Source organism: Phaseolus vulgaris, chromosome 5 (genome assembly GCF_051622355.1).
Source record: "Phaseolus vulgaris cultivar YP4 chromosome 5, ASM5162235v1, whole genome shotgun sequence".
Classification (NCBI taxonomy): Eukaryota; Viridiplantae; Streptophyta; class Magnoliopsida; order Fabales; family Fabaceae; genus Phaseolus; species Phaseolus vulgaris.
In genome coordinates, this window is record NC_143502.1 from 39,968,157 (window position 1) to 40,040,245 (window position 72,089).

The window sequence follows — 72,089 nt, forward strand, 5'->3', positions numbered from 1 at the left end:
TAATTATATTAATTAAAAAAAGTAAAGATAAAAGTAATAATGTTATTTAATATAAAATAAGTTTTTATCAAATATTTTATAATTATAAATATTTTAATAATATTTTAATTAAAAATGATTATAATCTATAAATAAATTTTTTAACCATTTTTAAATATAAGGATAAATTTATAAACTTACATTTTTATCAATTAAAAAAATATAATTTCAATCACACCCATCACATCACTCACAAACTTTTATAAACTTTTCCCACACTTTTCACTCTATTTATTTTAATTTAAACACTCTAACTTTCTTTGCATTTTTTCTTCAAATCATCTCAAATTCACTCTCTCATTTTCACTCCCTAATCCAAATAAAATAAAAAAATTCCTCTATTTACGAAACACACTACCTTGAAGCTGAGCCTTCACCTTTCAAATCCAAAATCCAACTTTGTTTTAATCTTTATTGTCATAGACATGAATGTGTTGAGAGTTTTTACTCATCTCACCAATTATCTCCCTCCCACACCCCCACATCTTTCCATTTATGGTGACTTATCAATTTAATCTTACTTTTATTGTAAATAATTTGTTTTTGAGATTATGTAATGGCATAAGAAAGTTGTTTTTTTATCTTACTCTCAATGTCTCTTTTGGTGCATTAGAAATCTCATTCTACAAGGGGTTATAGTATCATCTTTTTTCTTTAGACTTTATACTTATACTTGGTTTGTTCTTGTAACATTTTTTCTGAACAAAAATCTAATAGGACCTAAAACATGACATTGATTACAAATTAAATTGACTTTTACATAAAATCAAGTCTCATGCCTCTTAGAATATTCATGGATGTAGAAAATCACTGGCAACCCTGTAAGAACTAAAAAAATGATTTAAATTGGGTTTAACTTTTCTAATTTGTTGTATTTAAAGTAAAAAAAAAAGTTTTTGGAAAGTATGGATGTATTATGTAACACCTAAATTATTATATAATTCATTGTTATTTAATTATAATTTGTGAGTGTAGTTTTTTTTTAATAACAACAATTTTTTAAAAAGAAGATTAATCATAATATAATCAACGCATGTCTACATTTTAAATATTTACACAATATATTATAAAAATATATAAGTTTTCCACAACAATAAGAATTATTCACCATAATAGATAAAACTAAGAATTTACATTGTTAAGGGTATACATGATATCTATACTCACTAGGTTACCTAACTTTGCCTTTATATATAATACCCATTACCTATTTGTTGGAAATACAATTAATATTATATTCAGTTTCTCCTCCCTCCCTTCTTTTCATACACTATAAAGATCTCATTGAACAACTCTGTCTATTCTCACATGACACGTACATATGAAAAAAAAACACGAAGTATTTATAAACCTTAAATATCAATCTTAACAAACTTAACATACAATACAAAGGAGTCTATGAATTGATCTATAATTATGAGACTCAATTTCACTTTATCAAACATATGAGTTCATATTTCACTTTTGATAATTCACTATGAACATCAAAGTTACTTTAAGAGTGATTAGGTAAATGAGTAATTATCATTAAAATTTTTGGTACAATTATAAATATTTGTTTGAGAACATTGGTTATTTATGGCATACAAAGAGATATATATTTACTACATAACCTTGATGTTGTTTAGCAATAATCAAATAGGTCTAACTTTAGCCTATGATTACTCTAATATAGGGATTGTTTTAACCTATCTAGATATTCACCTACTTGATAAATACTTCATTAGACCTCACCTTGATCCTTGTCTTTCATCTCGTAGGATACCAAACTGTGCCTTCCTAAGCATAGACTCACATATTAGCATATAATTTCAACTTAATGCAGCAAATTTTATGACTATTTCTTAATGCAATAAAGTTTTATTCTTAATCTAAAAAATAAAAATAAAAATAATAATAGAACATATAAATAACTTTATTTTATCAAAATTCATTAAATAAAAATATATTAATTTATTTTTCATTATTACTCTATATATAACTTTAATTATAAAAAAATTATATTTCAAATAATATAAAATAAATATAATAAACAATATCTTTAAATAATTAGACATGAGTTACTATATGATAGGCAAATACAACTTAAGATTTTATTAACCTGAAGTGTTTTCATTCAATTCTTACTTTCACTCTATTTTTTTACCTTTCAATTCAATCAAAGAGAGCATAAGTAATCTTTAAATTCAATCAAACAAATAATTTTCTGTGCATTTAAAACGTAATTTAGTTTTATGATGATTTATGATTATAGTAAAACATTGGTGGGTAAGGCGTTTTTTGCTTGGCGGCACCAAAATAATTAAAACCCGCCAATGCAAGAATCATTTTTCACTAAACCAACCAAGCCACGTCATCGATCCACATGAACTCCCTTTTCGCATCTGCATTGTACATACAAACAAAATCAACGGTAGAAAACGCGCTAGAAAACCCAGCACACGGATCGACACAGTGTCACTGACTCATTATAAAAACGATCCACATCCAAACTTTCATCTTACAACAACACGCATAGCTTCTTCTCCCTGCAACTCTCCAACACAGGTAAAAATCTATTTTCCATAACATGGCTTAGTTTTCAATTTTGTTTATTTGCTTATTAATTATTTAATTTATTTGATTGTTGGTTCTAAATTTATTTTGTTTTTGTTTAGAATTTGATTCGAATTTGTCAAGGTTGTGCTCAGTAAGATGTCTGGTCGTGGAAAGGGTGGCAAGGGATTGGGAAAGGGAGGAGCGAAACGACATCGTAAGGTTCTTCGCGATAACATTCAGGGAATAACGAAGCCAGCGATTCGGCGATTGGCTCGCAGGGGTGGTGTGAAGCGTATCAGCGGTTTGATTTATGAGGAGACTCGTGGGGTTCTCAAGATCTTCTTGGAGAACGTGATTCGTGACGCCGTTACCTACACGGAGCACGCAAGGAGGAAGACTGTTACGGCTATGGATGTTGTGTATGCTCTGAAGAGACAGGGAAGGACCCTCTACGGATTTGGGGGTTAGGGTTTTGGTTTGTACGGTCGCTTGATTTTCCTCGTTGGGGAAAAGTCTTGCTGTCAAGAAAAAATGGCAGGGATTGAAATTAGGTTTTGGTTTTTTCTCTGTAGCTGGAAGGGAAAACCTAGTTGTGATTATCAGATTTATGTTTTGTGCAATAGGTAATTTACTTGGGTTGTTTGATCATGTGATGTGATGTAACTAGCTCTCTTGAGATTTAGAATTTTATCTGATTTCAGTTCCCAGTTCATTGCATCTCCAATTTCATCTGTCACTCAATTTTATGCGTTTCACTTTGGAATGCTATATTGTCTAACATAGTTTTGAAGAAATCGAATTCTGTTTAGGGAAACTGTTATTTATTTGATTATGTTTTTCTGCTTCAGTTTGATTTTGTTGGAGAGCATTTCTAGTTGTCTCTATTGATGGATTCTGAAAACTACACAAGAATCGATTGCTCATCATCAAAAGGGCAAATGCACACAAATTATTTGTAATGTTTTTGGTTGGAGCAATGTCAACAGATTCGATGTGATGAAATGTTTATATATGTGCCATTTTTAAGTTCTACTTTCGATTTCTTTGTGTTGCTTTTAATGAGGAAGATGGAAATAAAATTTATGAACGAAAATTGGGGAGAAGAATTTGAGATGTTAAACCTAATCCTGTGTTCTTATATTTTAAATTATAATTCTTAGATTAGATATAGTTTCTGCTATACTCAAAATATTGGTGTTATATTTAAAATTGAAAATCAATATTAAATATCCGTAAAATGTAAACATTTTAATGTGAAAGAAAAGATTGAGATGTTAGAGAAAGAATGAGAATTTTGTAACTTTTTAGTGGTTTTATAAATTTTAAAATTTCGAATAATAAGAAACTAATATTTTTAATCAAAAATTAAATTTTGACCGTAAAACAATTTAAATTCTCTGTAAAAGTGTTTGGCTTTCTAAATATTTATAGTCCAGACACAAGTTATGTATTTGGTTGGATGAAAGGAGAAAAAAATATAGAAAGATAAATATAATAAACAAATATCAAATAGTATACGATTACGGTTTATTTTTTCTAGAGTCCTTTTACCACAACAAATTTTTATGTTGTCTTTTGTCTTTTTTTTTCTCATTTAGTTTTAACCAAACTGAGATTAAGGTGATTATTTTGTTTATTAAAACTAGCGGAAAAAGAGCGGATGTGTTGGCATTCTTTATTTTTATGAGTGACATTTCTAGAATCATAACATTATTACACAATAAATAAAAATTGATTTATTATTATATATTTATTAATAATTCTCAATTTAATGAAATAAAAAAAATGAGAAAATGATCAATTTGATAAAGAGTAATAGAAAGCCAATTTGTCAAGAAGAGAATGTGAGTACTGTCTCTAAATAATGATTTTAAAGGAAAGACGAGACCAACAACAAATTACTCTTGCCTATGAAGATTCAATTTTTCGTGTGAATTTTTTCCTATCTAGCGCGAGAAAGATCGCGTCAGAATTCATAGACTCAAAATTTTATTAGTAAATTTGAAAATTTTGATGTCATATTTGTGATGATATGTGACATCACATTTGTGATGAAAAGAGTAGATGATCTCTGAAGAAAGATGTAATTGGAGTGAAGAGGAATAGGTTTTTTCGTTCTTCGTTCACATATTTATCCAGATCATCCACGCAAAGCTTTAATAGCTTGCTATTCATTTATAATTTTTTGCAAAAAAAGAATAAGAAACCAAATGATAAGAAGAAATAACAACTATGATTTTTAAAAGAGATGAAGATATAGAAAAAAACTGCTCTACATAGTAAAAAAACATTTAATAAACTGCTCCATATTCAAAAATTTAAAATTGGTAATTGTGTTTTACAAAAATGATAGAATATTAGTTTTTTTTAAAAAAATTCTAATTATTTTTAAAAGTAATTAATTATTTTTTAAATATTTAAAAAAGAATAAAATGATTGAAATGTCTAAGATAAAACAATAAAATAAATATTAATATAAAGGTAAAATTGATAAACACCACAAAAAAAGAGGAATCCCTCTCTTTATATATATATATATATATATATATATATATATATATATATATAGGTATAGATAATTGAAAGGATAATCCATGATGCAATTTCTTTTCTAGAATACAAATTTACATCCACATTTACGTACATGTATTCTATGAGGTCCAGACACGTCTTTTAAATGGCGTGTCGGACACCGATACTCGTACACATTTGTAAGATATGTGTCAGTGAAATATTCAATTTAAAAAATATTTGTTGGACTTCTGACAATTTTAACACGGTTCTAACACAATTTTAAAGAGAAAAAATACATTAATTTTTTTAAATTTAAATTTATTATATAATATTTTATTGTGATTATAAAATAACGAACAAATCTTTTTGAAACAGTTATGAAAAACATTTTTCTACTAAAAAAAACTTAAACATACTTGAACACATAAATCTTGATTGTCATATATATAATTTATAATTATATAATATATAAATTCATATTTTCTTGTTTTATATTTTAGAGATTAGTGTCTACAATAGATAAGATGCATTTATTTATTGAATAATTAATGTAAGGTGCTTTCCAAAAATTTCTTATATTTGTTATTATTTATTATCTGTCTTTCGCACACTTCTCTTCCTATAAACTCTAATAGCACCTTCGTAACATTTTTCATTTCTTTGTTCTTGTTTTCTTATATACGTAATTCTCTAAAAATGTTTTCCGAAAACTAAGCTCTGAACTTATTATTTTTAAATAAATTCTGCAAATTAGTAGAGATAATTTTTTTAAACAAATAATTACAAAAAGTAGAGATGATATATATTTTTATTATAAGTGATGCAAATATGATTACTTATCATAATCCACCAGAATCAACATTTATGTGAAGTACAGAAGACAGCCTAGTACAAGTTCAAACAGTTTTGGTATACTTGGATTTGTTTTGTTGTTGTGCTTCTAAGTATGGATACTACGTTTTTATTAGTTATTAAGAGTGTTTTAGGATCAAATTAAGAGTGAAGAATTGATGAGAGCATTAGGTTTCATAATCAGAAAAGCGATTATGAAGCCTTGAATGTGTGAGTATAAGGTATAGGTTATAGGGCCATTCTATTGTCAAAGGATGATTTCAAATGAGAGATTGAAAAGGAACAGCAATATATCTGGTTGGATAATTAAAAAACTCATTCTGTCACATCCCCTCGCACTTATCTTATACAAAACCATTGCACCATGTTGTTTCTAGGGCAACTCAAATTTTCACTACATAAGCTTCAGGTTACTGTTATTATGCTATAATGCTATGCTGTGGAACCTTCCCAAAACCTATGGCTGATTCTGTCAACAAAACAACACTTCCCCTTAGGCCAACCTATGTAAACCTCTACAAGTGGCCAGAATCTGATGTAGAATTTGTCAAGAGTGTGAATTCTAACATCTGTGTAGGTTCTAATGTGCAAACAAAAGGAGTTGATAGCTTCTCCTGTAGGCAAATGTACCTGAGGAGCTACAAATTCTCAAAGAAGAAAGTTGGTGTCACAGAGAAGACCCTCAAGTGTTTCAATAAACTAAAGGAAGGGGTGGCTTGTGTGAGTAATAAGCTAAAATTGAAGGGTAAGAATAGGGTTCTAGGGAGAGCCAAGGATGTTACTTTTGCTGCTTTTTCAATCTTTCAAACATTTCTACCCTGCTCTGCTAAGGTTGATGTTCTGCATGATTTCTAATCCAAATTCTCAATCTACATGCTTCTGTCCTTTTTCATGTTCTGCTACTTTATACTATGTTGTTCTATCTATGTTCTTTTTTCCTCCCTTTTTTTTCTGATTTAAAACAAAACAGAAGGAAAAGATAAAGAAGTGCTGTATACAAATTTCAAGCAAATTTGCAGCAGTGTTTTGCCAATTTTCTTTCTGCTGCAGATTGATTTAAGCTGTTACCTCTTGTGATTATGTGAGGAAGAACTTGAATAAAGCTTTTTTTATGTGTCTAATATGTATTATTATTATTTTTAGTTGATTTGTTTGTAAATACTTTAGTACCATACAAGTGTATATTGGCCCTTTCCACTGCACTACGAGGTGTTATGTTGTGTTAGACAAATTAATCTTATGAAGTAATTATATATGATTAGCTGATAGGAAATTTATTTAGAATTAAAAATAGTTAAGAAAAAATATTCTAACATTTAATTAAGCAAAGATAGTTATTTGTAGAAACTAATAAATGTATGCATTGCTGTGGAGAATATAAGTAATAATGGGGCTGAAAAAAGAGACGCTTGGTGTGTTATTATGTTAATTCTCGAGGTTTTTAATGCAATTCACCAATAACATGAAATGACAAATAATTACTCCATATTTATATTGTATTTAATAGATATGTACTATTAATGCAGAGTTATTTTTTATTAATTAATCAGAGAAATTAGAATATGCTTTTAAAATGATTATTTCAAAATAATAATTTTATCTTATATTCATGTTTAAAGAATAATATAAAAAAATTTATTCTCACGCATATATTATTTATTATTTTATAATGAAAACGATTTGACGGAAATATAGAATTAACGTGGCGGCCTTTGGAGTTTCCGTCGGAAAAGCCGGCGAGGCACGTGGTGACGAGTTGGGTAAAAATAATTAAATTTACTGCATTACATGATTATTATAAAAAACAATAAATTTATTATATACAGTAATTTGGGATTGAAAAAAAGAGAGTATAATACCAAAAGAAGAGCAAAGTTTATGAAAATGGAATTTTTTATCAAAGTGATTTTTTTTTTATTAAAATGAGTTTCTTTTATTATGATTTTTTTTTATAAAATTACAGATATTTAGAATGATTTTATTTAAAGAGATTATGTCAAGAAAACACGATTTCTCATATGTGTAACTAGATAAAACTTCAAACTAATTAAATAAAATTGTGACATCTTAACAGGATTTTATCTTCTTTCTTGTATCAAAAAGTTGTGACACAATTTCTATATATTTGTATTTTTCTAAAAAATAATTATACTTTAATAAAAAAAGAAAAAATTATCTTATTTTCATGGAAAAAAACTTTATGAAAAAAACTTTATATCAAAGATAATACAACTATTTGAAATAAATATTAAAGATTATTTACTAATAATTTGTCATTAGACACCCTCCTATTTATATTTTATTAGTCATATGGTTTAGGATTTAAGATTTAGATTTAAAATTTATGGTTTAGGATTTAAGATTTAGATTTAAAATTTATGAATGTTAAATTTTACATAATAAATTATAAATTATTTAAAGTAAAATTTTAAGATAATTGTAACAAAAAGTTAATAATTTTCGATTAGATGACAATTTTGAAAGATGATATAAAAATTACACTAACATTTACTTTTTTTCACAATAAAATATACATGTAAGGATTATTCAAATGACAAATTATTATTAAAAAAAAGGTTTTTTGACTACTTATTCTATGTTTATTAAATACATCTTTTCCTATAAGCGGATTAGAGGAATGCTAACAAAAGACTTCACTTAACACATCCTTTGTTCTTCATTAAAACTTACTTGAAACTATAAAATTATGAAAAAAAATCATCAAATAAGATGCACCAGTCACAATCATGCAAACTAATGAAAAATGTTCTGAAAAGTAGGTTGAACAATGTGTTATTAATATCTCTGTGTAGATATTTTCATGTGTGATGTTATGAGCACCTCTTGGTTGATGTTGATGATGACTTGCAGGTAGTGGAGTTGGTAGTAGGTGAAAAGGGTGTTAGAAGTGAGTGGAACTGGAAGTGGTGGTGGCAGTGAAGGACCTAAACTGGGTCTAAATCTTTATAATCATGGAGTTTCTTATTACCACTATTGAATAACTCTAAATGAAAACAAGTGCATTTTTCATTATGGGGTTGGGGACCAGCTCTGGGAATAGTATGTCAACAAAATAGAACCAACATAACACCAAATTTTCAAATTTTAATTAAGTTTTGATCATGGCTGGGGAAAAGAAGTGGTTGTATTGCATTATTGCGTTTTGTAATGGTAAATATGGGCATAATGCCCATTGTGACAATTATTTGTGTGAGATTTGTAAGAAATCAGCATCTTTTGTGGTGAATATTTATTCTTTATCAGAAATCAGCATCTTTTGCAATTCAATGAACTTATTAACTGCATTAGGGATGAATCATACTAGTGAACTGAACATCACATATTTATATAATTTCAGAATCAGAAAACATTAGGTTCACGGGTCATTTTATTTCGTTTGGTTCTCATTTTGTTATTCATTTTCTTGTAGGACTTTTGTGTCATATATGAACTGCTAAATAGCAGACAAAATATAAAAAAAAAGTGTATTAATTTAAGTGCTTAAGACATGCTCAGTTATGAAAACTTCTTATCTGGAAAACATTTTTCTGAATTAAAGTAAATCATATGTGAATAACTTATTTTAATGCAGCTTTTGCAATGCAATTTGTACTAAAAGGACAGAAATGCAGAATTGAGTGGCTTCCAGATGCTACTGCATAAGAGCTGTTTCTGTTTTATATGTTTTGGAACAATTCTGTAACTTCAATTGAGAAAAACCGTATCAAATTTGTTTTTTAGTTTTAAATATTAGAAAACTAAACCCTTTTGAAGAGAGCAAACAAACAAGGAGTTTGATTTGACAGGGGAAAATGCTATATCTTCTTTAAGACAAGTTTTAACTGAAAGGGAAATTGATTATAACAAATGCCACATTATTTGCAAATGCTGATAAACAAATAATATATTAATAGCTAATACATAAGAAATAAGGTGGAGTAAATGAATGACTGAAACAAACCATGCAAAATGCATATTTCAGAGACACCGCATCCTTGCACTAGGCTAAAATCCACTCCGACAGTACCCTCTCTGGTAACAAAAAATATGTAACATACAAAAACAAATCAAAACATGTAACCCAACTTTATATAAACCAACTCTATATGACAGTTTAATCAGAGGACTTTGAGAAACTTGTGGCTGATAGGGATGCACCTGAATAATTGCATAACTTACACTAGATTTTCACCGTAGTCCAATTCAAACTTGACAAGGCAGAGGTTTAACAAGGAGATGCTATGATTACCAACTAACCAAGCATGTTTCAACTCAATCTTTCTTTACAAATCTATGAAATAACTAGTCTTCCATGTGCAAGAAGAGAACTAGTCATCAGAAGAAAAACAACAAAGATCATAACATAAGAGCACTGTGATGAGACATAATTTATAAGATAGGATAACTAGAGCCATCTATCTACCCTCAGACTTCACCAATTGTGAGAAGACCCTACTCATAGAAACACCAGACAGATCATCCAGACTCGTGCCTTCGAATTGTGCATTAGAAGCACTTGCATCCTGGCTGAAATTGTTGATCTGTGGAGAGAGTTCACCAATCATATTAGTGCTGTTTTCTTCAGGATCACCTTGAACCACAGCCTCTTGAAGTTGGAGAGCATACTCCAAATTCCACAAGACATCTCCCATAGAAGGTCTGTCAACACCATAGTCAGCCAAGCATTTCTCAGCAGTTTCTCCAAACTTCCTAAGAGAATCTGGCCTGATTTTGCCTGCAAGTGTTTGATCTATGATTTGCTCCAACTGTCCTTTCTTCTGCCATTTCATTGCCCATTCTGCCAAGTTTACCATTTCCCTAGGAAGTGTTGGATCTATGACAGGCCTTGCACAAAGAACTTCAAACAGGACTACCCCAAATGAATACACATCTGACTTTTCTGTTAGTTGTTGCCTCCTGAAATACTCTGGATCGAGGTACCCAAAACTACCTTTGACAGCTGTGCTCACATGTGTCTGGTCAATTTCAGGCCCTGCCTTTGATAGTCCAAAATCAGCGACTTTAGCCATTAGTTTCTCATCAAGTAGAATATTTGCAGACTTCACATCACGGTGAATAACAGCTTTAGCATAGCCAGTGTGAAGATAATGAAGTCCTCTGGCTGATCCAATGCATATCTCAAGCCTCTCCTTCCAGCTTAAGCTAGGCAGACCTGAGCCATATAAATGACTCTTGAGAGTTCCTTTCTCCATATATTCATATATCAAGATCATTTCATTCCTTTCATCACAATAACCAATCAAAGACACCAGATGGCGATGGCGGAACTGAGACAGCATTTCAATTTCAGTTCTGAATTCTGCAAGCCCCTGCTGGGACCGTGGATTCCCTCTCTTCACTGCTACTTTTGTGCCATCACTTAACTCTCCTTTGTACACTTTGCCAAAACCACCTATCCCAATAACCCAACTCTCATCAAAGTTGTTTGTAGCCTCCTGAACTGCAAGAAAAGGCACGCGGTACTCATAGTTTGAAGCAGCACTTAGTGTTGTGCCATTAGAATATTTACTTCCCATGGTATGAGAAGTAGTTCCATCATTGATGGATAAAGGAACCCATGTCTTTGACTTCCTTTGCCGAGCCAACTTTCGTCTTCTCATGCATAATACAAAGAAAACTCCAGCCAAGACAACCGCAGCAACTACCCCAACAATCACACCCACAATCATGCCAATGCTCTTAGAACTTGAACCTGAACTAATAGCCACAGGTCCTGCTCCTGTGATAAGACTGCCCATGGAATTGTTCATTTTCATGATCTCAAGCCCATTCAAAATAGCATTAGGGAAATCCTTACTTAAATCAGAAGGACCAATACTTACACGAAGTTTATTGCTGACAGCCAACGGTGTGACCAAATTCTTATGATATGGAACACCCAAAACATTATTACCATGAAGACTGAGATCAACATCAGCAGCAGCCATCTTGGAGTCAACATAAACATCGAAGTAGAGTACATTGAGACTTTTACTGATCAAATCACAGAAGTGAAATCGAACAAGGTACTGAAATCCAGGACTCACATCAAAATTCCATGTCACATTAAAATTACTTCGGGGATCAAAGCTTGAGTTCATCTGTGCGAGGGTACCATAAACAGTAGCGGGAGCGGTGTTTTCTGTTGTTGAACCACCTTTCTCATACCGAACAGCACCAATATTAGAAACATATGTGGCAAGGTCAGCTTCCAAAAGGAACCTTTGATCTGGAATCCAAGTTCTTTGAAGGGTGTCATTCACAGGGGTCACAGTTGGACCACCCATGTTAACCCTCCAAACTGTCTCCAGTGCTTGCGTCACCAGCTCAGATAAGCTTAACGATGGATCCAAGACGGAAAAATCGTTAACAATGAGGTCATCGGGGACAGAAACAACTTCAATGGCATTCACAAAGGCAGTGGAATTGCCAGAAGGGGCAAAGGTGATAACAAGGTTGTCTGAGGTCACATTCACAGAGTACTCCTTCATCACAGGATCTTTCTGCATGTTGGAGCTACTGAAAAGAACATGGTCTTGTGTGGCAACAGTGAAATTTGCAGCACTCAAATTGTACTTTTCATAAGTAAATGGAAAGAAATATAGACGGATCCAGTGTCTCCCCTTTTGCTTAATTGGAAAGGTGTACTTTGAGGATCCACGGAAGATTCTTGCAGTTTGATAGAGAGGCGAATCATCAGAGGAAGAACTTGATGTTAAGGGATTAGTGGCAAGAATATCTTCTTGTGTAGAAAGCAGATCCTTGGACAAACTATCTGCTGTGAAATTGCGCCTGCCTACTGTAGTAGTTGCAGATGCTCCACAGTCTATGAGATAATTATCTACTGGAACAAAGGTGGCAGAAAAACATACAAGGGGGAAGATTGATAAAACACAGAGAAAAAAACCAATATTTCTCCAATAAGTCATTGTGGCCTCAACAAATGAACAGAGACCACTGGGGATATTATTATTTTTCCTTTCAATTCTCTCTCTCTGAAGCTAATTGAAGCTTAGGAAGATCATGGCACAGGCAGAAAAAGAACTGGTAACCTTCGACCCATCAACCAGAAAACCATACAAAGTCAAACACAGAGAAAAAGAGGGAAACAGACAGAAAAAGATGGCACCTTTGGAATTGCTCTTACAGTTCCAGCATAAACAACATGAACCAAGGTAGAGAAGCAAAAACGAAATCTGAATTCTGAAGAGACCCTTTTGGTTGTTTTGAGAGAAAGTTTAATACTGCTACTGACATGGGAAGAATAAATCCATTTCAGCATGAATCTAGCTCAGCACAAGCTGGAATTATCCAGATGACAACCTTAACTATTGACACATTCATTCAAACATTTGTTTAATATTTCGGAATTAGAAAAAAACAGAGAGCTGGTGAAGGAAAAATCGGTGGAAGCAGGGTCAGACCACGAAAGGGTTTGTTGCGAGATTTTTCGGTGAAAGCATGTGTTTTGCAAGTAGAGAGATTAAACAAAGTGAGATAGGTCAAGTAGTGTGTTTAGGTAAGATGTTCCAGAGCAATAAAAAGGGAAAAAAAATTGCAATTATTTTAATTATAATTAACAATTATAAAAATATCAGTGTGGTTTGATTTGACAATTTTGATTTTTTTTGGTATGGTAGTTTGAACTTTAATGTTTTATTTTATTATAAAAACTTTTAATTTTGATGAAAGTAAATTCACGTTAACATGTGAAAATGGAATGGATCCAAATAATGGAAGAAAAAGTCGTTGTTAGAGTGTGAAAGTATCAATATGGTAGTAACAGTGCCAACATGCAAAAGTGGAGAAAAACTCAATCCACCGTAATCTTATCGCGTAAAATTGAAGCTTCTCAAACTCCACTAACACCCAAGACTTCAAAATTTGGTCGTGATTGAGTAATCAATTTTAAAAAGATATAAAAAAAATAATATTTTTCATATTAAAAAACTATGATTCTTGTAAACTAGGAATATAAGAAAAATATAATTATAAAACTTTTAATTCTGGTGAACAATGTACCTTAACACTCTATTTGCTTTGTGGTGAATATTGTTCATCTAGAAATTTGAGTCATGGTCTTTTGTAACATTAGTCTAATTTATCAAGAAACAATCATTAGAATAGACTTTGATGTCATATTAAGAAGTGAACTTTAAAGCTAATTTAACTCCATTAAACCGGTTTATAAGAGGATGTTTACACCCACTTATATACTATGAAATTTCCTAATTTCTAGTTGATGTGAGATTTCCAACATTTATCATGTATGTTTATCTCTTTGCATGGCTACCCTTGGACAATGTATGATGTGGTTGAACCCATTTGATTATTGTCTTGTAGGTGGTGTGGTTTGCTGAAACAACTTGTTGTGGTGGTGTTGGTATGATGCTCGTGGTTTATTGTTCTTGTGTTGCTGGTGATGGTGTGATGTTTGTGTTGTGATCCTGGTGTTTGATTTATAATCGATTATTGGATCAACAAAGTGGTTAAGAAATATAGTTTTTAAACAAAATTATAGTCTTAATTTATTATCAATTAGAAAATAAAAATTTATGAATCACACTTATCACATTATAAAATAATTTTCATAAATTTTCTCTTTTTTTTTCATTCATTTTTCACTTTTTTTTTCTCTTGATACAAACAACCTTAGTTATCCCTCAAATTCAAACAAAGCATAAAGAAAAGAATGTGTTAGGAGAAAAAAAAAACTGTTAGCACATGAAACAAATTACTAATGTCAAAGTTTGATAGTTGATTAGTATCATTCCATGACACCGTTTTTCATCTTATGTTACTAAAATAGCTTCAATTAAATTGAAATTTTTGCCACTATTACTTTAAAGTTGAGTTTGGTGAATGAGTTTGGTGGAAAGGTACAAAAATTTCTGTGAAGTCCATCAAAACTTTCATGCTGATTCTTGGACACAATATAGTCACTCATGCTATGTAAATGGTGAGTCTAAAATTATAGTAAAATTTTCATTCTTTAGAAAGGAAATGATAGTTGCCATCATGTAGGTAAGTAGGTCAACTTTTGTCTAATAAAGTGGACTAGGTTATTATGTCTTTACTAATTTAAGACTTGTCTAAATTGATTTTTTTTATTAATAACCGTTATTGAAATAATAGTCATATAATAATGAAATTATTTTTGTTACTAATTCAACAAAAATATTGCAATGGAGTTTAAGTTGTGAAAATTATATTAATGCAAGTGGCATTCGCAATATACACTAAACTTTGAAGTATAGAAATAGTTACAATCTTACAAAATCAATACTTGCATTCGAACATATTCATTTAATTTTCTTGATGCCCATGTCATTAATGTGAAAGTTTAAGTCAAATTGAGAAATATTGTTGAAACACTCCAGGGAAGGGAAGGAGTTTTCAATTGAGATCAAAATCGAAAAGATAAATGAAAGTGCTAAATAATACATTAGGGGTTTTCTTGCATAAATAATAAAAATGTACCTTAGTAAATTTATTTATATTTAAAATTTCAATAAAAAAATATACTTTGTAAAAATAAATAAATCTAGATTTAGGGGTTAAATAGGTTGTTTATTAATGTATTTCATGTTAATTTAATTTTTATTCATAGTCAAAATTTTAAGTGTCGTAAATATTTTGTTCCTGTACTATAAATTGATTTTTATTATTATTTCAAATTTTAGATTTCTAAATATTTTTAAGTAAAAAAACTATTAAAATGAATTTTTATGAGTGATTTCTATGTAACAGATTAATTTTCAGTCTGTATTATGTAACAGATTAATTTTCAGTCTGTATTATAATATTTAAATATTTTAAAATTTTAATTCATATTAAAAACAATCTATGTGAAATATTTTAATATCTAAATTAATATTAATGTAAAAAATTCATTCCAATATTTTTTTATTACGAGTATTCAATAAATTTAAAATTTATATTATAATTTATTTTTTTTACATAAAATTAGATAGATAAAAAGCATATTTATTCATAAATTTTATAAAATTTGATGATAGAAAAATATAAGTTGAAAATGAATAACATTATTTAGGTTTGAGAAAGTGTTAGCCAGCAAAACTGAAAACGCGTGGTGAAGTGAAATAGATAGAGCATTCATTTAGGTTTTTTGTTTTATGCGTGGACCAACCAACCTGCGTCTCTGCTTGACACATGGCAAACACTTTCTTAAATTATTTTTTCCTACTTTTTTTTTTATAAAGTATACTAGGTCAATGTAATATTCAAAACTTATGACCTCAAAATTTAAATAATTAATATACAAATAGTTAGATAAATTAAAAATTAATTATCTTATTAACTAGTCAAAATACAATTATCCTTCAAATAACATAATGTAAAAAATTAAATCTTTCAAGTTATTTTTTATTTAAAATAACATCAATAAAATTTTCCTATATCACATTTATTTCATGTAATTTAAACAACCACTGAATTTTGATGTTACTTTTTTCTAGAAATATAATTATGATTATTTTAAGTTAGATTTTAATTTCAGTTCGATATTGTTTTCATATTTTGTAAAATAAAGTAGAAGCCGGTGGTAGGAAAGAGATGTGTAGGAATGCACATTTCGTATTTCGTGCCTTTAATTTAGGGCTACAATACAGATGTTGTCCACATTTTTCTCTCTCCAATTTTTTTTTCTATTAATAATGTAAATATCTCATCAGATATTACCTACCATATATAATAAATATAATATATTTAATTAATACTATTAATTATTTTGAATATTTTGTAATGGACAATATAAAGGATATTTATGTTAACTAAATAAAAAATTTAACTTAAAAAGTATTGTTTTATAATGAGTTTAATCTAATTTTTTTTATTTAACTTGAATAAATTTACTTGAGTTTGGTTTATTTAAATTTATTTATTTTTATTTGATAATCTAACTCGAGTCAGTTATAATTAATCATTGGGTTAAGTAATTTTAAGAAAATATCAATTTATAATAAAAAATATTTTAAATGTTTTATAAGATTGGTTAGGTAATAAGAATGGTTGTTATGATAAATTATTTTTTATTGTACAAATATTATACCTTATTATTTATGAAGTAGTATTCATTGAGGACAAGGTAAAAAAATCATTAAAGAAATACAAATTCTTTGAGTTTCAAATTTTTTGAGTAAATAAATTAAAAATTATTTCAATTGAGGTGAGAATAAAAATTAAAGGATAAGTGTAATGGGAATGATTTGGGTTTGTTAAGGTGAGTTTTAAAGACTCAAGAGAAAAGAGACATGTATTAAATATGATAAATTCTCCAGCTCCATATGACTTTCACCTTTAACCTTTTTAATTTTTTTGAATAATCTAAAATAAATATAACCTCACTTTTAAAATAACTTACCCCTTAATTACATATTTTCATTTTCAGTCCTAATATTTTTATTTTTTTTAATAGTGACATTTGAGAGAGAATAGGTACATTATTTGAGTGTGTGAAAAAGGATAAACAAAAATATTCGTTGTATTTAATATTTTTAATGTAATTTTTTTGAATTTTGTATTATTTTTATACATAGCTATTTTTTAAAAAAATTTAGTAAGTTAAAAAAAAATCATCACTACTAAAAATATCATAAAATTTATCATAATTACCAAAGTTTATCATCAACTACCAATTACTACAAATAACTATCATCATTTAAAAAGAAAAAAGAAAATATCATACTTTTATCATATAATCGTAAGGGTAGTGTTAAATTTTTTAAAAAAAAATATAGAAGTGGAGGAAGAAAATAAAGAAAGAAATCTGTTGAGTTTATAGTTTAAAATCCTTTTCTGTTTGAATCCTCACTTATTCTTCTCCTTTTCTTTCATTATACCTTCGTTTTTCTTTTTCTTTTTTAAATAAAAACTTTAATTTTATAGCTAACAATTGAGAATAAGACATCAACTTTAAATTTTGTTTTAAAAATTTATTTAATTTCTCTAATATTTAATTATAAATTAAACATGCAATTCATTGACTGGACAAAAAGATATTTCAATTTGAAGTGTTTTTATGTAAGAAATTTTATATTTATCGACAAATAATTATTGATCAATAATTTAAATAAACTAATATCTATTAATAAATGCCCATAATCAAAATATTAATAACAATATTAATATAAATTAAGGTAATAATAATAATAAAACTTATAATAATAAATAAGTAAATAGAAAAATAAAAAATAATATTAATAATGATAAAAATGCTAATAAATAAATATTAAATAATAACATTATTAATGGTAAAAATATTAATAAACAAATAATAAATAAAAATATTATTTGTGGTAAAAATGTTAATTAATAAATAATAATATTATTAGTGGTAAAAAATTAATAAATAAATAATTATTATTAATGGTACTTGCCGTTATAAGGGAATGAAGATAAGAAAAACTACTTATATTTTAAAAAATGATTTTAGTTATAAATGATTGCATGTGTAAAATCTAATCAATATAGCATATTTGCATTGAATGATTTATTTGAATTTGATTGGAAACTGGAAAGTGCTTTATATTGTAAAGAGATTAAAAAAATTATTAAATAAAAATTAATATTTTTTTAATCTTTAAAATACTATTAATTTAATTAATATAGCAATTGATTATTTTTAATTACATTAAAATTGAAATTGTACTTTTAGTTCAAACTATAAATTGAGTTTATTTTTTTACAGCATTACTTATTAAATATACGATTTTGGTATAATTTAGGTGTTATATAAATTATTCTTCTTAGTTACTTGTTGATTTATGGTTAATTTGGGGTTGACTTACGAGTTCTTATTAAATTTGACAAATCATGTGAATTTTTATAGAATTTGGGATAATATAATTAAAATATTTCATGTTCCTAATGCTTTACTTCATGTAAAAATGTAATTGAATAAGATAAGATAAATGATATGTGATGTAAGTGTAATGCAGATATTGAGTTATAAAATGTATCATTCAAATATTTAGGATTTATTTTTGCAAGTTATTTAATATTTACATGAATTTGTTTGTGTTTAAATTGTAATCTGAAATATTTATCCTTTGTACACATCCTCTCACTGATGGGTTTATAATATAATGGATTAAATTAATTTAAATTTAAATTTAAAATAATTTTAATTTTAATTTTAATTTTCAAAATTTATTCTTATTTCAATTAAAACAAAATTTCATTTTAATATAATATTTTAAAAATATGATTTAACTTAAAAATACAAATACTTAGTTACACTTTAATAAATACTATCTAAAATACTTCAAAAAATAATAAATAAAATAAAAGAATGATTTTTTTTATTACTAATGATTAATTTACAGTTTGAGACAGTAACATTTGCAGAAGACATCTCCAATACAAATTATAGTCACAATCTTAAGTTTAAGTGAGTCTTATAAGAAAACTTCAATTAAAATATGGTAATTGTGAGTGATAAACTTTTTGTAAAAGTTTTACTTACATAATGTAAATGAAAAATTATATATATATATATATATATATATATATATATATTTATAAAACTCTTGACAAATTTGTAAAAATCTTAAAAGTAATATAACAAAATAAAATCTTACAATATTCCTTTGTAGTTGTGTGAGTTAAAAAGGAAGTGGCTACGCTTTTTGCATGAAATTAATGTCAAATAAGTTATCGAGAGAGCTTCAAAAGTCACGTGCACTCTTCCAACCAACTTCATATTTCTTTTTTCCTTTGGTGTTCAAATCTCTCTCTTCATATATAATATAAAACATATATTCATTTAAATTTTAAAATTATTTTTTATTTGTTCTCAAATGGTTATTTCAAGTCTTTTAATCAATATTTTTTAATAAAAATTTTGTAGGTTAGATATCATTATCCAACTTGACTTTTCAATTATGTTAGACAGTTTAAATAACAACTTATTTGCTATGAAAAAAATATTATTAAAAAAAATACAAAAATATTTTATTGGTTTTATTTTAAACATTTGTTATTTATAGACACCATTTCAAAATAATCAAAGAACTAATTAGATATATTAATTTTGTTAACAGTTTGTAGTATGTTTGTAAAATTATTGAGATCTAATTATCTTTATATCTTTTAATTTAACTAAGCTCAATTTAAAAATGTTTTTGCAGATTACTTTGCAAATACAAATTAGGTTATTTACTATTGAAGGAATAGCAAAATTAATCTAGTTTTTGTCCAATCTTATCCAAATCATGGGTTGGTTGGTTGGTTATCCACTAGAAGAAGAACATGACAAAAGATCAAAAGTTCTCTCAATGCAAACAAAATATGTTGCAAATGCTTCACACACATAGAAACTTCACTACAAAAGTTTGCAAAAAGATTATCGATAATAGTAATAAATCAGCCAATGGCCAACAATAGAAGAAGCACTTGGTTAAAGCAAAATTAATTAAATAACTTGCATATTAAGATAACAAACATTCACAAGACATTAATTAACAATAAAAAAATGTTTGCTAGTGGATCCTTCATCAATCCACCCAAGATTGATATTAAGGGTACTTAGAGGAAACAAATTTGTACCACATGGAGCTGAGATTTCCTCGATCATAAATAATTATGTTAATTAAACTTCACTAATAAGATCGAAGGAGGATTAGAAATAAAGTTGTACATAATCTCATAACATAAAAATACAACTCATTTTATAAATAGATTGATCAATTTCATGTTAAAGTACACATTTATTACATTCAACTATCTAAGAACTAAGTACTAACTTAATTCTTTTTACTTCTAGGACTAATGTTTCGTGCATGCTTCGTAATCGATGAAATATTTGTCTTAATTTATGTGGAACAATCAGGTTTAGGATTACTCATATTTTTCGTAAGGGGAATGCATGTGCTCATAAGTTAGCTAATTTAGGGTTCATTCATAGAAAATCATTTCATTGGTATAATAAACTTCCATTTAGTCTGTACTTAGAATTCTTTATGAATATGTATAGTCTACCTATATATCATTTTTTTTAACATGTGGGTTTTGGTCTAGTCTCCCATATTTTTGTATTTTTCTTCTTCTTTTTTTTAATAATATTTTTTTTCATGTGATGACAGATGATTGTTGTTATTTGAGGTGTTAGCCTAAGATGTCAAGTTGCATAATGACGCTTAACATAAAAACTTTTATAAAAAAAGATTACTAACTTAATTCTGTTGAAGAACCTTAATTTCACAAATATCTCTCCAACTCTTCAACCGTAATTGAGACTAAAAAAAACGACATCAACATATAACAATAGTATGTGAAATTCCTGATCCATACTTTAAATCGAATCAAAGAAAGGTGGAAAAAGGACACCAAATTGCTTGAAATATAGAACTTTCACTGGGATGGGACAAACTCATTTCCCAACAAAATTCAATAAGTCACTGACCACAGTATATTACCTCATTGAGTTCCCATAGTCACTCTCACAAACTGGTGAAACTATAAAATATATATAAGTAGGCCATGCTATTAATTAAAGTGAAAACGATCACCTAAAAATTCTCCCTTTCACAACAAAATATAGATTTAATTATGCAAAATATCAAATATGGCCCAAAAGTTAATTAATCATATATCATTGACTCGTGTAGAAAAGACACACATATTATAAAAATCAATTTTTTATACTACTTTCATTGTCATTTTGATAAAAAAGTAAACTAAATATTTGTAAGTAATGACATAATAAATCTAATAAATTTTTATTAGATTAAGAAATGAATTGAACTCTAACTCACTTTACAAAATCAAATTGATAAAATGAAGATTGTCTCTATCATTTATTAAAAATTATTTTTAGTTATATAAAATCTTTAATACAAGTTTTAGTGCGTATATACATAAAAATGTTTAAATCTTAGTTGTTACATATTCAAATCTCAATAAGATAATTTTTATCTCTTATAAACTTTTGCATATATATATATATATATGGAAAGGAGGAAAAATGTAAATAAGAAAGTCGTATATACTAAAAAAACCAGAAGAACAGTCCGTTGACCCAAGAAAAAGGAAAAATAATTGGAGCTTGTGTATAGGATCGAATGAAACTAATTATAAATGTAGTTACATTGAACTTTTACACAAGTTTCTTTATTAGAAACAAATTAAAATTAAGTTTTGTACAGGTTAAAAATAAGTTAATTTGTAAAAGTTATATTATTTAAATCCTCTAAAATTCTTGTTCATAATTTACGAAAATATTTATTTATTTCATTTTATATAATTTTTTTGAAGTAGTTATGAAGAAAAATGATGCAAACAATATGTATATGTTCTTGAGTGGCGCCACCAAAAATGAAATTGCGCGTGGTTCTGTTATTTCCGTTTTTCTTCATTGGTGACCACTTCATCTCTCTCCCTTATGTTCCTTTGATGCGTATTTGATCATCTATTGAGTTTGTGGAGGAATCTCCTCATCACAACCTTTGCAATTAAGGATGAACTTGGTGCGTCTATTAGGATCTCTCTGTGATTTAGATTGCCATAAAACTCTTGTTATACATTGTTGCTTTCACCTGCTTTTCATCTTTCATTTCTTAATCCCAATGCTTCTAACGTCTTTCTCTCATTCCATAATATTTATTTACTTTCTCATATCACTTTTGCTATCCCAGTTATTATTATTATTAGATATACACAAATCATATCCTGAGTTAATGTTCCTTGCAGCGTGTGCTTCTAGGCTCATGCCTTTCTGAAAGCCTCCCTCAAATCTTACATTTCCATGGCTTTCGCGTTGAGGGTCCTGCTTCTTCCTTCAACCCCAAGTAAATTTCATTTTCAACCTTTTTTTTTCCTTCTTTTTTCGTTCACATAAATGATGATTTAAGGAATGCTTCAACAAAACAATAATTGCTTCTTTTTTTTTTTTTTGTATTTTTTCAAATCCTGGGGTGTGGGGTTGCTTTGGTTCTTTAGAATCTCTCTCTTTAAACACAATGATAATGCAGTGGGAAAACATATCTAGGAACAATGTTTTTAACCTTTTTTTTTTCTTTTGTGAACAGACACAGGAAGAACGGAAATATCTAACTTTTGTGAAAGATAGAAGAGATAAGAAGTTTATAAAAATATGTATATTTGACATTGATTGGATGATCCTCCCCGTTGAGTTGCCGTGGAATGAAAGACGCTAGCTTTGATCTGGGATTTTGGAGGAACGAAAGAAAGAAGGTTTTGTTGATATACTGATAACTAGCATCGACAGAGTAGAATTTAATAGGTAGGTGAAGAAGCCAATATGGAAAGACCAGCGCTGCAGGCAATAAACACCCATAGGAAAAAAATGACAAAACAATTGACCGGAAAAAGGGACGATACACCTTTGCATTTTGCAGCAAGAGCAGGGAATTTGGATGTGCTGAAGGATGCCATTTTGGGAACTGATGAGGCTGAATTGCATGAATTATTATCCAAGCAGAATCAAGATGGAGAAACGCTCCTTTATATTGCTGCTGAATATGGTTACATTGATGTAGTTAGGGAGATGATTCAGTATTATGATCTTGCTGATGCTGGAATTAAAGCTAGAAATGGTTTTGATGCATTGCACATTGCTGCCAAACAAGGGGATTTAGGTAATGTGGTTGGTTAGGCTTTATTTCAATATCTGCTTGTTTGATTTGATTTAAAAGGAAACCTCACTTCTCTTTGCTTTGTTGTAGATGTAATGAAGGTTCTCATGGAAAGTCATCCTGAGTTGTCAATGACTGTGGATCCATCCAACACCACAGCTTTGCACACAGCTGCAATACAAGGGCACACTGAAATAGTGAAGTTCCTATTGGAAGCAGGAAGTAGTCTGGCAACCATTGCTAGAAGTAATGGGAAAACAGCTCTGCATTCTGCTGCGAGAAATGGACATGTGGTAGTTGTGAAAGCAATTCTTGAGAAGGAGCCTGGGGTTGCCACCCGGACCGATAAGAAGGGCCAGACAGCACTTCACATGGCAGCTAAAGGGCAGAAGCTTGAGATGGTGGAGGAGTTGATAAAAGCAGATCCCTCATCAATAAACATGGTTGACAGTAAGGGAAACACAGCATTGCATATAGCAACCAGGAAGGGCAGGAGTAAGGTAAAAACTAGGCCACCGCTTGCCATAATTTCAACTAAAATTTTCTGTAGGCTTCATGTATGTATAATGTTGTGATGTCAAGTGGATAGTAATTTAGATCATCACCCCAGCTCTGGATGAATGTTTTTTTTGTGTGTGTGTGTGATTTGTCTTTCCATGTTTGAAAGAATTATCTACTAATTGCTCCAGCTATCAGCTTGAATGATTTATTAAGACAACTAATCAGAAATGGTTGCTTGTATGCTTTGCAATGTAACAATTGTTGTAAAATTCAATACATCTATTATTCATGATTAGTAGTGATTGAATAACATTGGAAAAACCTTTTACATTGATATTCCTCAAATAAATTGTATATGCAGAGTGAGAGGCCAACATATGTTTATCTGAATAAACTTGTTTCTGCAGATTGTAAAGTTGCTTTTAGAACAGAAGGAAACTATAACAAGTGCAGTGAATAGGTCTGGTGAAACAGCATTAGACACTGCTGAGAAAACGGGGAACAATGATGTGAAAGCCATTCTTTTGGAATATGGTGTTCAGAGTGCGAGGACTATAAAGCCCCCTCAGGGCACAACGGCTACTACAGCCCGTGAGTTGAAACAGACGGTGAGTGATATAAAGCACGAGGTCCACCACCAGTTGGAACACACACGCCAAACCAGAAAACGGGTTCAGGGCATTGCCAAACGTATTAACAAAATGCACGCCGAAGGGCTCAACAATGCAATAAACTCCACAACCGTGGTGGCAGTCCTAATTGCCACCGTGGCCTTTGCGGCTATTTTCACAGTTCCTGGCCAATTCGTTGATGACCCACATGATATTCCTCCAGGGATGTCCCTTGGTGAGGCAAACATAGCCCCAGAAGTCTCTTTCATCATTTTCTTTGTGTTTGATTCCGTTGCACTGTTTATCTCTTTGGCGGTGGTGGTGGTGCAAACCTCGGTTGTTGTCATAGAAAGCAAAGCAAAGAAGCAGATGATGGCAGTGATAAACAAGCTAATGTGGCTGGCTTGTGTTCTCATTTCCGTGGCCTTCTTGGCACTGTCATTTGTAGTGGTGGGGAAGGAAGAGAAGTGGCTGGCCATAGGAGTGTCCATTATAGGAACAACCATAATGGCTACGACCTTGGGGACTATGTGTTACTGGGTCATTAGGCATCGCATTGAGGCCTCAAATTTGAAGAACGTTCGAAAATCTTCATTGCACAGCAGGTCTAAGTCTTTTTCAGTGTCGGCCTTTTCAGATTCTGAGCTATTAAACAGTGAGTATTATAAGAAAATGTATGCGATTTAGATAGAACCAACTTACTCAGTCTGTTCCTATTTAGCTCTTGCTTTCTTTCGCTTTCCAATTTAAAAGCACCGGGCCAAATGGAGCTATATCCAACTAAAGTGGAACTTCCAAATGTGTATCTGAAGAACAAGAAATGGCTAATATTAATAACGTACTAAATAAATCATAACAGTAAATAGTCTCCTTCCTAAAAACAATGAAAATGGGAAGTGAATTTGACTATGGAAACAAAGCATATATAGTTTAATTAATCCGTTCCATATGATAACAGATAATCCAATTCCGACGAGTTTGTCTCTGAAATGGAGCTTTTTTTACAGTTAAAGCAATCACTATCAGTTAGATACAACGACTGAGTGGCCTAACAAAAATAAACAACCAAATGAAACTATATTCTTTTAGTTTTGATCGGCGTTTAATATATGAAAATTGTTAGCACCACTCATTTTATCCTTTTTTTGTTTTTAATGAATTTAATTATTATGGTAAGTATACGTTAAAAAACGTGTTACTAACGAATTCAAAATTACTTCAAGTCAAAATCACTTTCCTTAACCCCTAGCCTATTTTCCATTAAATTCAATTGGCACAGTATATTTGGGAGCTAAATTTTTTAAGAGGGAAATGAATAATGACAGATTGACATTAGGTGTCAATCCTTTCATGTTATAACCTCATGGTTTGATTCAACCACCTTGCAATTTTATGTATCACGTTCTGTTAATACACACCAATAAATTTATCATCTTCAGTTGAAGAAAGCACACATTGGAAGGGCTATTTGTTGAGTGTTTGGCTTTATTTAGTAAGAGCCTTTTTATGCTAGTAAAACTCTCAATTATTTTCAAATCACTACAATTGACAAATATATTAAAAATTAAACTACGAGTCAAACACTTATACAAAGTGAAACCTGTATTACTCATAAGATTCCATATAATTCAACAATATTGTAGACTATTTGAAAGAATCACAGATTATATTCCCGGTGTTTCTCTTAAAGTGAATAGTTCACTTTAGAATGAAAGGTAAAGCATAATCATAAATCGTAGGAGTAAATTTTAACAAAACTAATGCCTTTTAATTTTATCTTTAAAAAGAACTCCCCTTCAAGAGTTGAATGTTCATGTATGCTGTAAAGAACTAATACTAGACACCGCATCCAATCTATTTGGGGTGTATTTCTGTGTGCATTGGGCCATCCATATCTGCCACTTTCAGACAGCCAGGTTATCCTAACGTCCATTATTTTAACTGTATTATGGCTGGGGGGGAAAAGGATAACATTTCTCAGTGCATCAAGATTGAAGAGAATGTAAGATCAACGCCAAATTGAAGGATCACTAATGATGAGAAATGACTTGCGTCCTACAAACTAAATTCACAAGTAAAAACTTTACATTTAAGGTTTTCTTTTTTCCTCCTTAACGTTGAGGTTGAGGCAAAGACGGTCTCTTTTCCACCAACTCATAATGAAGAACAAAATTATCCTGCAAGAAGGCAGTCCATTAGAGGCCTAACGAGACAGAATTATACCGGAAAAAAATGATTTCACATCCAACTTTAGGCGCATGAATGTGTCCATTCGTGCAGTATACAAGTACAAAAGCAAACCTTCCGGACTGTTTCAAAGGTAGTTGGATCAAAACAGTGGTAAGATCCTCTCTCGTATGTATTTGTTTTGACAAGCGGCTCCATGTTGGGAACTCTTATAAACCAAAAACGATGTTCTTTATGATAAAACCAACCTCGTTTGTAACTGCAAGCAACAACCCTGCCTCGTTAACAATTATTGCTCCGATAAAACGAAACACAAATCAATTTAAATACTCCAGACAAAATAAGTCAAATCCCAGATTAATCAGATCGAACAATGATTAGTAATTTCCAAAGAGTCGTCAATGCGGTATAACTTAAAAAACAGCACATACAGTTCAATATTGCCAAATTGAAAATATTGTTGCCAAGAATCCCCTAAATGTAATAATCCTAAAGTAATTCAGAACTAAGAATAAATCATCCAAAAACAACACCAAACAAGAAGGGTAGAATGCATACAGTTCATTTGCTGCATATAGTTGTGCTTCATCCTTGGGCATGCTGAAATAAAAGAACAATTTTCCTTGATTATAATATCAAGCAAGTCAAATGTGAATGCAAACAAGATCAGATTTCAAAAAGCACCTGTAAAATATGTAAAACAATGTTTCCACCGAAAACTTCAAAAAATAACCTTGCTGCATAACACAAACTTGGCCTCAATAAAGAACAAAATGCTAAGGGCAATTAAATGATAAAGCAAAATAAAGAACATTCACATGTAGGGCAGGCGGCTGTTTAGCATAATAACATTGTAGCACACTGAACTCTGGATCGCCCTTGGCCGGTTCATCAGACCATGGAGATCGAAAAGTTTTGTAAAGATTTTCTGATGAATTCAAATTCAAACCAAGTGTTGTGAGATCAATCCCATGAGCAAGATATTTCAGGTCAGGATCACTTATATGGACTACACTGAACAAGCCAAGTGCACCAAATGGATCTGGACTAGATTGCACACTTTGCATAGATTTCATGCCCTGATCCCTAAAAGACTGATTTGCAGCTGACATTTGCTGAAGGCGGAACTGGGACTGGTTCTGCTGCTGTTGATACTGCTGAATAAGCTGGTCATATGAACCCATACCAGTATTTGGAGAATTTAGAGGCCTTAGTCCAATGCCAGGAGGTCCACTGGTCTAAACCAAAAACCAAAAGTCACAAGAATGTCAGGACTTGCTTTGGTGGAAATACTGAATTTCAGTTCAAATGGGCCCTTACACTCATTTCAGTGTTTCATGTACATAATAATTAAAAGACTCATGATGTATAGCCACACAAAAGCAGGTGCCTAATTTTTCTAAGTAGAAAATTAACTGACCTGGGAATGATAAGTTGAGTGTGAAGATGGAAACATATCTGTTCCATGCAAATGGAGAAGATCTTGATTGTTTACAGATGAAAAGGAGACCCCATTACCACTGACCGAAGGGGTATGCTGCTGTTGCTGCTGCTGCTGTGTACGATGTGACGGATATGATCCCCCCAAACTGAAACCAGAAGATCTCCCCATCTGCTGTAGATTGAAGGCAATCAAGATTGAGAATGGATTTTGATCCATTAATATTATATTATAAACACATGGAAATGTATAAGGAGAAGATAACTCCATTTTTTGCAACATAAAACTCACGGAGAAATGCTGAGATTGCATCATTGACACAGTGTTATCATGAAGTTGTTCTTTCTGGTACATATCCATTGCAAAATCGGCAGTACCACCTGTGTACAAATACCATGGTCAAAAACAAATGATGAAGCCAACTGACTAACCTCTACTCATTTACAGTTCTCAGTTCATAAACAAATTTGACCAAAAATAATTAGAATATGACATCACACACAGAAAACTAAGACGTGATTCCCGACAAGCAATCAAAGATTCGTAGTGCAAACTTAAAGATATCATTGGAATATGTCATCACATACAAACAACAATAAGAACCATTGAAGCATCCTCACTAAATGTATGACTGGTCACACATATATACCAAACACAAAGAAAAGAGCCCTTATTCATATAAAAATCAACCAGAAGAACATGAGAACAAAACATGGATGCAGAATGCACCATGTAAAGAACCTCGTGCAAAACCCTAATGATGCTACACATAAAAAGTAAATGTACATGCAAACATCCAGAAGCACTTCCACAAGAAGCAGCATAAATTTCATTATACAAGTATCACAATTCCTCTACCTATACTCTGATAATAAATTTGGACTCTAAGGAGCCAAGAAAAAGATGGGTCCAAGAAATGAGAATGTTAAAAATGGATGTGGTCATACAAGAAAGACAGAAAACAAAATGACAGAACAAATAATATTATGGCATCAATTGAGGGAAAGATGGCAGAAAATTGGTTAAGGTTGTTTGGACAGGTTAAAAGAAGGTCATTGAAAGCACATTGTATGGTTTTAGTCATATGAAGAAGGGAAGGAGACAAAAAAGGACACTAGAAAAAGTTGTTAAAGAGAGATCTCAAGGTGAATAATATCTCTGAAAATTGGTCTTTAATCTAGATAGATGGCATTGTGTGATTCATATAGCCAACTTCACCTAGTGAAATAAGGCTTTCGTTCTTGTAATCTCCAAAACAAGAAAATAATATGATTAAGCTGGCTAAATTTCCAACTGAATGCATAAGCTCACACATATTAACCAAACAATGTACATACAACACCTTTGAATCCTGGTAAAGCTGGGAAGTCTTCCTTTTGAATACTAAACTCTTGGTTTTGTTGGACAATGGGACTAACTCCAAGACCCTGTTTTCGTAAAGAACCTGAAATTTATAGTTTACATTATTCTTTTTTTGTGGAAGGTGAGCAATGTATCAAGCAAAACAACATTTTCCTTCACACACCCAACTGTCCTTGAGGCCCACCAGCAGAACTAGGATGAGTGGTCAGTTGAGGGAAGTCATTGATATCAAAAGGTGAACTGTCACCAGAATTCACATCATTCAGCATCCCCATAGAGTTCAAGTTATTTACTGTTTGAACATGACTTTGTGAAAGTGGACCTCCAGCACTAGGATAGGAATTTCCTAGCATTGAAATTACCTGTGGAGATCCTGAATCAAAAAGTGGTTGTCACCACAAAGTAGCACATTTAATCTACACATCAAATAAACTCAATATTAAAGGGAATTAAAAACCTAATGTTCATCACATCAAACAAATAAACGATTAAATCCAACAATTTATATAATTCTAAAAAATAAACAGTTCTTCAATAGGTATCTCTATCTCTAGTACATTTTGCTATTTTAAAGACAGACCAACATATAACATTCAAAAACCACAGCAACACATACTGTGACATAAAAGAGAAAACAAATTCAAAATAAGTAGAGCAGTAGACAAGCAACCTATGAAGAACAGGACCACTGCACAAACACCAGACACAACAACAACACTCTAACAAAACAGATGAAATGAAGTAAGAGTAACATAACAAAAGAACTAAATTGATAATATCCACCTTTCTCTTATAATAATGAAGAGATATTATATTATGCAGTATTAGAACTTTATCACTTTAAAAAAACCCCAAAATAAGAATATGAAGTCATATCTATTGAGAAAGGTACTTCACCTTCTATTTGAGTTGACTTCTCTAAAAGTCAAAATTTAATTTTTTAATAATATTAGTGTGGAACAACTCATATTGATGTGTCAACTCAAATTGTATCAAGAGGTAGGCTTACGTTTGTCCAAACAGACAAGATAATTGTTTCATTGGACATTCAATGGGAAGGAAGTAAGTGATACACAAAGCAGCACAATGACACCTGCCATGTGCTGAATAACGATGAAAATAATGGATACTATACTACTAAACTTGACCAGATTTATACTCTTTATTTGTAATGAAATTATGGGTGCCTTTTGTTTATTGGCCCCCTTGCTTCATAATCACCACATACCATCCGCTCTCACAGAGATCACATCAAGGAAGTTTTGGGACCAAACTCTGTGTTCCAATGACAGCATTTAGTTCACTTTAAAAAATATAGGAAGAAATAAAAATTATTATAAAGGGAGGAAAAAAGTATTTGAATAACAAAATTCTGCATTTCATTGTTCCCGATGAATAAAACTGGAGGGTTGGATAAGATACTATTCTTTAATCCTTATTACAAGTATATACAAAGAAAATAATGTTCAATGGTCATAGCTGAAGAAACATTATGTTGACCAATGAATGTCGCAAATAACTGATTTCAAGGTGCTGAAACAACTTGTCATCTAATTATATAAAGTAGATAAAAAGAAAATTGTATTTATGATCATCAAATTAGTATATGAAAAATTCATCCTTATAGCTAATATATTTTGGTCGATATGAAGTAATTATATAGCTAAGAAATAATAATATACAAAGTTTGCATAGCTTTAATATCAAAATTCTAACCCTTTTGAAGCAAATCTCAACTAAACACAATCAGGTATTTCTTAGGAAAAAAGATTTACACACCAATTCAATGCTCTTGTGACTACCAAAACATACCTTGCGAAAGAACACCACTCATCAATCGATTCTGTCCTTGCACGCCTAAACCACCAGAGCCAGCATTTCCACCTAAATTTATACGAGAAGCAAGGCCAGGAACAGACAATCCTCCAGAGCTTATCCTCCCAATGTTCCCCCCACCAACCATGTTTCCCATCGAACTGGTGATTCGAGGACCTGCATTTCCCAAAATTGGGGATACTCCCAATCCTGGAACAGCATTTCGATTACCAATTGCAGCAGAAGTTGGAAGAATCCCAGGAATAGGACCAGCAACTCCATTTGTGCTACTATTAAATCCAGGATTTCCTATAACACTTATACCTCCTCTACTGTTGACTCCTGAATGTCCATGGGAGCTTCCATGAGATAGCTGCAAATACGATGTATAGACAAATAAAAACATTCATGTTACACAACAGCAGAAAACAAATGACAGGCAGGAGAGTTAAATTGGCTCAGAACTTCAGGTACTACTCTCAAGATGTTCAAACACAAATGCATTCACCTGTGACAGAGCAACGGGTAGATTATTTGACGCAAATCTTCCACTTGAAAGGCTTGCTGAAGGTTGTTGAACTCCTCCCCCAGAAGGAACACTATTTAACGTTGAGTTTCTTGATGTAAGTGAACTGGGCATATTGGGTACATTATAGCTCCCGTGAATGTTGTGCAATCCCTGAATAGAACCTGCAGCAAGAACATGACAATTATATAACTAAAGGAGAGGAGGAAAAAGATTGACTCTAGCAAAATTTTCCCACCAGAGTGATGAAAAACTGGGGAGGCTACACCAGACTGACCAGAAAATGACGTAGCAAAGGAGCGCCCAGCAGCACCATCTGGAAGATTTGAAGCAGACCCGTTCAGAGAAGACTGCAAACAGAAATTAAAATTTACTTCGAAGACAGATACGTTCCAGAAATGGGAATCAATTTCTTAACATGAAACAAGAACAATATCAATAATAGTACGACAACTTACAAAATGTTTTTCTCATTCAATGTGTATTCAACATGCATAAGGTATGAAACATTAAACAAGAGACAGAAATTTCACTTTTTAAGTGGCAATTGCCAGTAAATTGCATGGACAGAATGGTTAGCACTCATTATAAAAAGTACAAGTGTAAATATAATGAGTCTGAGGTTATCAATGGCAGATAGCAGACTAATGGAGAAGGCCAAAATTCAACATATAAAAACACCATTGTGACCCATAACACCACATAGTGGGCCTGCCTTCACAAGTTTAATATGACAGAGGGTTGAAAAAATCCAGGATATTTACAACATTGAATGAGTCTAAGTAGCAGCCAACATATAGCAAGGATTAAATGTTCAGTTTAAGGCAATATAAAGTTGATTTTCACTCAATATACACACACACTGAGTTTTCCCAATGCTTGGATGCTCTAATCGCAGAAAACAGAAACATATTTAAATAGTATGTTATTTAGAGATTAGGCTTAAATAGCCTTTTAGTCCCTATTACATAGGGTGCATCAGGGACTAAAATGAAACAAAAAGAATTATCAGGACTACAGCAGGAAAAAATATTAAGAGAAACAAAACAAAAAACAACCATATATTTTAGGGACCAAAGAGTTGCTTAAAATTAATTTTATGTTCTTAGTAAAACATTATCAAGCTAAGATTTCCTACTTGGATTCAGCAAGGAATTCATATATAAGGAAAATTAGGATTATATTTTATTAAAGGGTGAGCCCAGGCACAGACAATAAAGTTGTGTATTGATGGTTATCAATTTGAATCTAGAAATATTTCCATATGCAAGGGGGAGGCAACTTACATTGACCCTTCCTCAAAACTTTAGGTGGTAAGAAGCCATTTGGCATTGGGGTACGTTAGTTTAAGTTTTTATTTTATTAGGATTTATCAAGAACTTTTAATCTTTAGTTACACATATTTTTGGATTCCAAAATGTAGTTTATTCATATTTGATATTTCCTTTTCCTCATAAAGCATCTGAATCGTAGTCAGACTCTAGCTCAGAATGGTACTCCAAGCTTATTGTTGATCTCAAAGGAGGAATCTAGATCTATTGTTCTACATCACCCCAGTTCTGCTCTAACTAAATAAGTTAATATTTGAATTGAAGCTACTTTGATAATCGGATACATCTAAAACATCCAAATTATGATTTATCAATCTTAGAAAGTGAATTTAGACCTAACTCAATCTTACAAAACTAGTTTGCAAAGTGGATTTGCACCCAGTTATATTTACTATAATTTGGTCACATATCTAGTTAATGTGAGATCTTCAACACGCTCCCTCATATCAAGAATTGAATATCTCAAGCATATCAATAATTGATTATCTCAAGCATGAAACTAGATATTAGTGGGAAGTTTGATAGTGACCCAACAATGGGTGGTATGATAAGCCCCAAAAACCTTGGTATGATAAGCACCCAGTTATATTTACTATAATTTGGTCACATATCTAGTTAATGTGAGATCTTCAACACGCTCCCTCATATCAAGAATTGAATATCTCAAGCATATCAATAATTGATTATCTCAAGCATGAAACTAGATATTAGTGGGAAGTTTGATAGTGACCCAACAATGGGTGGTATGATAAGCCCCAAAAACCTTGTTAGGACAAATATTGATTCCATCTTAAAATGTGAATTTAGGCTTCACTCAACATACAAAATTAGCTTGCAAGGTTGGGTTTTCACCTACTTATATACTATAATTTGACCATATTTCTAATTGATGTGAGATCTCTAACAATCAAAATGTTCGAGAAACATTATAATCACTAAAGACATTCTAGTATACACACCACTGTGAAGCACAATAATCTTACAACATGTCACGTTGTTTAACAGCACATTTTAGCCTAGAAGTCACTCTGTAATTGCCTAAACAATTCAAATCATACAATCATGATATCGTGTACCAAAGATCAAGGATCAGAAATGACAAGGAGATTAAACTTGATGTAATGAAAATATGCAAGCAAGAACTTCAAACTAAAAGTTGATGTCAGAGGAAAAAATCACCCACAGCCAATCATATAAGCCACGTATTCAATGAAGATGAATCAAAATCCTCAATTATAACAACTTGGTAATCTATGACAATGCAAACTGAGTTAAGAGTGAGATAGACTATTGAACATAGCCTCTTGCTTTGCAGGACTAAGTAATTACATTAAGTAAGCTCGACATTGCATGGATTTCAGAACGTCAAGCCAACATTCATCACTGTGCTGAAAAACACCCGCCCCTTTTTTATTCAGCAACAGATGTGTGAACAATGTAAAGTTCCTCTCCTAAACCAATCAACAACCTGGGTAGAACAAAATGCCAATAAAACAACATCAAAAGCCATATGATTCAGTTGAAAGGACAAATCCAACTACATAACAAAGTAAGCACAACAGTTCACACAGTGAATTTCATTGTCACATTAAGCCTTAACTCTTAGGTTATCATACATAACATATGTTTATTCCCTTTCAGCAGTCTAAGGATGTGCAGACTCTAGAAGCCAAACATTAAACCAACCTAAAAACGTCGAATCTATATAGCACAGACAATAAAATTGCAAAGAAGAAAATGTAGTTTAAACAGGTTGCGCACAAATGACGAACGACATCGCGATAAAATTAAGAGCGATTATAAACAGCGTCAATTGATACCAAATTCAACAGAATTTCATGTACTGCTCCCTAGTAATCAACCACAAATGAAACCATTTCCACATAAATTGATCAACCGTCGAATTTCACAGTCCTCATTCCGTTCAGAATTCGAAGTGAAAAATAATAAACCACACTAGAAAAGTGCGGAACCACAAAATCAAGTGCCTCCGAGAAACCTAACATGATTAATCAGTGATTCCGACGTTAAGCAGAGACGGTGAAGGAAGATCGTATGAAGGAAACGATTAAGTGGATCGAAGTTTGGAATTAAGAAGCGCGAAGAGAATAAATGGAGGAGAGAGTACCCGAAGAAGAAAGATGAGCGATAAGGTTGAGTCAAGGACCGAGTTTGGGTGCCCTAAATCGGAACAATAAAAAGATGCAGAGAGAGAGAGAGAAAGAGTTGCAAGTAGAATACAAAAGCTTCCCTCTAATCTAACTAGTTGTTGGCTTGGGTTGGGTTGGGTTGGGTTGAGAGACGATAAAGTGTAATAGAGAGAGTATCGATAATAGTTTCACTATCTTATTACTCTTCTCAACGGAACGTATGTATATACATACGTATAGGTATATGTAAGTATGCATCTAAAAATCATAAATTATATAACAAATTTTTGTTAATTTTTAGATAATTATATTAAAAGTTATAATTTGATTAACTGCTAGAGTACAAATTTAATAATAATTAATAATATATAGAAATTAGACTCGTTTTATAAGCGTATTTAGTATATTTATATAAGTATACAAGTATAAAAGTCTTCTAATTAAAACAAATTCATGAAGTCTGAAAATTAATTTTTCCAAATTATAATTAGAGCGTTTAAAAAAAAACTGTGTGTATTACCTTTGTTCCCACATATGGTAAGGACTATTTTAAGTAATATATTTGTCTTTTTAGGACAATTCTTTCAAATATTTTACTTTTATTTTTTTTACCGAAACGTCCTCGTCTAATTTATATCTTTTAATAAATATTAAATATTTTAAATGAATAAATCCACTTATAAAGATTGAAATAGATGACAAACAACTAATAATAAGATAAATTGTATAACTAATATTCCTTTTTTAGGATTGTATTTTATGTAATAAATACGAATATGACATAATTTAGAATTTAGAATTAAATTTAATTTACACTCAATTTTAATTTATTTAATGATGCAAAGTACAATGTTTAGAGAAGGGTGTGCGCGCTTAGTATTTAAGAGGTAGTACAAAGAGAGAACCTTCCCTTCTTACCTTACAAAAAAAAACTCTCTTCTTATTACTATTCATACTTTACCTTCAAACACTACTTTCACTCAATTCTCCTCCTTTCGCACCTCGTCTTGCAAGAAGTTAAGAGGGGTGTGGATGGTTAAATTTTGAGGTTTTTTAAGTAATAATTATTTTATTTCACTTCTCCGCCTTTAACTAGTGGCAATTGCTTCCTGCACCCAATCAATTGCTTCCTGCACCCGACGAACTTTGTAAAACTCAATTTTGTCCTTGTCTTCTTTATTTTGAAAAAGGTGTAGGGTGCACAAAGAAACTTGGTTTTCCTCTTCTCTTTGGTTGGTGCTGGTTTGAGCTGCGTAGGTGGTTTTAGTGTGGTGGTGGACGTGCCGTTTTAGTGTGATGGTGGTTTTTCTTCTCTCTCGTCGTCCAACTTTGTCACAGGCGATGCCGCACTGACCACCACCACCACAATCGATGTCGTTGTTAGGTTGGTCTTCGTCACAGGTAAGCGCCGCTACTGAATGGAAAACGACACAAAGAAGAAAGCGGCAGAAAGATTGAAAACGAAGGGACTGCAATGTGTTGGGTGCAGGGAAAACTAAGAGACTACAAAAAACCTTAATTTTCATTTTATTAAGGTTAGTTTAATATTTTCACAAAAGTAATAGGATGTCAACCATATTTGATTGGGTGTAGGGAGAATTTGTTTTAACTAATTTACCATGATCAATTGCATAGGACAGTTTCGGAATGGGAAATCTTAAAATAAGTTGAGCCTATTTTAGAGTTTTTTTATTAGGATTAAAGACATTAAAGTGATCAAAGAGTTCAATTGGTGTTGTGCTCTAATAATCTTTTCAAAATTCTCCTTAAAAAGAAAAAAAAAACTAGTATAAGGGAAATTAGTTTTGCCTAAACTTATAAACTAGCTTATATGTGACAAATTGATTTTGATTGAAGCGTTTGTACGTAGAAAGTTATAGATTGACTTGGATTTTATTTAGACTTAATTACCACTTTAATCTTTATATTAAGTATAAAAATTTAATTTAATTTTCATATTTTAAAAGATTTAATGTTTTTTTAGTCTAATTTGATTTTAATTTAAAAAAATAATAATGTGGTTCCAACTTTTTAAAAACAATTTAAAATAAAGGTTTCAATTTTTTTTTAAATGATTCAATATAATAATAACATGTGTAACTCAATATGTAGTAGCAAAATCAGTTTTAATGAAAACAATCTAACGAAAAAAAAAACTACATTGAATCGTTTAAAGAAAATTTTGAACCATGATAAACTTTTTTAAAATCTCGTACATTGACTTTTTGATCTTTAATACAAAGATTAGACAGATAATTGAGTTTTTTATTTAATAGTTTGGTTCAGACAGGTTCTTGTGTTTTGAAGTTGATGAACCAAAATTACAGTTTTAGTTTTTTTACCGAGCTTTGAGAACTGAAACAATGATGAATTTTTTGGATTATTACATGTGAATTGATGAGCCAAAACTTAAAATTGTCATAATTGTTTAAAATTATACATTGATTTCAAATATTAGAAACTTAGGCGTCCATGAGAACTATATGTGCAACTGCCATGGTTTCGATGATAGGGTATAACGTTGTTAGTATGAAATTTGTGAATTGAGATATGATGGACTTGGTGATGGAATTTGAATTAAATTATTAACTTTAATCATCCAAGTAATATCATACCATAACTTTTAATTCAGAATGGTGTTTGAGACTTTTTTTTTTTTTTGGTTTTAAACTTGTCATATATAATTTAATTATATTATAATGTGGTGATTGTTCTATGATTTTATTTTGATATATTTATAATTATATAATGATAAATAGTTTAATAGTTTTTTTTTGTTTGAAAAACATTTGAGATATATAATATGATCGTGTGGAAGATAAATACGGGAATATTGGTCGATTTTGACCAAAAAAATTTAAGATAAAAAATAATATACTCAATATATATCATTATTATCGCTAATACAATAAAAATGAGTATATAATTTGTAACATCAAAAAATACATATAACTATTACCATACAAGTTGTCCCGATCTTTATACAAATTTAGAGGTTTTCACAGTATTCCTATTACAAGATTATAACTTATAGAAATATAAATATTTACAATATAAGGTTCAAAACAACATCTTAAAATCTTCCAGAACTTCTGACACTTGTATGATCATCTGCTCGTGTACATAGTGCAGTCATCGTAGTTCACAACACAATAAGAAGAGTAAGGGTAAGCTAGTGAAAATAAAATTTTATAATATATACAATTAAATCAAAAGAGAAAATCAAATTACATTGATCAATTTCTCAATTATTCAATCTTCTTCAAATCCTAACATAAAACAATCACATAAATCTCACATAGACCTACACATCCAGGATATTCAACAAATAGAATAACAATTGACGTCTTTCGGAAGACTTGTATTAAGTAAGTGTTACTAAAAAGTAACACTTAATCCAAAGATTACCGGTAAATTCAAGATAAAATATTAGGATAAGTTCAATACAACTCAAGATGTGCATCTCACATATGTCACGGTGTGCATAAACTCGTCCATAAGTTTCTCACCACCTAATATCTTAATTTATGTGACTTAGATCATCAGTAAATATCAGTGATCTTTGTTACTATACAAGCATCAATACTTAATGCACCAACAAACATTAATCTATACATTATTGCAGATGTATGAATTAAATTTCATATTATTTCCATCATATAATATCATTTAAAACGCAATCCACAACATTCAAAATTCCATTTAACATACAAAAACAACACTTAAATATTAAACCATCAAAATCAAATATTTATACTCGTTTAAACAATATAGAAACAAACAACATTCTTGTAAGATAAAATGAATATTGGGACCACGTCTCCTTCATATTCATATCTTCTAACCTAGGTACTATTAAAAAATTAAATCGTAACAATTGAGAAACTAGTAAAGAATGATTTTGTGATTTATTAATAAAAGATAATGAAATTAACGCGTGAGAATATGGAATCTAAAAAAAATATCTTAATCTTTTGTTATTACACGTTTATTATATTTTTTTATTCTTTATTATATTTAATTTTATGTTTTAATATTTATCAAAATTAAATGACGCGTTAAGAAATGGAAAATTATCTTAATTTAATTTACATTACATGTATATGTATATGCACAAATAAGTTTAACCAATAAATATATCAAATAAGTTCCAACTCATATGATATACCTCTTAACAAATCCACATGTGTCTCTTACGAGAATAATTAAATTTGGAGAAAAAAAGAAAGATGATTGACAAAGAAAAACTTAAAGATGATTATTCTCCAATTTTCTTTAGCTATCTTACAGGTGACAATTTATTGATAAAAGAAAAAAACATATAAGATTATCCATTAGAGAAGATGGAAGAGAATTTGAAAGAGAATGTTTAGTTTTTGTTTTAGTAAGAAATAAAAATTAATTTAACTTTTTATTTATATCACACCATTTTTTTCTCATTTTGACTTTATCTTTTCCCAACTCAAGAACCTAAAATATTTTATTTGTTACACCTATCATGTAAATATTAGAAAAACCATACTTTGATACTTTTACAGTTGTATACATTTATGATTTTAGAAAAAATATATATATAATAAAGGATAAATTTATAATTAAATAATATAAAAAATAATTAAAATAATAATATTGTTGAATGTTAAGTGAATGTAGAAAAAAAAGTTAGATGTCAAAATATATCATAAATATTTTTCTCACTAACAAGTCTCATTCATATTCACTTAACAATTAAATATGTTATTATTTTATTTTAAAATTTTGTTTATATTATTTTTTATTAAGAAAACATAATATTTTATAATTAAGAGGGGTTGTAAAGTGAAAGTGAAAAAAAAATTAATGTCAAATAAACTTTTTCTATTATTGTTTCCTACCATGGATAAATATTTAATAATATATTAATGGATACAAATTTCACTTTATAAAACAGTTTATAAAATTGGATTAGACTTAAAATTTATGTTTTAATAACTTAAAAAAAATATATTTCAACATGTATTTTGATCTTTAGGTATCTCTTTCAATATTAATTACATACTAATATTAATTTTTCCATTAATAAACACATATGACACAATGCACACTCAACTATATTATTCATTATCAAAGTTTAAACAAATCTTTCCTTGTAATACCAAGACTGTTTTTTCCTTATTATATTAAAAACTAAATATATAAATGTTATAAACCCTAAATTATTTTAGACATTTGACTTGAAACATTTTAAAAAGTGCTTACACTTTCCGTGATTACTTAGCTGGGCCAAAAAGAAGGGTGTAGCTAGTTATTTATCATTTACTAATTTAGATGGGGCAATGAACACCCATGTGACTTTGTTGCAAGTTGGAGTCACGCGTTTTCGCTGATGTGCAGTTGACTCTCTCTCCCTCCATAATTGCTACTTTTAATGCTTTTCACTCTCAAACTACTTACTGAAACAAAAATTCACTATTCTACTCAAACATAAAATATTATCTTTTATACACTTAAACAAATTACATACTAAAATATGAGTTCATGTGAAAAAATTGATTTTTTTTAAAAAGATTATAAACTGACGTTTTTAATTATACAGTTGTAAAAACAATATTTTTCGTATATATAATATTAATTATTTTTTATCTCGTTTCCACTTATTTTTTCTTTTTTCTTATTTTATCTTGCATTTTTTTTTCATTTCTACCCCTCTTTCCCTGTGTTGGATGCTTGAAGGGGAGCATTAAAATTTCCATTGTTGTTTTTCAATTATTCTCGTGAGCATTTATTTATGTATGACTCATGATAATTTCACATCTATCATTTCATGGCGCTATTATATTATGAAACATTTTATAATAATATCGTAGAGTAATTGATTGGTGATTAATTATAATTATTGTTTTTTTTTATTGTTTGTGACACGTTTATTGGTTGTCATCTTTTACCTGCTTTGAAAATTATAAAAGTTAAACTTTTTTTTAGTTTTTATAGACAGATATGTTTCTTTACTTGTTGTAGTCAATATGTAAAAGTTATTATCTTTGTGAAGAAAGAAAGTTCCAGAAGTTAACCTTATCTATAATGTGTTTTTTAAACTTCAATTTCTTCAAAATAAAATATTACAATTTTTAACTTCACATACAATTTATATTTTTCTATATATCTATATGTGCATAAAACTCTATTATACATTACCTAAAATATTCACTGTATCAAAATTAATTTATCAACTTCAAATTTTAACCAATTATATTTTTAATTTTTGATATTTCCTAAATAAAATTTTGTACTTAAACAAATACCTACCCATATTATTATTTTACATTTAAAATAAACCTACATAATTACTTGTTTAATATCTTTCTCTAAAGTAAATATACTACATACACTTTTCTTTAAAAAATAATGTATATTTTTTTAACTCAATCAATTCAATTATATAACATGCATTCCATTACTTTCTTCTAATTCTTTAAAATTTTTGCTTATTCACATTTCTTTTAAATATATCTATTTCTAAAAATTTATTTATCTCACTTTTACTTCTCTAGATAATTAAATCATACACACTTACTAAATATAATTTTTTAAAAAAAAAAAATTAATTTTAATATTTCCTTCATACAATTGTTTTCAATTAATTATTTTTATATTTATTCTCAAAAAATTTCTTCATATTATTTAATAAATCTCAAAATTCGGTTCTCCAAAACCAAATTTTGTCTGATTTTCTGATGCCAGATAGTGTCATGTGAAAAAGAAGAATAAAAACTATGCTATGTCGAAATACATGGGTCTGAATCATGAAATGGACATCTAAACATAGAAGTAAAAAAACCTCAGAGGATCTCATGTCAAATATAACTTATATACATGTAAATTTTTTATATGTACTTTAAAAAAATCATAAATAATATAATCCCTAATAATATTATGTTAATAAATTTAAAATCAAAATATAAATAATATATTAAAATATAATAAAAGATAATTAAACATACTTTATTTATTGACTTGTTTATTAATAATAATTGATTTATAAGAAGTACTTACACTTAATTAATATATATATACAATAATAATAATAATAATAGAGAATATTTTTATTTTGATATATAGAAGATATAGATTATCTTACATAATAATTGATTGGACAGGGAAGTGTAAGTTATAAAAAGTGAAAGTATTTGTTTGAAAAGTGTACTTTAACCCTACCTTTCCCTTTGAAGGATGACAGTAAATTCTTATAAAGTGGTGCAAATTTATGGCACGTTTTCTTGTTGCAGGTTGCTGCTGTAGTAGCTGTCAATCTGTTCCCACAGAGCTCCATCACATGGTTTTTCCATTTCTGAATGTTTCGTAACAAAAATCCCAAGCACTACATTTATGAATCATACTCTTTCGTTTCTCAACACTGCACCCCTTTCAAACACTCCACTATTAATTCCTCACCAATTCCACATTCATTCCATGCTCAACATATTTTCACTTGCCATTAAACAAAACGCCAAGTTCTTCCTTTTCCTTTTCCTTTTCAATTAAATTTATTTCATATCCATGAAATTAAGAATGGCCCAGATCTTGCAATCCCAAAACCTAGTACCAATCGAGGAACCAATACTTGAAATCGTTCACTGCTTCTCCTTGATTTAGTCCAGTGATGCTGGGATAAGGTTTCGTCATTGTTTCTTGAAACTAGGGTTTAATTGCAAAAAATTCCCAACTTTTCAGGGACAGACAAACTATTCTTACAAATTGGAAGCTGCATTATAATTTATATTTATATTGAGAAATGCTATTTTCATAACTTTCTTTTCTTATATATAACCAATTAACAAATTTTTTTATAATAGTATAATAAAACAATATTAGTTTTCAATATTATTATATGGTCCAATATATATATTCTAGCCAATTCAAGGTAGGTCGGAATCTGGATGAACTCCTAGTGGTGGTCTCCCTTCAGGTGATTCAAACTTTTGAGAACGAGAGAGACTCCTCCTCTGATGACACTGATGCTAAATATAATGAGTATAATATGAAATAGGAGTTGAGAGTACTTCCTATGTTGTTTATTAGATGATGATTAAATCATATGTTAAATAATGTCATTTTTGTAATCAGACATATATAGATCGAATTGTAACCTCTCCACTTTTAGTCATCATTTTGTCTTAATTGAGTCGTTAAGCATGATTAAGTCTAATTAATTGAAATCCATTGACCAGTGCTCCCTCATAATGTTAGATACAAAGGTCGGAAAACGACCCATAAATAACTAAACATCAGATCAGATCGATGACCTAACAATATCCTACCTAACAATATCCAAAAGCTTCATAAATTGATATAACAAATAATTAACATATGTTTTGTTATCTTAACTTAAAAAAATAGAATAATTTTTTACTAAATTATAAATAAAAAAGAATCTTTTAATAAAATGTAGGTAAACAATTAATTTTTGTATGAATTTTGAATTTTGCAAGCATGTGTCATCACCAATGGCCAACCGTTTACTACTTTACCCTAAATTCAACCTATCATATTGATGGTGGTGGGGACCCTTTCTTCTGATATGCACGAAAGAGTTTCCTTTTTTTTTGTGTCAGATTACTTTTACCATGACAGGGGAGATGGAACTGCCTTGTAGAATTCACAATAACTTTTTGTTTCCAATTCAAATTCCCCATTCATATCTTTCACACTCAAATCATAAATCATCTTTCTTATTATGTGTAAGCCATGACATTATTTACTATAAAACACTGGACAAAGTGTGTTTCACTTCACATGACTCTCCAGTACAACTATTTGTTTCAATAATATATTGATTACTAGTATAATTATGTCATTAACTTTTCGTAGGCCGTTGTGATTAGATTCAACCATGATGTTAATGTTTGTTAATAGTTAACTTCACAATGTCCTTAATTTACCTATATCTTGAAGTTATGAAAAGCTTTAAAGGAATTTATTTAACAGAACGGAAGAGAAACGGATTATGATTCTAGAGTAAATTGACAACGACGGAAACGGAGGATTGAATGTAAAGTTGCATTGAGTTGTGACCCTAAAATAATGACCCATTAACATATCTTGGTTAAGCTTTAAAATAAATATAAAAAGGTAGAATCCATGCACAACCCCACAAAACTTATTTTCCAACCATCCTTCCAATTTCCGACCATGTTTGAGGAACAAAAGGGATACAGGGAATAGTAACAACATTAACTTCAAATAAGTACAATATTTTGTCACAAAAAAAAAGTATTATCATATCACATCCTATCAAAACAAATCAAACTAGGGAAAGGAAACCATAACACCATGCTAGGCCACAGGGCACACCTTATTGGGTAATGAACCCTTCAGGGATTCATCAATAATAAGTATAGTTTACCAAAAAATTAATCCAGATAGGAAATATTAAACTCTGGTGTTTCTTTCTCTCTTTTTTTTCATTCATTTTTCTCTTAAAAAAATGCTATAGTATCCAAGAATATAGGAGTTTTGATACCGTTTTCTTTTTTGTGAGTAGTTGTGTGAGTTTGACATATGGAAGAATGTTTCTTAAGAATAACAGTATCAAAACTCTTAAGTTTCTGAAGATATTATAGAATTTCTGAACAATATGTAACCTTACTTGAAAGAAGCTGGAAATTTGAAGTTGCTTGCTTCTTGAACATCATTGATCCAACCAAACTTCTCCATGAAAGGGTTGGCCAAGGAGTCTGGTGGGTAGTCATCAATGCATTCGTTCCACACATTAGGACGATCCCTCAGATCCTTCATTACCTCCCACAAACAACTGTTGCATTTAAAGCCAGCACCAAAGCTTATCATCAGTACTCTGTCACCCTTCATGAGCCTCTTTTTGGCCTCCATGTAACCCAGCACGTACCACAGGCTACTAGCAGAAGTGTTCCCAAACCTGTGGAGTGTCATTCTTGCTGGCTCAAGGTCATATTCACACAGATCTAAGCTCATTCCAATGCCATCAATCACAGCTTTTCCTCCTGTGTGGAGGCAAAAATGTTCAATCCCAGTCTTGAAGTTCAAAGGAGATTTGTTGGATTTATTAGATCCAACACTTGAAGACTTAAGGGAGGAACTAGGTTGTCTCAGTTTTTTGATGAGGAACACAACCATAAACCTTAGCAACTCCCTGGTTGGCAAAACCTTGGGTGACAACACCCTTAAATTATCAACAAAGGCTCTTGTAGCTGCCTTGGGAAGGTTTTTGGCAAGGTAAAACCCAAGCCTCCCTTCCTCATCTTCCTTCTGACTGCAGCAACTATAGGCATCTTCTCTTGCCCCATGATGAGTCCTCACCAAACACTTGAGCCTCAACATGGCCCTGTTCTTCAAGGATCTTTTGTTTGTCAAAAGTATGACACACCCACCACTCCGGAACAAACAGTTGGCGAGAATCATTGATCTGTCGTTGCCATTATACCAGTTTGGACTGAGAGACTCAGAAGTCACCAAAAGAGCAAACTTGTTCTTTTGTGACTTGAAAACGCTCCTAATGATGTCCAATGAAATGAGGCTAGCACTGCAACCCATCCCAGTGAGGTTGTAAGCCTTTACGTCCTCCCTCATTTTGTAGTGGTTTATGATTCTTGAAGTCAAGGAAGGAGCAATGGAGAACATAGAGACATTCACCACAAGCACATCGATCTGTGAGGGGGAAATGCCTGACCTTGCAAGGAGCTTGGCAATGCTGTCATTAAAAAACTCCTCCATTTCTGTGACACCATCGTTCAGTGTTGGAGTTGCCTCACGACCCTCGATGACGTTGCTTGGGGCATAAGTTTCCTCACCAATGCCAGAGTTCACAATGGCTTTGAGGAGGAACTTGTACTCATTCAGACCCAAATGCTTGTTCCTCTCTATGATCCTGCCACAACATTCAGTTCCAAGCTTACTTTCATCCTTTGGCTTGTACAGTTGGTACTCCAATATGTAACACTCTTGGTCCCTTCTCTGATCAAACAATTTCCAGATCAGGAAACACAAGTACAGTGTTGTTGCACCATAAAGTAATATGAGGAACTCCATCAGAGAGAGAGAGAGGAAGAGGAGAGGAAGTGAACGCAAGACTCAGAAGAATTTGATGGGTTTGAAATTCAAAAACTGGTAGTACTTTATAACAAGGGTGAGAGTGATGAGAGAATGAGTTTGGTAGTACCTAAGATCAAAATGTCAATACTCAATAAGAATAGTAATAATATTGGTATTGATATTAATTAGCATTAGCATTTGTACAGCATTATCTCTTGGAAGCTTTCGTGTCAACCTTTGTTTCTAGAAAGAAAGCAAGCACAATAGTCACACTTTGAGCATGTTAGGAAGAGTTTTCTGGTGAGTAAGTTTCAATTTCTTCCAAATGTTCTCTATATTAAATTACAACGCCAGCTAGTCTAGGCTGTAACAAGCAACTTGCTACAACAAACGAAATGACACATTGCATGTAGTAGGGTTGCCATAGGATTATCCACATTTAAGAAAGAAGATATATTCATAAACATAATCATAACAAGAAAAATCAACTTTAGAGAAGCCCAAAAATCAACGCAAATGAGAAGAAATAACCTATGCTAATTCACCACTGGTACCCATTTTATGTTGATCAGAAAACGACTCTCATAACCACACATTATAGTGTTTGGGTCGAATCGCAATGACATATACCAGTATTGTTGACTAAACTCATAACAGGATGATTATGAATGTAACTTTGGGTTTCATCGAATAAAAAATGATAAAATTGTAATTATTTATTAATAGATAATTTCGGTTAATCGACACTAAATAAAATATATTTTTTAAAAGAAGTTTTTCGTATAACATCTCCATCTTTAATAAAAATAAAATAAAACATGGAAAAAATTGTACTGAATGAAAGAAATGAGTGTGGATGAAGGAGATTAATATGAACGAAGAAGATGAGTGTGAATGAAGGAGATAAGTATGAATAAATGAGATGATGAGGAGTGAATGAAAGATATGTACATGGATGAAAGATAGAGTGTGGATGAATGAAATGAGTGTGAATAAATGAGATGATTGTGGTTGAATGAGATAAATATGGATGAATAAGATGTGTGTTAAAGAGAAGAATCTGCGTGAACAAGATGAATGTGGATTAAGGAGACGAATTTGAAGAGATTTATATAAAAAGTAAGATAAGAATATTGTAAATGAATAGATTTGTCATATTCAAATTCAAATTTTTTGATAAAAAATAAGAGATGGTTCCTATTAGTTGTGACATACATCACATTCATATCATATAAATTAACATCAACTTAATCACATTAACTTAAAATAAATACTAAAAATATCAATAACGGCTTGAACGACTTTAATACACATGATTTTTACAAAATTTAAAAATAAAATTATATTTAATATTATTATAATCAACTAAACCAACTCTAATATTTTTGTTTTTAAAATATATTTAATATTATTAGAGTCGACTTATATAATTATTAAAATATATTTAATATTACTATCAGTTAAATCAATTTTAAATTTTTTTTAACATATTTATAATTATTAAAACACATATTCTTTTAGTTAATGTAAAAGATATTACATACATAAACTTATCAAACACAGATAAGTTCTAATATATTGTGTACTGATTAAATTTAACACACAACTGCACATAAACTTAAATGAAATCAATGATTTTTATTATTGTCATACACTCTTAAAAATGTCATGCAGATAGACAAGTAGGTCTTAGTCATACACTTGAATTAATAGATTTAACTATAAAGCATATTAAACTTAGAAAGTAATTAATGTGATAGTATATGGGGGATACCTATTTTTCCAAACCTTAACAGTGTTATAGAGTAAAAAATAATAAACTATTATCTAATTGCATATTATTATTATTACTATATACAATAAAACTGTCATTTTCTATAATAACCACTTTAAAAATTATTTTATAATATTAAGGAGATAAAAGTAATCTCATTTTCAAGATGTAACATAACATAAGGGAACTTGTACTCAGCCAAAGAAAGAAGATCAACAACAACGTATAAAACTAAAAAACCTTTGTGTCAATGCAACTATTGGATCTTATTACAAGTTAAGTCAAACCTTCATTTTTTTAAAGGAAGTCAACTTCAGTATAAAGTGTAATATTATGATAAAAAAAATAATTTACTGTGATATTTATATATGATTTGTTGATAACTCGTTATCAATAAAAATCATAACAAAATCATCCTCTAATATTGATCTCTCATCACTAGACAATTTCAAAAAATGATCTGAAAGTATGGTTTTTCGCAATATGATCGACAAATTGATAAGTTTACAGTGCATCTTTTTGCAGTCTATGACAAAAGTGCATGTTCCACTGAAAACGGAAAGGAAAAGTAAACAAAAGAAAGCAAAAAGAAGAAACAACTTGAATTCAATGGTTTTGGAATTACACATTATCTTCCCAATGTGTCTCGTATTTTATATGAACTAGGACGAACACATATAGCACCTAGACTTGATTCATTTTCTTTGAGAAGTAAAATATTAATAGTTTGTTACTATCTTTAGAATATGGACAAACTTTCTATCGTCTAGTCTAAAAACTGCCTTTAAAAGAGAAACGAGTCATGCAAATTTATACATTTTTATTTAATAAAAACTATCCCATATTCTTAAACTCTTACACTACTAAATAACATAATATTATTATGTTTTTATCAACTTAATTATCGAAAAGTCTAAAAAATATTAACCAAAAACTCATAGTCCCAACCAACTGAATTACACTCTCCAAATTGATTTCCAGTAGAAATATTAACTATTGTTTTTGGAAACTTCCTGGAAAAATCTTCACTCCATTTTGGAACACCTTTTTTATCCTATAAATTTCCTAACTGACTAAATCAACACAGCACTTAATACTTTAATCGATGCACACCTAATATGTCCTTCACAATTTAATGCATGGATAAGTTTTTATACATAAAGTCAACAGAAGGCCCAGCATGTTAAGGAAAATAGTCTAAGCTTGAGCCGAATAATTATTACACAAAGAAGTTTGGTTCTAACGTTGAAGTCAACGTGTATAAGAAAAACGAAGACAACTCTTCACAAAGTAAGTGTACTTCTATAATTTGGTATCTTATAATTTGGTATCTTTGATCGAACTGACCGAGTTTAGTATGTCCGTGTAAGTCGACTGACACACTTAAACTATTAACGCTCAAATCAAGATCAAAAAAGTTAAACTACCATTAAAAACTAGGTAATATGCTCATAGGTGTGATCCACTCCACTAATCCAGTCCAATAAGGTAAGTCCATTAAAATAATATAAATAACGCGTATTCCAAGAACAAGGTACGTCCTCATCACTGTACACCTCCGAGTGCCGAATACCCCTTTTGCTGACTTGAGCGTCGGAATGCCTTCTGCAGATACCCCCATTCGACTTTCACCTGAAATAGGGTGACCGAGACCTGAAGAAATAATGTTAAGGTGAGAAAGACCACATTGAAGCTCTAATAGTCTGCCTGAAGGAAGGAAGAAGACGAATCCAATCAACAGTTCTCTAGATCCTATCTCCCTAGTAAGAAAAAGAAACGAAGTAGAATATTTAAATATCCTTTTTAAATACTAGGTTTAATACGTTTTTCTTATTTCATTACTTCTCGCAATTTATCAATATGGTTCTTTAATTTTTGTCATTATCCGGTACACTAATATAGTCTCATATCATTTAGGAGTCGAGCTTAAAAACAATTTATATATCTTTTGTTCCTCCTATTAAGATGTGTTTTAAAATTAAAATTGTAATGAAATATTGAAACTCTCTTTTAAAATTGAAATTGTGATGGAATATTGACACTATATGTAGACAAGAAAACATGTGTTTTATTTTTGTTAGGACTTAATGCGAACTTTTTATTAATTTCGTTATAATGATTAATAAGAAAGTAGAACATAATGCATATATGACATTTTAAACCATGTGTAGATATTCATGGTCAACTCCACAATCAACTTCACCATAAATCTTCAACAACATATACTCCCTCCACCCACATTTTTAGGCAATTTCATTGATGATTAGTAGTTGCAACATTTTTCAAATCACTCCCACAATCCATTATTTTAACCAAACTAAATAAAAATTAATTATAAGATCAAAATAATTAGTTACTATTTAACTAAATTAGAGATATTTTATAAACTAAAAAAATATTGGTATTTAAAGTAGTTTATGTTATTATTAAAAATTTATAAAATAATTTTTAAATTGGTATCTAATTATTAACTACCAATGTTTTAACTACTTACTATTTTATATTTTAAATTAGTCTCTTAATCTTTTATAGACTAATTTAGAATATAAAATACTAGTAGCTAAAATCTTAATAGCTAGTTTAGATACTAATTTAAAAACCATTTTATACATTTTTATTAATAATAGAAACCACTTTAGATACCAAATATTTTTTAATCTCTAAAATAGTATCTAATTTAGTCAATATAATGACTAATTATTTTTTTCTCTAAATTTAAGTATTATTTAATAATTTTCTTGTAGTGAAATGAGCATCATAGTTGCAACATAATTTATAATTAAAAGGAAAATATTTAAAAACTGAAAAGAAAACACATTGAAATTGTTTTCAATGTAAAATAAAATTATAAATATATACATTATGTGTCATCACCTTAAATCTCTAAAACATTCAAACTAAGCAACTAACCCATGTTAACCATAATGGAGAGTTTAACATATTTAAGGATACTAAAAATCCAAGTACATAGACAATTGTTAAACCCAAAACATTTAAGTACATCAATAAGAAATGTTAGTGGCGACATCACTTTTTCTAGATTTTTTATGTAACAAATTCATATCTCTTATATCACAACCTTTGACATTTTGATTATTATAAATGATTTTTAGAGATATGTTACTCAACCTATTAAACCTATTAACCAAAACCTTCCTAATAATTTTAAAGTGAAAATTCTAAATCAACAATCCTAACATTATCAGAGTTAGGAATAAAGGATATGATGTTAACCAGAAATAATACAATTTTGAGTGAAAAATAGCAACACAACATCATACACTGTCTTACCAAACATTTCTGCTGCAATTAGTAGAATGGTTCACTGACAAATATAAACTAATATAATATCAGGATCAATCTTTGAAGAAATTATTAAAATAAATCAAATCAAAATGATGTTGTTAAAAATAAAGAAATGAAGGAAGATGAGAGAAAAATCAAGGAGTTGTCGACTCTCCACCAAGACAAACCTAATTAAAACTGTGATAAGATAAGAGAACCATAAATACATAAACCAAATTCTTCATTAGAACAACTAACTCAATAATTCAGTAGAGAAGTCTCTACACTCTTTGGCTTTATCATATTCCATAAGATTCTTACATTATAACAGAATCATGGGTGATTATATTAAGTGTAAAATTTGGTAGTAGGCTATGGAAATTTCTTGAAGCCGAAGAAGAACACCAAACACTTTCGGCCAAATTAATGAGTGAGATAATGCTGTAATTAACCTCCTCGTTTCGTCGAAGTTTCCATGTTGCTGTCTGCCATGAATAAATGATAATGAACCACTTTAGTTTTATGTATGCATCAATCCATAGGTATATATGCTACTATTTTGCTTTTGCCATTGCTAATAATAGTAATCATAGAGTGGTACATTGCCAAGCATCAACATGGCCTCAAGTGAATAATGATTCTTCGGTGGAGATTTACTAAAACTTATAAAATTGGTTTATAAAAGAAGATTTTTATTTACACAATATAAAATGTTCTTATATTTAGTCAATGTGAAATTTCTAACACATCTACCTCATACCATAAGTTCAATATACTCTCTTTATGGTAGACTTGATTATAATACATATTAAAAAGTAAACTTTAAACCTAGTTTAATCTTAAAAATTTGGTTTATAAGGTGAGATTTACACTCATTTATATATTATATATGAGAAACCTAACCTAATTTAAAAAATTGCGTTGGATATGAAACTAGAACCAATTGGGTTGGGCTGACTAGACACCATGTTTAGTGAGTGAGTTAATCATTGTGTCTCTTTTATAATATTTATTTAAAGAGATCATTATACTTATTGTACTTGTAATTGGTGTGCAACAGGATAAAATGAAAACCTAATAGTTACATGTGTGGTCGTAGGTTATAGTTAGCAACTGAACCACGTTAAATCTTGTGTCGTTTATCTTTCTACAGTTGATTCATGATTGTGTGTTGCTTCCGCGTACGTTTTTTCCATCACAATAAAGTGAGATTTACACTTGCTTATATATTATATATGAAATATCTTTATCTTTTATTGACGTGAGATCTTCAACGAAACGATACAAAACTATTTAATGAGATTCCTAAAATTTTATAATTTTCGATGAATTTTTGTTAATTCTGTCACGTACGCTGTTTATTTTATAATACATTATCATACTACTATTAGTAAGATAATGCAACTTGTGAATACGTAGAATAAGAAAGAGATACTTATGTCTGTCACGTACAAAACTTCAAATTAGCATTTTCTTTTTCCCTTTTTAGTTGTGTTAGTGTTTAACTTTTCCATGTCGTACAACTAAGGATTGATACAATTACTACAAAAATATAACTAATATTTTACCCTTTTTTTTGTGATTAGACTTAAAATGAGAGGAAGTTAGGCATCTCTCACTTTCATGGCAAAAAATGGAATTATCCTTTTAATATTCTCTAACTTACTTTACGTGGTGGGAATAAATGTGCTGATGTTCATGCAAAGCTTGATTCTGCACATGGGCTAATTAAATCAAGGTTCATTTAAAACTCATTTAGTGCTTAACCCTATTTTTAAACAAAATTATCTCTAAAGAAGATGTTTCTGAAAATGATTTAGTCCCATGATGTTTTTTCTCAAAAAAAAAAAATACCTAAAAAAAATGCTTTGGTGGGTATTTTTGCAACAAGTAAAAACTTCACACGACAATTTAATGTTAATTTTATGAAAAGTTTAATGAATCATTTAGTTTCCGTAGTTATATGTTTATTTTCTTACACCATTGTGTGTGTTTTTGTATCCATACACATTATTTTTAGTTTTATCATCTAAATTCATAAAATTTGAAAATAATTTGTAAAATTATAAAAGCTAGAAAAGAACAAAACTTCGTAAAAATACACTAAATATAAATATAATAATTATCATTATTTCCTACCTTTTTTAAAATTATCATTGAAGAAAGAATGAATAGATAAAAACATTTTAAAAATACTTCAACCTTACTACAAAATAGAAAGGAAAAATATATAAAATCTCAAAAACACCTAAAAAATATATAAAATCTCAAAAACACCTAAAAAAACACCTAAAAAAATATCTTTCAACCTCTCATACCCCTAAAAAATCAAAACAAACCTACAAAAATTGGTGTTTGAGCCTCTCATACCCCTACAAAAAATCAGACCAAATATCCCTCCTAAGCATGTAGATACATATAACATATTAATCTACTCCATATGCTTTATCTCCTACTTGATTGGTTTAAGATGAACATGTAGTTAAATGAAAGAACACAGTTGTTGGTGGCATATATATCCTTTGTTGGTGGCATATATATCTATTGATTTGTGGATTTTATGCAAGTTGCATTGGAATTGAATGGGTGTTGTGTTGTGAGTTGCATGGTGGATGAAAACGTGAAGTTGGTGCAGCATCCAACAACACACACAGAAGTAATCAAAGTGGTGGGTCAATTTCAGTTTTAGTGTTCTCCAAGTACATTTTACATAACAAACACATTTAATTTTTTTCTAGCCATAGCCGAACTATTGGATGAAACTTCTTTAAATTATTACTTTCTTCTCCAACCTACAAGTCATAACAAATGACAGATGTATTCAAATACTTTAAAAGTAATAGAAGACACTTTTCTTTGCAACATCTCGAAAAAACCATGAATCATATAAAAATTATGAAGAAAATTAAATATTCTTTTTTATCTGTAATGAATAAATAAATTAAAAGATGATACTTCAGAAATGTTCCAACTATTCTTTAGTATTCCACCTCAGTTAACACATAGTCATTCTATACTAAGCAGTTAAAACTTTGGTAGATAATTTAAATACCAATTTAGAAACTATTTTATAATATTTTATTAATAATATAAACCAACATTAGATACTATTAATTTTTTAATTTTTAAATTAGTATCTAATTTAGTTAATATAGTGTCTAATTATTTTTTGCCCTAAATTTAGTTACTATTTAATAATTTTTTGTAGGGTACGTATTCTCTCTTAATAAAAAAAAAATTGATTATCACATCTAATATCAATCAAATATTAAAAAAAAGTCAACTCTAATTGGATATGAAATTTATATATATATATATATATATATATATATATATATATATATGAAAAGTAATCATGTCATTTTCAAAAATAACTTTAAGAAAGCCACTTTATATTTTACTTTCCTTTCTTTTAAGTGATTATATTCTAATTTAAATTCTTGTAGAATTACTTTTAAAAATAATGTAAGCTCTTATTTGTCTACATGGATAGAGAAAATAGATTTCTTTTTGGGGTGCAAAATGTACTTTCTACACGTTTTCTATAAATATATGAATATATTTTAAGCTTTAAAACTATGAAAGTATCTAAATCAACGAATTTTGGTTTAACTTTTATCTATAAAAAATCTAAAATTATATTTGGTCTCTATTTGAATTAATTAAAAACCGAAAATTCGTTTGAATGTTATAATTGAAAACAAACCCTGTATCTTATTAATTACTGCTAAATGTATTTTTTACAACAACTATTTATCATGCATTTATTGTTTGGACCATGATACTTTGACACTATAAACAGTACAAACATATACCTAACAAACAGATACATTAATATTCTAATTATTTTCATTTTAATTTTTAATCTAAACTTTTATAATATTATTATAAAGGGTTGTTGAACCGTGTTATTTACTGTGTGGACAGTGTCAACAAAAACTTTTTTTTTCTTATTGTTTACACAAACTTATGTAAACCTTCTTAGTTAAAACTTTGGTTAGTGATTAGATACCAATTTATAAATAATTTAACAATAATAGAAACTAATTTAGAAATCATTTTTTTTTCAGTCTCTAAAATGATTTATAATTTAGTTACTACACCAACTAATTATTTTTTGTCTCTAAAATTAATTTCTATTTTATGATTTTCTTGTAGCATTAGAGTGTTGATCAAAATATTTTATTTATAAGTTTAACCTTTCTCTTAAAGCAATGAAGTTGAGAGTTCATGTTTGGTTTAACAAATGGAATAGATAAGGAAAACTAGTTATAATTTGATAGAACCTTAGGATAAATTCTATAGGTTGTGGATGTGGCTTGATCGGAATATGTATGAGTTTTTTTTGTAGAGAATATGTTTTGTTGGAAAATATTCAAAGTGTTTTAATTTTTTTATATGAATAATATGTTTGATGATGATTTTTGAGATATTTGTGATATTGATTCTAGTTAATAATGTATTATAGGAATGAGATGTGGAATTGTTGAAAGTGATAGATATAATAAATTATTTGTATTTGTTTATAATTAATATGTATAATGCGCAAGTGGGTCAAATTGGTTGAAGATTGTCATATTTGAAAACTCATGATGTTTAGTCCCTATCATTTTATTTTTTTGCAGCAAAATTCATTCAATACAAATACGAGAGTTTTGTTTTTTTTACAACTAAAAAAATCATCAGGCGGGCAAACCTTTAGCTGAAAAAATAGACTCAAAAAACATAAGTAAAGAGAATATATTTTATATTTTAAATAACATATTTTAAAATGTTTCTAAATACTAAATTTGTATATGATTCACTAAACTGATATATTTATATTACACACTATAAGAAAATTATTAAATAAAAATCGATTTTAAAGATCATAAATCATTAGTTACTATGACTAAATTAGAGATCATTTTAAAAAATAAACAAATTATTGGTTTCTAAATTAGTTTATATTATGATAAATAGTTTATAAATTGGTATTTAATTAGCTATCAAAGTTTTTTTACCAAATTCAAAATCTAAATATTTGGTAGTTAAAACCTTGGTACTTAATTAGATAATAATTTAGAAATTATTTATCAATATTAGAAACTGATTTAGGTACTAATAATTTGTCTAGTCTCTAAAATGATCTTTAATTTAGTCAAAAAAAATAGTTATTTTTTGTCTTTAAAATTAGTTTCTATTTGATGATTTTCTTATAGTAACATTAATATTATTATAGTAGGATGATTGGTGAATTAAAAAATATAATTTTAAATAATAAATTTGATATACGAATGTATGAGTTATTTTGTGATTGATGATGTACATTATGATATGTAAAATTTGAAATATATGATATAAATAATGTATAACGTAGAATGAAAAATGGACTGAGTATATATATAATAAATTAATAATGAATTTAGTTATGTTTTGACATGACATCTAATGCATAATGTATTGAAGACATAGTTATTTTGTGAGAGGATGCAACACACAATGTTAAATCCACAGACAATGAAATTGGTTATTATCCAAGGATTGTTGATCGTTCACTCGAATGGATGTCAGAAATTTATTTCTCCAGGACCCCATGCCTAAGTTCATATACAACTCTTGCCCAAACGTGTCTCTGCCAAAGGACTGTGTCTTTAAATCATACCATAGAGTTTCATTTTTATAAGTTTATTGTAGAAAACACACTAATGTAGACGAAAGTTTGCTTCTCTCAATCAGATAAGAATTGCTTATAAATCATATATACACATATATTTATCAATACAGAATATTTGAATATTTTCTGGCACAAATAACTAAACAAATGCAGAAAATTATTATGATCCAAGCACGAATGAGACTAAGAATTTAACGTGCTAAGAAAATTATTTTTGCATGCCATGTGTTGTCATAACCATAAGTTCTTATCGCACCCGTATTTCTATTAACTTCACCTTTTATTTATTTTTTTGACGCCACTTTATAATTGGGCCAAAGGCCCAAAACAAAAATAACCTAACCCACTGTGCCGGCACATATATAAATCCTCTCCTTCTGCAACATTTAGGGTTTCTTCTCTGCTGCTACAATGGTATCGTCTTTTTTCGCTTATTCTCTATAACCTGATGTAATGTGATTCTGATGGTGTTTGGATTTTGAATGAGTGTAGGGAAAGGGAACAGGGAGTTTCGGTAAGAGGAGAAACAAGACCCACACCCTCTGCGTGAGATGTGGCCGTCGCAGCTTCCACCTCCAGAAGAGTCGGTGTTCGGCGTGTGCTTTCCCAGCAGCGCGCACAAGAAAATGTAACTGTTATACTTTTTTAAAATAAGCGTTTGTTTGAAGATTCGGTTTTGACTCGTTGAGGGTTTCAGATAACTGGAGCGTGAAGGCCATTAGGCGAAAGACCACTGGAACTGGAAGGATGAGGTACCTGCGTCACGTGCCTCGCAGATTCAAGAGCGGCTTCAGAGAGGGTACTGTCGATTAATTATTTGAGTATTTTAATTTTTGGGCATTGATTTTGGGTTCTTGTTAACGTTGTCATTTTGAATCAGGTACCGAGGCTGCACCCAGAAAGAGGGGAGCGGCTACCAATGCCTAAGCTTTGGAAGGTAGCAATTTTCCTGGATCATTGAATTGTAGGAGTTAAGGCTTCTTTGTTGTGCGAAACCCTGTGGAACATTTTTTCTTTCTGTCGTTTTAATCTCATTTGATATATATGGATTTCTATTTCAACTTGAGGATGATAAGGAATTTTGGTTTGATAGTTTCTTTACTTCTATATTGTAGTGTCCTACTCAGGCCTCATTTTTGGATTTGTGGTTCGCAATGAGTTATAATTAACTAGTTTATGGTAATTATACTAATAAGGTAGTTTTGATTATGGCCTTGGCTTACATTTTGTTCATACTTACATAGGTTTTAGTTATTTGAATGGAATGTCTTCCCCAGTATAAACAATCCTGATTCAAATCTCCTTCCTGATGTCAAGTTATGTTTGAAGTTTTGGTTGCGTCAATGAACAGATATTTTAGACTGGGGTCTCTCTTGTGGTTGTATTCATTGGCCATTCATGTGGTGGGTTTTCTGGTATTCTTGATAGTTTCTTGTTTTTTTCCTTCCAAGAATCTGATTTGAAGTTATCTTTTTAGTTTGACTATTGAAGATTAAAATATGCCACTATTTATAGGATTTATCAAAAGGTTATCGGTTTGTTGTTATGCAATCTAAATGGCTTGACATCCAAGCTGGCTAGAATAGTTTCAACAAGAAATGCATCAAGTCATCTCAATAGGTACGAGAGAGATAACAAAACCGTGAATGTTCGAAATTCCCCACAACCATGTCTCACTCTATAATGTTTCCATGATAGAAGAATTTTTAGAATATGCAAGTCTGTAGTAGATATAATTTAGCTATACGAATATTTTTTGCTTTTCCTAATCAATTTCGCAGGTAAAATTCTACAAATGCTGAAAAATTTACTCTTAATAATCCCTAGTTGTTGGACACAATTTAAGAAATTGCGTTGTTCATAGTCATTGTTGGGTTGCTTGCCCAAATAATTATGCCATTATAACAGTATCCACAAGAAACAAGAAGAAGCAACAGTCATAATTATCCTCTTAAATTCATCTTACTTTTTCTTGAAATATTTGTACCCTAACCTATTGTAGTATTCATTGCTTCTCAATCTCCACTATTAAATTATAAGAGTTATACTTAATTTCTCAAGAAAGGTGATGGAAGGATAAATAAGAGATTCTTCAATTTTTTATGTTTTTCTCTCTCTAATAATTGACAATGGCAATGTATATGGTTTCTTATGTTACGTTAAATAGGTTTTTTTTAATCTTAATACTTACGGTATTTTTAGTTTTCACCTTGCTCTTGCTACTTTAAAAGTTCTATTGTTATTTTTTTTTAACAAATTGAGTTGTATAGTTCTTTAGACAAATTGATCGCCATAAAATTTATAATTATTTTGAATATATATGTTGCCAATGTTTTTTGGGTCGCTTAAACTCGGCGACTGTTAAAAATACGAAGGCCTACACGCTAAAAAGATTGATATGATGAGTTAACTTTATCAATTGTTAACTCTGAAGATTTTATATATATATGTGTGTGCGCGCGCGCGCGTGTTAGAAAGGCTTTAATAAGATTCATATTTAAGTGCAAGTTATCCAAGTAAACTGTAGATATTATTTCAATTTTCAAAAACTTTAATTGTCGCAACTCCATTGGGACAATTGTTTATCTCTTTTTCTTCATTGATCTAACAACTCAGTTTGTCACTAATTTATGTTAAAATGGTGTAATCATGTAACAAACATTGATAATCTTTAGTTGTGACTTTATATAAAAAATTGAAGAGATTTTTTTCTAAATTTTCAAATGACTTTCTTTGTATATCTATCCCTATATATAAAGAGATTTATATGTTAATATCATTTTATTTTAATTTTATCCTTATATTTTATTTTATTGTTTTAAAAATATATAAAAGGAGATATTTTGTGTCTTCTTTATTTTAGATTTAAAATTTTAAAATTTTAAATTTGAATTATAAATTTTGAATTTTAAAATTTGAAATATGAAATTTAAATTTGAATTTTGAAATTTAATTTTTTGAAATTTTAAATTTTTTAATTATGAATTGGGGATTAATTGTAAATTGTATGGAGTCATTCCTCTTTTTCACTTACTTAATTGAACATTTTTCTTCAAACTCCATTCTTATTCTTAATTTTTTGTTGTATCATCCCAACTCCATTCTTATTCAACCAAACATTTTTCTTCAAATTCCATTCTTCATTTCTTTTATAATGGTTGAGAAAAATCACTTACACCATCCAAAAACTTCTCTCCATAACAAAAAAGATACAGAAAAAAAGAAGAAAGTTTCATGCTTTCAACAAAAAGAATTTTTTCATTCTTCTTAGGTATGCACATTCTTTTCTTCACTTTACCCAACTTCTTTGTTACAATTGTTATGATTATATATTATTTATCATTATATTTATTCATCTATCATTTTTTCTTTCTTTTCTTTGCAAATTTGTTTTTTCGTATATTTGTGCACTTTTCTTTTCTCTTTTTCATTCTCCCTCTATGCGTTTTTGTGTCAATATTATGCGAGTATACATTTGAATATTTTGTGTAATTTTTTGTTTTTGATCTATTCTCTTTCATTTTTACTGAGTTTTTTTCCAAACGGAGTAGAGAGAGAAAACATTGAAGATCGCATGTCGTTGGTGTTGAATACACAGGTGAGGGTTATGATCTCATGATTCTTGTAAATGCTTTTGACAATGTAGATCGCTTCGGCTACTCTTAAGAAAATATTTTTGTGTAAGGTTTTTTCTTGGTTTGTTTTGTAGTTGTTGATGGAAACAAATTCATTGCGAAGAACAAAAGATATGACATTATTATAACTTTTGTTCTTCGCAAAGAAATTGTTTCCATCAACACCTACAAAACAAACCAAGAAAATGTTATCTAAAAAATCAGGTATTGTTCATTTTATTTATGTGTCACATATAAACGTTGTATGGTTAGTATTTTTTCTTCACAATATGATTGAGATTTGCAATTAGAAGAGGACATAAACTGTAATATTAGTTTAGTTTATATGAAGTAGTATTATATTGAAATGCAGTTGTTATGTTGAAATGTAGTTGAATTTATTGTGCTTAATTTTAACGATGATTGATAATTATTTTATTATATGAAAATTTCTCTCTCTTATATTTTTGTGTAAGGTTAGGTTGTTTTAGTTTGTTTTGTAGCTGTTGATGGAAACAATTTCATTGTGAAGAACAAAAGATATGACATTAAAATTAATGTTATATTTTTTGTTTTTCGCAAAGAAATTGTTTCCATTAGCATCTACAAAACAAATCAAGAAAAATATAGCCTTACAAAAAACATGAGAAACTTAAATATAATAAAATAATTATTAACCATCGTTAAAATTAATCACTAACAAATTCAACTACATTTCTAACTCTGTTGCATAAAAACTAAACTAATGTTACAGTACAATTTATGAACACTTCCAATGGCAACCCCCTATCATACTGTGAAGAAAAACAACTAACCATACATCGTGTTACGTGCAATCTTGTGATCCGTTTTCCTAAGCCTTGATTAAGAACGAAACCTAAAGATTTCACATCATTGATCTATAATTGCAAAACCGGCTTTTGAGGACACTGGAACCAGGATTGACCATTTGGCTCTACACTAAAACGAACTACAGAATAAGAAAAACTACACATTTTCAATTTCAAGAGAAAGTTTCACCTCTCCCACTTTACCTTTAGCCCCAAAGAACACAACATCTTTATTAGTAAGAGATATATGCCCACTTGTCACGATCCATTCGTTATATATAATTCATGTCCTAGATATATCTGTACAGGTCGGCACCGGACGATCGAAAGATTTACGTTAAATGACTTAATTAAATAAAGAACGTGGCTACATGTGGAACGAACAGTTATAACCTCTGTTGAAAAAGTTAAATACATTCTCTGGAACATTCTCTGGATTTCAGGAAACCATCAGGCACAACTCAAAGGTCACTAAGCATGTCTCTAGCCATCAGTTGTTTAGCCTACACGGTCAAGGCCCAAGTCAACCTACTAAAGAGACTTCTGAAAGGAAAAAAAGGTACGTTTTTCATGTGATCGGAGAATTCTCACTAAGCATCATTGTTGACTTGAGCGTCGGAGTGCAATCGCAGGTACTCCCGCCGGCCGACCGAGGCACGCGAAGAGAAAAAAAGACTTAAAAACAAGACAACCAAGAGTGAAGTAAGCATCGTGTATCGATGTGGATCAACATTACTCACCCCTATTATCCATACCGGTATGGTATCAAAAGACATTCTTCTCGCTAAGTGTATATAATAAAACAGAGTGAAAGGGTTGGTGGCTGAAACGATGATGATGACTTTCTCACCGGTGAGGCTGGAGGGAGTGAAGGAGGGGCTCATAAGGAGAGACAGTGCGAGCAGAGATAGAATGAGAAAGCAGGGAGAGAGAAAAACGACGATAAAACCCAAAATATGAGGTTGATTAGGGTGCAAGAAGAAACAACTTACTTCTTTCTTTTATTATTTTTATTTTCTATTTCTATTGTTTTCCCTTTTCGTTGCGGTAACATAACTTCACCCACTTTATATGGCAAATTCTTTCTTCATACTTTTATTTTTGCACCTTCATATTAATATGAAAAAATAGTTTAACCTTTTAAAAATTTAAAGTAACCTAAATGACGATGACATAATCTCAATTTTTAAATAATCTCAATTCTTTAAATACTTTAATCTCTTTACTTTCACTTTTTTACCGCCGCAATATTTAAGAAAATAATTTTATTATTTGAGGACTGTGTAAGAGTTTGTATTAGTCTTTTTCAGAGTGAAAATACTTTTTTTTTTAATTTTGCACATTATTTCTACACCTCTCTTTCTAGACTTTATGACTTTCAAAAAATGAAAAAAAAAAACACTGGTAAAAACACTAAAAAAAAAGTTACCAGAACTACCAACGTTTACCATCAACTACCAACCCTAAACCCTAAATAAAAAAAAGACACTACATTCTGATATTGTTGAAATTAAAAAAAGTTTAGAGGTGCTTGGAGAAAGGATGGAGATACACGAAGAATTTGCCTTATTTTTTTACACTGCTAAACTGAAGAGTAACCTATCGTAAAAAATAATTGTGCTAGCATCTATATATATATAATCTAGCTAAAAGAGGCACTGAATTTGTAGGGACGCGAAACAGTGGCAACATAAATTCTAAAGCATTATAAATTTTATAGCATTAAGACTTGCTCACGTTGACATATTATTCCTTGTTATAACACATGACATTATTATAACACCTTCGTCATCCATCAGACGAAAAGAACTGAACTAAGTTTTTTTAAAAAATAGGACCATACTAAGAACATTTAAAGTAGTAAAACAAATGAAAAAAAAAGGATACCATAATATTAGGATAAAAAATCAATTTTAGATAACTCAAGGAAATGGTATTAAAATCGCAAATATGGTAGACATAGTTTGGCATTATACATTGCCATTGTTAGTTACTAGAGAAAGAAAAACATAAATAAAATAAAGAAACACTTCTTAAAACATCTATAATCTTATTTCGAAAAAATTACGTATATCTCCTATAGTTTTATAGGTGGAGATTGAGAAGCGATGATTACTAACAGGCAAGCCATTTGAGATTATAACCACAAACCAAATGACATTTTGATAAATCATCAAAATAGTGGCATATTTTAATCTCAAAATCTCCTATAGAGAATTCAACCGAAACTCGGTCAAGCTAAACAGATAATAGGAAGGACAAAAACAGGAACTTTCCAGAATACCACAAAACCAACCACATGAATACCTAATGTATACAAGTGAAACCTAGTCCAGAATATCTGCTACTTCACGCAACCAAAACTTCAAACATTACTTTACATCAGGAAAGCGATTTGTTTCAGGATTGTTTATACTAGGGCAGACATATTCCAGTCAAATAACTAAAACCTAAGTAAAGGCAGTAATCCAAACTACCTCATTAGCATAATTACCAAAACTAGTTAATTATATTTCATTGCGAACCCCAATACTAAAACCAATGTATGTAAGAACAAAATCAAAGCCAAGGCCATAATCCAAACTACCCCATGAGCATAATCACCAAAACTAGTTAATTATATTTCACTACGAACCACAATACCAAAAGTAAGGCCTGAGTTGTAAACTAAAATATAGACGTGAGAAAAAATATCAAACCAAAATTCCTTAGCATCATCCTCAAGTTAAAATACAATCCATATATATCAAATGAGATTAAAATGACAGCAAAAAAAAATGTTCCACAGGGTTTCGCACAACACCAAAGCCTGAACTCCTACAATTCAATGATCCAGAAAAATTGCTACCTTCCAAAGCTTAGGCATTGGCAGCAGCTCCCCTCTTCCTGGGTGCAGCCTCGGTACCTGATTCAAAATCCCCACGTTAACAAAAACCCGAAATCAATGCCCAAAATTAAAATACTCTAACAATTAACCGATAGTACCCTCTCTGAAGCCGCTCTTGAATCTGCGAGGCACGTGACGCAAGTACCTCATCCTTCCAGTTCCAGTGGTCTTTCTCCTAATGGCCTTCACGCTCCAGTTATCTGAAACCATCAACGAGTCAAAACCGAATCCTCAAACAAACGCTTATTTTAAAAAGTATAACAGTTACATTTTCTAGTGCGCGCTGCTGGGAAAGCACACGCCGAACACCGACTCTTCTGGAGGTGGAAGCTGCGACGGCCACATCTCACGCAGAGGGTGTGGGTCTTGTTTCTCCTCTTACCGAAACTCCCTGTTCCCTTCCCCTACACTCATGCAAAATCCAAACACCATCAGAATCAGATTGTATCAGGTTATAGAAAGTCAGCGAAAAGAGACGATACCATTGTAGCAGCAGAGCACAAACCCTAATTGTTGCAGAAGGAGAGCATTTATATATGTGCAGGCACAGTGCGTAATGTTAATTTTAGTTTGGGCCTTCGGCCCAAACATATAGCGGTGTCAAAAACAAATAAAGAGGGTGAAGTTATTAGAAATAGAAAATGAAACGAATAGTGTTTGACTCGTAAGACAAATGAAAATGGTAGCTGAAGAAGGAGCGCCATAATTCGCAGGTTTTCCTTTCGAACCCTATTCGATTCAAATTGATTTTGTACTGGCACGACAGACTTAATGAGTCGGTCAGGAACTCGACCACAACGAGAAGATCACGTGATGACTTGTGGTCGACCGATTCATGACAGCGTGTTATGGGTTGACAAAGTCAGCAGAGTTAATTTATAATTAAGGGTTGTTTAGCACAACTCTAAACACGAACCAGCCTCCTAGTCCAGTCCACCAACGAATGACCATTAAAGTAATATAAATAACACAAATTCCAAAAATCAGGTACGTCATTATCTACAACCGAGTGCCGACATCCTTATTGACTTGATCGTCGGAGTGTCTTCTCAATAGTGACAGCGACCGAACGAAGGGAGTAATAGAAGAATCATTCTCTAGGTCCCAACGCCTATTCAAGAAGAAATTTGATAACAGTTTCTATCAATCTCTCAATCAAGGAGGTGTGTCTAGGTTTGAGAGCTCAATTGCTGAGTGATTTCTATCTTCTATGACACTTCTCTTAAATGACATGTCGGTGTCAAATACACATATCGAATATCGACACTCATATCACACGTATGGTATGCACGTATATGCAGATGATTCACCTTCGGCAATTGTATGAGCAATGTGCTAGAGATCTATATTTTTCCTTCAGGTAATTCCTGTCTAAATGAATTGAATCTCAACTTGTTACAGGAATCTACCGCAGAGGAACTTATCATGACTCATTGTCTTTGTTTGAGGTGACTGAACTTGATCCATTCTTGTCTGCACGAACTTGATCCATTCTCTCGTTAATAAATCTGTCAACAAAAGAGGGGACAATGAGAACAACAATCAGACACAAAGAATGATACAAAAATGAGAAAACACAGGTGCCTTGGATTTGCTAAGTTAGAACAGGTTGTATCATTAAACTGCATCAAGTTACAGATGCCTTGTAAATTAAAACACATCGTTGGAGTCAAATCAAATTAATAATCATTAAACTGCATCAAGTTACCTAATTTATTTTAATTTAATAATGTTATTTAATTATTTTAATTTAAACTAATCCCTCCTACCCCAAGCAAAATGGAACTGTTAGGTACACCCATCCCTATTGCCTTATTAAATTTTCAGAGTAACTTTTCACAAATTCTAAACCAATTAAACAAGCTGTGGAAAAAAAAACTCTTCTACAGTATAAAGTCAGAATATTTATATTTATGTTTATTAGAGTAAATTATGTTCTTATGGAAATAAGAGAAGTTGTTTTTTTTTTTTAATTTCCATTATAAATTTTTTGTTTACTTCAAATTCAAAAAATACTTTTAAAATATGAAAAATTTAACTAAACATATTTTTAGATATATCTGAACAAAGTTAATTGTTTTAAAATATAAAATCATAATTTGGAAGAGATTAAAGTCTTGAGGGGAGAAATGTTCTGATTTTTTTTTTCTCAGAGTTTTGTTGACATAATTAAAGAAGAGAAAGTGTCAATTTCTCCATCTTTTTGTCCCTTTTATTTCATCACCATTATTATTCATCACTGCAGAAGGTTAAAATTCAATTTTGTTTTTTATATTGATTTATATTTTCAGTTTTTAACAAAGTATAAAAACCTTATTCAATCTTGTGTCCTAATAAATACCACCCTTTTGTTATACTTAATGCACTTACAGAAATTAAGAAAGAGAATATACATATTTATTAAAATTAATCATATAAATATTAGATAAATTATAGTTGCACTTATGTGTTTTTGTCAATTTCACTTTATACTCTTATATCTTTAACTACAATGTTTTAATGTAGTCAGAACATAAACTCCTCATAACCACTAATAAGTTATACAAATAAAGATAAGTTTTTATTAAATTATATAGTCAAATTAAAAATAATTTCTTAAAATACAATAAATAAAGTAAAATAATGTGAAATAATTTTATAGAAATTTATATATTATATTAGCATGTATATATATATATATATACATGTGACAAATTAGTTTTAAGAATCCTTTAAAAATATTTTATTTTATTTTTAAGGTTCAAACTCCGTGGTTTACTTCAAAAATAAATATCTGTAACCTTAACTACTTACTCATTAATATTTAACCTCTATATTTTATTGACAAAAAATTAAGTCATATATTTTGATATAGTTTAATCATGGTTGCAATAAATTGGTAAGGGTTTTAAAGTAACAAATATCTTAATGTTGTTAATAAATTAGACTTTTTTATATTATTATTTTTCCACGTAAATATGATTTTTCGTTGCCATTTACTTATAAAAAAAACAATTAGCATTTAAAAAAAGAGAGTTTAAATTAGAAAATGGGGGGTATTATTCATTTATCACTTATTCCTTAAATTGGAAAAAGTAAAATAAAATAAATAAGATTCCACTCCAGCCACATACTTGTCTTTACCGTTAACAAAAAAACAAAAAAAACAAGTGTGGGCCGAACGGCGTCTCCAACATCACCGGTGTTTCAAGCAAAGCGGAGAAGGAGTAGTCTGCGACGATGAAACACAACCCGATAAAATAACCGAGAGATCATTTTCTAACCTGAAATCCGCATCCGACCCGAATTGATATTTCTCAAAAAACACTTTGTATATTGGTTCTAACTTATCGGTTATGGATGCTTTTATTTCGGCATGAAGATTCGGGTCGGGTACAACCCACGAGAACTGTGCCCTGCACGCTTCACGGACTGCGATCTTGAAATTCTCGAAAATCACCCTCGCTTGCTCCGCCGTCAGATTTTCAGGGAGTGTCGTGAAAACCTTACCCCAGGCAACGCTCTCGTACTTGGAAACGTACTCTTTCACCTTCGGTTCGTGTTTCGATAACCAATGCTCGCCGAGGATGCACTTGAGGTTCGAGGTTCGCACTTTTACGACGACGTATTGCATGTTGTTTGCGAGAAACAGGTAAGAGAGCGCAACCTCCTTGTACAGTTCTGCTTTGGCGTCGAGTTTGCAGAGGAGCACCAATATCAGCCATGCGATCCGTTCAGCTAACTCCGACGAGCGATTCTTTCCCTCGCCATGGGAACTGCGGTAGTAAGACTCCGGCAATGGATTCTGCGGCCAGTCGGCGACTATCTCGGGGAGCGCGTCATTGTAATCGCCGAGGAACGCGATGTAGTTCATGACGTAGCGCGTGAGCGGGTGGATTCCACCTCCAGGCACGGGAATCTTCGAGGATTCCTTCTGAATCGCGCATTCAAAGTTGATTAACATAGTCCGAATGGCCTCGCCGAGCCTCGCCTGAGAAGCGCACACCTGCAATCTGATGGAGAAGGTTGATTCCGACGAGAAGATGGATTCGATTTGTGGCCGGTTTCTAGAGATCGCGTTGTATAAGTCCAGCGTCCTGAACATTTTCTCTGGCGTTTTCTTTCCCTTCACCACGTTCTCCGGAAACCCGAACAGCGTCACCGCGCCATCTCTGCAAATCGCGGCAAAACACGACTCCGCGATCTTCCTCTCCGACGAACCGAAGATGTAGTCGCAGAGCAATCTCTCGCCGTGAAACAGAGTTCGGACGGCAACCCTGACGGAGTTCACCCAGCACTTAATCTTCGACTCCAGAACCTCCCAGTCCATCTTCTGAACCTGAGAGAAACTCAGCTTCTCCACTCCTAAACGATACAGCGCCTCATCGACGATCGATTTTCTCATCATGACGTAAATCTTGATGCACTCTTTGCTGTATCCCGCGGAAACCATACACTCCACAATGGATTTCAAATCCGCCATCACGACAGTGGATACCGTGCCGCCGGAGAAACGGAACTCCTCCTCGGATAAACTATCATCGTCTTCGGAGACACTGCTGCTCTGCCGATCGGTAGAAGTGACGGATTCAGGATCGAGATTGTCCCTGTTTTCGCTTAAAATCCGGTAGAATTCGGTCTGGAGTCTCTTCATGGCAAGTTTCATTAGGAATTGGGATTGAACGATGCTATCGGAGGAGGAATCGAGTGCGACGAGGTTCTGCATAGTGGACTGCAGACTCGTAACGGCCTTCAGGTACTGTTTGGCATCGTGACGCGTGTTGGTGAAAAGAGGAACCATTGCAGGAGACAGAGAGAGAGAAGGAGTTTTGTGACAAGGGGTAATAAGGTCCCATTTGGAAATGATAGAGCGAGCAGTTTCAATGTTTTCGTCCATTAACGAGTTGGAGAAGGTCTTTGCGGAAGATGGCGATGGTGATGTTTTGAAGAACAACCTTTTGAGTCCCACTTTCGGCATTTCAGTTGAGAAACGGGAAAGCCAAACGCCACTGGAACGAATAAACCAGTTTGCTTTTTTGATTCGTTTTTGGCGTTTGGCTTCGTGTTTTGGTGGTCTTGAGTTGAGCTTGGCGCGTATTTATAGATGTGAATGAACACGAGGGAAGTAAAGGCATGAGGATAGCGATATGCAAACCAAACGCGGTAGAACTGTCGAAACAGAAACGTGAATATTGTTTTTCTTTTTTTCTTCTTACCTAATGTAATGACCTGGGAGGAAGGGCATCTCCTGGTTCACAATTCCCATTTTTGCTTTCTAATTAATTTCTAAAGCGTCCCAACATCGGATATTTATCCACATTTCATCATAATATCAATTAAACAAATATATAGTTAATAAAATACCTCATATTCATAAAATTAAACAAATTAAGAAGGTTGTGTAGTTATATTATTAATGACTCAATAAATGTATCTATTTATACACAAACTTTCCATTTTTCTTAGATTTCACAATAAGTTAAGAATATTAAATACAAATAAAATAATTAATTCATATCAAAACTACTTTGTAATTTTTAATAGGTAGAGTAAAAAGTTCACTCGTTAATTTGTCATATGAAAGAGAGAAAAATAATAATACAAATGTTAAAACTATTGTACAGTGTTTAAATAATTTTTTTTATTGTAGTGAAAGTTAGCAAAAAAGTATTGCACTATCCAATCATAGCCCATCCACAGAATCAAATTCCTTATGTCCAAATAGAAAATTAATAAGAGTAATCAATAATAAAACATTAGGTAATATACTCTTAATCATAATCCAAAACTCTAATTTGGTCCAATAACAAATGACTCATGATAATCATATAAATAGACAAAAATTTCTAGAACCGGGTATCTCATATTAATAATCAAGTGTCAAATATCAAAATTTCAATTAAGTATTATAGTGTTTTTTTTATAGGTATCATCTGAACTTAGAGTCCATGAAAATAAGAAGGAAGAGAGTTAAATGAGAATACAACTACTATTTTAAAAATAAGAAAGAAAAAATAACTGATCAAGTAAAAAAATAATATTTCATTTGATCTTAACTCAAAACCGATCCACATTAAGAAAACAATCTTTAACTTGATCTTTAATTCCACTCGAAAACAAATATTAATATCAACTCCACCATTATTATTAAAATTAGAGAAAAATGAAGACACGATTATATAACACGTACTTTCAATATTTAAGTACTAGGGAATTGAACATCAGAAAAAACCTTTATTTTATAGTAAACTACATTTCTTTTAGTTTTTTAATAATATATATGTACTCTAAGTTCCCAAGCCTTATACATCTTCCTTTACATCTAGCTTATTAAGATGACTATAGTTAGTAAATTTCATGTTTTAATATTTTTCATATAAAAAAGATTGAAGCTTAAAAGGATTTTTTTTTTCAAATAATAATCATTCAAAGAAGTAAGTTTAAAAATATATGTTTGGGTATCAAGTGAAAATATTATTTTAATATACGTTAAATAACTAATCAAGTTCTGATAATAGAATTACGTTAAATGGAAATAAAAATGTATTTTAAAAAATATATTATTTATTAATTATACGTTTTATCTCTTTAAATTCCTGAACTTTTTATACTTTTGATTGATTAATTGTTCATCTTTTTCACTATTAGATAAGTTAGGTAGGTTAATTATGATATTGATAAAGGTAAGTTCTAAGTTTTTAATTTGGAGTTGATTTTATTAATATTTTTCTTCTTCTCTCAATATCTGGGATTTTCATACTTAATGTATCTAAGTCAACTCAGCAATAAGAAGTTTCTATTATCTCAACAAGTGCATTTGTTGATTTTATAAGTTAAGTTTTGGAAATTATTTTCTACCTTACCTTGTAAGTTTTTAGATATTACTTTGTAAGTTTTTAGATATTGAACCAAGCAACCTACTAGTAATTGGGGAGATGATTTAGATGTACTTATATGTTGAATATTGTGAAGTTGAATTAATATTTTTCTAAATTTGGAACTGTAGAGTTATTGGTGATATAGTGTGGTTGACTTTGTTTATGTTATTTTTAACTTAATTTAAGTGTTGACTATTTATATTTAGCTTGAATTATTTTATATATATAATTTCGAATAGAAATTAATTTTAATATGATTATTAAAATATGTTAGATAAGTTAAAAATGAGTTTTTTTATTATTGGATTGTGTTGATGGTTGGAGTGACACTCAAATATGATAATCATTATTAAGACAAAACATTTACTAATGTAAAAGAGGTTTTTACATCTATTAGTTATGACTTTTTACAACTTTTAATATTCTCGTTCGAACAAATATTTGACATAAAAAAATTATTTTACGTCAAATTAGAATACTATTCGACGTAAAGTTATAATAGAAATAAAGACCTAGAACATCTTACTCACAAGATCATAAAGGTAATAAAATAGAAATAATATTATGTTTATATGTGTTACCTATGTCTAAGAGTTAATAATACCAACAAAAATAATGTTTTTCATCTAATACATCACATGTAACTACATCTGAACGA

The 72,089-nt window shown here is 30.3% G+C and overlaps 9 protein-coding genes and 1 non-coding gene across 39 annotated transcripts; 5 read left to right on the top strand and 5 right to left on the bottom strand.

Annotated features, from left to right (window-relative positions):
- Positions 1 to 2,513: 2,513 nt before the first annotated feature.
- LOC137817333 (Histone superfamily protein) lies at positions 2,514 to 3,289 on the top strand. Its single transcript, XM_068620595.2, has 2 exons — positions 2,514 to 2,586; positions 2,697 to 3,289. Exon 2 carries the CDS (start codon positions 2,734 to 2,736, stop codon positions 3,043 to 3,045), a length of 312 nt encoding a protein of 103 aa, XP_068476696.1. The 5' UTR covers positions 2,514 to 2,586; positions 2,697 to 2,733; the 3' UTR covers positions 3,046 to 3,289.
- Positions 3,290 to 6,201: 2,912 nt separating this feature from the next.
- Positions 6,202 to 7,041, top strand: LOC137817331 (uncharacterized). The gene has a single exon (XM_068620593.2). It carries the CDS (start codon positions 6,373 to 6,375, stop codon positions 6,796 to 6,798), a length of 426 nt encoding a protein of 141 aa, XP_068476694.1. The 5' UTR covers positions 6,202 to 6,372; the 3' UTR covers positions 6,799 to 7,041.
- A 2,967-nt stretch (positions 7,042 to 10,008) lies between these two features.
- Positions 10,009 to 13,477, bottom strand: LOC137817315 (receptor-like protein kinase HERK 1). The gene has a single exon (XM_068620567.2). The coding sequence runs from the start codon at positions 12,870 to 12,872 to the stop codon at positions 10,359 to 10,361; it is 2,514 nt and encodes an 837-aa protein (XP_068476668.1). The 5' UTR covers positions 12,873 to 13,477; the 3' UTR covers positions 10,009 to 10,358.
- A 9,176-nt stretch (positions 13,478 to 22,653) lies between these two features.
- LOC137817337 (ankyrin repeat-containing protein At5g02620) lies at positions 22,654 to 25,357 on the top strand. Its single transcript, XM_068620625.2, has 4 exons — positions 22,654 to 22,751; positions 22,992 to 23,561; positions 23,649 to 24,058; positions 24,467 to 25,357. Exons 2-4 carry the CDS (start codon positions 23,225 to 23,227, stop codon positions 25,355 to 25,357), a joined length of 1,638 nt encoding a protein of 545 aa, XP_068476726.1. The 5' UTR covers positions 22,654 to 22,751; positions 22,992 to 23,224.
- Positions 24,327 to 35,700, bottom strand: LOC137817334 (putative NOT transcription complex subunit VIP2). 30 transcript variants are annotated; one of them, XM_068620613.2, is made up of 17 exons: positions 35,461 to 35,608; positions 35,153 to 35,331; positions 34,662 to 34,800; positions 32,279 to 32,351; positions 31,984 to 32,165; positions 31,800 to 31,848; positions 31,473 to 31,685; positions 29,824 to 30,033; positions 29,641 to 29,742; positions 28,590 to 28,678; positions 28,278 to 28,472; positions 27,676 to 28,095; positions 27,542 to 27,594; positions 27,416 to 27,457; positions 26,972 to 27,116; positions 26,758 to 26,847; positions 24,327 to 25,476 (listed from the first exon to the last, which is right to left on the bottom strand). In XM_068620613.2, the coding sequence occupies exons 3-16, from the start codon at positions 34,677 to 34,679 to the stop codon at positions 26,782 to 26,784; spliced, it is 1,857 nt and encodes a 618-aa protein (XP_068476714.1). In that variant the 5' UTR covers positions 34,680 to 34,800; positions 35,153 to 35,331; positions 35,461 to 35,608; the 3' UTR covers positions 24,327 to 25,476; positions 26,758 to 26,781. The 30 variants fall into 30 exon arrangements, with proteins under 30 accessions (XP_068476714.1, XP_068476713.1, XP_090158203.1 ...); XM_068620612.2 differs by lacking the exon at positions 35,153 to 35,331 and having other exon boundaries at positions 35,461 to 35,648; XM_068620611.1 differs by lacking the exon at positions 24,327 to 25,476 and having other exon boundaries at positions 26,255 to 26,847.
- Positions 32,240 to 32,323, top strand: LOC137817344 (small nucleolar RNA snoR35). Its single transcript, XR_011081952.1, has one exon. It is a non-coding gene; the product is annotated as a small nucleolar RNA snoR35 (small nucleolar RNA).
- An 8,918-nt stretch (positions 35,701 to 44,618) lies between the features above and the next one.
- LOC137817332 (3-ketoacyl-CoA synthase 12) lies at positions 44,619 to 46,790 on the bottom strand. Its single transcript, XM_068620594.2, has one exon. The coding sequence runs from the start codon at positions 46,523 to 46,525 to the stop codon at positions 45,104 to 45,106; it is 1,422 nt and encodes a 473-aa protein (XP_068476695.1). The 5' UTR covers positions 46,526 to 46,790; the 3' UTR covers positions 44,619 to 45,103.
- Positions 46,791 to 57,595: 10,805 nt separating this feature from the next.
- LOC137817338 (large ribosomal subunit protein eL37x) lies at positions 57,596 to 58,344 on the top strand. The gene is made up of 4 exons (XM_068620626.2): positions 57,596 to 57,657; positions 57,736 to 57,871; positions 57,941 to 58,042; positions 58,124 to 58,344. The coding sequence occupies exons 1-4, from the start codon at positions 57,655 to 57,657 to the stop codon at positions 58,168 to 58,170; spliced, it is 288 nt and encodes a 95-aa protein (XP_068476727.1). The 5' UTR covers positions 57,596 to 57,654; the 3' UTR covers positions 58,171 to 58,344.
- Positions 58,345 to 64,375: 6,031 nt separating this feature from the next.
- Positions 64,376 to 65,193, bottom strand: LOC137817339 (large ribosomal subunit protein eL37x). The gene is made up of 4 exons (XM_068620627.2): positions 65,057 to 65,193; positions 64,843 to 64,978; positions 64,673 to 64,774; positions 64,376 to 64,592 (listed from the first exon to the last, which is right to left on the bottom strand). The coding sequence occupies exons 1-4, from the start codon at positions 65,057 to 65,059 to the stop codon at positions 64,546 to 64,548; spliced, it is 288 nt and encodes a 95-aa protein (XP_068476728.1). The 5' UTR covers positions 65,060 to 65,193; the 3' UTR covers positions 64,376 to 64,545.
- Positions 65,194 to 67,595: 2,402 nt separating this feature from the next.
- LOC137817340 (exocyst complex component EXO70H1) lies at positions 67,596 to 69,665 on the bottom strand. Its single transcript, XM_068620628.2, has one exon. The coding sequence runs from the start codon at positions 69,529 to 69,531 to the stop codon at positions 67,750 to 67,752; it is 1,782 nt and encodes a 593-aa protein (XP_068476729.1). The 5' UTR covers positions 69,532 to 69,665; the 3' UTR covers positions 67,596 to 67,749.
- Positions 69,666 to 72,089: the final 2,424 nt, after the last annotated feature.

Coding starts and splice junctions, on each gene's coding strand:
- LOC137817333 (XM_068620595.2), top strand. CDS start 2,734: ATGTCTGGTCGTGGAAAGGGTGGCAAGGGATTGGGAAAGGGAGGAGCG.
- LOC137817331 (XM_068620593.2), top strand. CDS start 6,373: ATGCTATGCTGTGGAACCTTCCCAAAACCTATGGCTGATTCTGTCAAC.
- LOC137817315 (XM_068620567.2), bottom strand. CDS start 12,872: ATGACTTATTGGAGAAATATTGGTTTTTTTCTCTGTGTTTTATCAATC.
- LOC137817337 (XM_068620625.2), top strand. CDS start 23,225: ATGGAAAGACCAGCGCTGCAGGCAATAAACACCCATAGGAAAAAAATG. Junction 23,562..23,648: donor TGCCAAACAAGGGGATTTAG/GTAATGTGGTTG, acceptor GCTTTGTTGTAG/ATGTAATGAAGGTTCTCATG. Junction 24,059..24,466: donor CCAGGAAGGGCAGGAGTAAG/GTAAAAACTAGG, acceptor TTGTTTCTGCAG/ATTGTAAAGTTGCTTTTAGA.
- LOC137817334 (XM_068620598.2), bottom strand. Junction 28,096..28,277: donor ACTCAACTTATCATTCCCAG/GTCAGTTAATTT, acceptor TTTTTGGTTTAG/ACCAGTGGACCTCCTGGCAT. Junction 26,848..26,971: donor CCTTTGAAACAGTCCGGAAG/GTTTGCTTTTGT, acceptor GCCTTCTTGCAG/GATAATTTTGTTCTTCATTA.
- LOC137817332 (XM_068620594.2), bottom strand. CDS start 46,525: ATGGAGTTCCTCATATTACTTTATGGTGCAACAACACTGTACTTGTGT.
- LOC137817338 (XM_068620626.2), top strand. Junction 57,872..57,940: donor AGCAGCGCGCACAAGAAAAT/GTAACTGTTATA, acceptor TGAGGGTTTCAG/ATAACTGGAGCGTGAAGGCC. Junction 58,043..58,123: donor CAAGAGCGGCTTCAGAGAGG/GTACTGTCGATT, acceptor ATTTTGAATCAG/GTACCGAGGCTGCACCCAGA.
- LOC137817339 (XM_068620627.2), bottom strand. Junction 64,775..64,842: donor AGCAGCGCGCACTAGAAAAT/GTAACTGTTATA, acceptor TGATGGTTTCAG/ATAACTGGAGCGTGAAGGCC. Junction 64,593..64,672: donor CAAGAGCGGCTTCAGAGAGG/GTACTATCGGTT, acceptor ATTTTGAATCAG/GTACCGAGGCTGCACCCAGG.
- LOC137817340 (XM_068620628.2), bottom strand. CDS start 69,531: ATGCCGAAAGTGGGACTCAAAAGGTTGTTCTTCAAAACATCACCATCG.